We start from the raw sequence: 69,508 nt of genomic DNA, 5'->3' as shown, positions 1-69,508 counted from the left end.
TATGCACACCAGTATATGTCACTAACAACGAAAAGGAAAATAACCCAACAAACATCCGAAAACAATATTTTGTGCTCTGATATGATAATGATGCATGATAAACTCAGGCACGCAGAAAGATGCCTGACCGTTCGACAATCACCTGAGTGCGCGCAGTGTTCTATCGAGTATTATATTTTTCTATCAATGACATCATGTTCTCTTCAAGAATCCGAATGCAACATCAGCAATCATTTGGATTTTATTTGCGGTTCTAAAGGAGAGATGCACGTTATTTTCATAGCCACTACACGGCACAAATATAAGATGCTCCGGGTTCTTCTTCATCCTCTCCTTCGTGATGTAATGAGTGGTGAGACTAGGATTAAAATGATAAGTTTGTGCAATAGCATCGGAATTCAGAAGCAATTGTGCATTGTTTATGTTCACAACAGGGGACAGAGGGAATCGTACTGCTGGGTTGGAACAAAGTGGCAAAAGTAGCTAAATAAGACTTTATATCGAATAAAGCATAATGATACTATGCAAGGGTTCGTGACAAATTGGCAATGGTTGCATAAGTTGGGCTACAACTACGAGGGCCTCTTTTGGAACACATGCATGAACCTCACATGATTTGAATATAATTTTTCACATGAAACGGTTCAAATATCTGCATGGATCTAAGAAACCAAATGGAGCCTAAGACGTATTTGAAGCTAAGTGCTATACTAAACTCCGTTCTTAAACTTTTTGTTACTCTGAGAAGAGTCTCACCGGTACGGTTCTTCCAAAGTTAAATCCACACTTAACCGAAGTTTGTAGTCCTAAGAAAAACGACGTTTGTTTCAAATTAATTTGTAGATTCGAATTTTTCTTGATGACATTAATTAACTGTAATGTGCTAAATAATCACTAGTTGGTGAAAATTAAGATTAACTGTATAAGAATATATGAGATTTTCACCCTCCTCGTGATTATTTCCTGGCTCTCTACCGTACCACTGCTCACTCTGGTAAGTTTGGAGGTAGGTGGAAAATTTGTCAAAGTTGCTCGACCAGAATAATCTAGATGCTTTGAAAAGAACTGGGTTCCAATTAAAGTTTGCACTTGTGCCAATTGTAAAGAACACAACTAACCTTGCCTAGGCGACGATCCATGGAATTAGAATATACAACTAACCAGACCAAATGTTAGGTGAATACCTTTCAATCCAGTATAAAGCTGTCGTTCTAAAAACGGGTGCAGTTAACACTTTAAAATTTTGACCACTGGATACACAAAATTATTTGGATTTGCTGCATGAAAAAGAAAACAGTATATTTATTATTGAAAGTATTTTGCATAATTTTAATTTAATTGCTTTTATTGTCATACAACTATAAACAATGGTAAAATCTGTGCATTATTTAACAGCAATACTTACATCACAGTGCACAATAGAGGCATTGGGCTTAGCCTAAGAACCTATTCGGTACAGCTCTAGCTTTGAGATACATATTAGATTTGGAGTTTGTATCATAAAATAAAGTGATTTAATTTTTTATTTTTAGTTTAAAATAAAAATCAGATGGCTTAACTAAATATTTGAAATCTATTATTTATAACTCTAGATCCAAGATTTCTTAGAGCTAGGTTTGACCAGCTCTAAAAATCTTAGATCTAGAGTTGTGCTAAACGGGGATAACTTTCTTCCAACTCTAAACATTTGGTAGTTGACACTCCACCTCTCATCTACTTTTCATGCCACTCTCCTTGAAGCACTCGCTACTCCTACAACGCCATCCTTTTGGTTTTAGGTAACAGCGAGGGACAAGCCCGGTCGGTTCACATCATTGGGTTAGAGACTCCAAGAGCACAGCATGGAGGATAGTGGTGAGTGTGAGCATAATTCTTGGATCTAATCATCAAATCGGTAGCCCTAGCATATGAACAAAATATGGAACCATGAAGACATACTGGTGTTCGGATATACCATTAGTGATGCCTCGATGTAGACTAGTGTTGATGAAGGTGTCACAGTGGAGTCTGTCAGTGTAAGTGGGCTGATGCAATGCCAGCCGTTGGAGTAGAATACGCTTAGTCGATGGAGTGGTCACCGGCATGCGGGGGCGCTTCATTGCAGTGCACCATGAGGATTGGATTGCGTGGGTATTTCAGGGTGAGCCTAACTTCACGGGAATCGGGTTTCCCTTTTTATTTGTGCGCCGTGTGGAACGGGACCATGACCATCGATTGGTTAGCCCCAGATTAAGGCGTGTGGGACTTCTCCGTTTCTCTTGGTACAACTTAGTTAGGATACATTAAGGTGCTAAGATTAATCCAACAGTGAGGCATGCAGGTCGTGGCATCCTAGGCTCCTGTTACAAGAGCCATGTGGGCTGGTCGGCGACTAGCCGGTGATGTGACTCAGCGTTGCACTATGACTCTTTGCTAGATACTCGACTATGGTTGTCGCCTCTCAAATGGGTAGCTTTGTTCTAGTTTTTTATTAGTTGGATTCTTTTTTGCAAAATTGATGCACTTCTTTTTCTAAATATTGTGATAACGGTTTTATTTTTATTGGAACTAACCTATAGAGATTATGCCATTGCAGGTTTTTCTCCAAATGTTATTGTATACATACATATTTCTCAATTGTTGCAAGAGGCATTTGTTTAAAAGTATTCTCTGTAAAATGTTTTGTTCCAAAGGTGTCTCCTAGTTGTTCCAAAGGTGTCCCCTAGTTGTCTTAAGCCTAACCGCGCCACTTATTCTCTGTGAAAAAAGCTCCGACATTTACATTCTTCATCGCTGGACCTTCCGATGTGTACAACACTATCTTTTCATTATTTTTCACACACTCTGTTAAATGCTCCAGTGAAACCTCCAGTGTGCATATTTTCATCGCCAGACCTTCTAGCGTGTTGATCTTTGGTCTTCCACTGTTGCACCCTCTCTGCAACAAATGTTTCGGTGTAAGCATCCGGTGTCTTCAACTTCGAGCATCGGACCTTCCGGTGTATCGAAACTTCTCTGGCTTATTCTGATAAGAATGCTACGGTGTGTATAGCCCTCTGATCACCAGACATTTCAGTGTAGTCAATTTTTCTAGAACTTCTTCCAATTCAACCAAACTTTATCCCGACTGTGGTGGTTTTTTTATGTATTGCATACATAAGAACTACTAACATATATTTTTGATAAACATGTTAGTCACAATGACTATATTGCCATTAATCACCAAAATTACAATCATAGCCTAATAGGGTCATTTTCACTATAATCTCTTTCTTTTTGGTGATTGATGATAATACGACCAAAGAAAGAGACAAATGATACCAATTAAGAAAATATATGATTTCAAAAGTTCATAAGGCCATACCTATTTGCTTCAATGCATGGTAAGAACAAATTATAATACCAATTGTAAGGAGAACCATGTTTTTACTAATATTATATCTCCCTTTTTGCTACAATTTCCCTTAACATTATGTCTCACTTTTAGTTGTGGTTGCCATGTAGACAGTTCTTTTTTTTTTCATTACCACCATCTCCCTTGATCAATCCATATAAGAGTTTCTTCACATTTGTCAACCTGAGATGCATCCCATTTGTCAACAATCTATCCGAGATAGTTCTTGCATCTTGCTTGCTTCTCTTGCATCTTGCTTTGGTCTCAAAATTCTCCTCCTTTATCAATAATCTCAAAAATACTACAAACACATGTTGAACTCATGGGAAAATATTAGAACATCTGTAAGAGAGCTTTATAAAACATGATCCATATGAATGATACCATTTATAATGAATTAATATCAATTGAAAAAGACAAACAATGATCATAATTCATGAAACTCACATGATATAATAAAAAACCCCATATATATGTGCATACATATAATGAGATCTACTTATGAATACCACTTGTATGAGTATAGCAATATATGCACAACTAGACAATAAGTAGAGGTAAGAAGTTTAAGCTATATCATGCATGAAGGTAACTTAAATATAGAAATGAATAGACAATGATACCAATTAAAATCTTTAAACATTGCATACCTCTGGGAATTTATTGATCACTGCATGAGACTATAAAAGATATTACTTGAAGCACATGTTAGTCTCAAAATCGCAACCCATAGGATATACTTCTTCTAAATGTGTGCATACAAGTGTTGAATACTTGTGAGAGATATGCACTTGTTTATTGATAACAATAAGGAGGGTACCCAATTGAAGAATTAGTGCTATGTAAGAAATTTACAACTAATAAATCATGTAAGTTGCTCATAAAAAAGAGAGAAATATAAGTAACCTACCATATGAAAAACATACAGTAGTCATTGCAATAAATTGAATTGATAGCATGCAATTCTAAATAAGGCAAACGTACAAATTACAATGATTTTACATTTAGTTCCTTTCACCTTTGGATGAGGATTTAGGTATACGATGATCATGATCTTCATCAATGCGCCTAATCTTGTACACTTGACTTCTTTGCTTGAATCTTCACTTCATCTTGTAAGCCAAGTCTCTAAATCATCAAGCCAACTTATAGACTTCAAGTCTTCTTTAAAAATCAAATCGATTAGGGCCTCTTTATATTGATGATGACTTCCTTGAGCATCCAAATAGGTTGGTTCTACCCTCAGTCATTCCTCCCAATCATGTGTGCAACTACTTTGTTATTGTTATTCTTCTTGAGCTTGTAGTGGTTGCTCTTGGTTTTAGTCTTGTAGTTGAGATTGGTGTAGATGTTGAAGGTCTTTCTGGAGAGGTTCATCATATTTTTGTTTTTCTCCTTGGTCTCCTTCTTAATTTGTTTGCATTAAAAGGACTTGTGGCCTTTTTTATAACACTTGAAACATATCACGGTGGAAGTCTCCGTAAGTTTTCTCACCATGGTAGCATGATTATCTTGAGGGGATTGGATATGATTCTTTCCCTTTAATCTTGCCAAGTCATTTTTGAGCTTCTCTATTTTTTGGTTAAACTTATCATTCTCTTGAGCAATGAGTTCATTATATAGTTCTACGATACCATTCTCAATACATATCTCATTGCAAAAGGGGAAGCTAAATAAATCAATTAAATCATCACAAAAGTGAAAGCATCTACCTTATATTTAAAATTAAAAAGAGAGGTAGATTATTTCAAACGAGCCATAGATTGAGATTCAATTGACTCAAATTTGCCTAAAGCTCTTCGTACTCCTTATTTAGCAATTCGAATTTGCTCAATAATTATTTATAATTGGAAACAAAGGTAGCATGAATGTCATTGAGAGCATTGAATTTCTTATGTTCATTATATTGTTTGTTTAAGGTCCTTTGCTGCTCATTTATCAAATCAAGAAGTTCTTCATGGGAGAGAGAATCCTTATTGGATTTATCATCACCTACATCCTTTCTATACCTTTGATCATAAGATACTTATGAGATGATGGCTTGCGTGATGATGACTTGCGTAGTGATAACCTTGAGAAAGAAATTCTCTTTGAGGAGTGGATGGTGAAACTCTCATTACTTGAATCTTCATTTTCACTCACACATCTTTCTATACTTGTAAATGATTTGTCTCTTCTTATTGTCTCCCTCTTCTTGATTTGGTTTTCTTCTCCTTCTTAATATGATCAATTGTTTTGACCAAGTATTTTATAGAGATCTGATCAATCTTAACATTAATCTTCTTCATATTTTTCTCCACTTGTGAGATAATCTTGGTGGCCATAGGATCCATCTCTTCATCACTTGAGGTATTTTGCTCATCTTATTCATCGCTCTCTTCATATTCTTCATCGCTCTCTTCGCCTTCTTCATCACCACCATCTTCGTTTGAGCTTGACTCTTACTCTTGTCTTCTCATCTTTGCCTTCATATATGAGCATGGTGTTTGCTTGCTTGTAAGGGTAAGGTTCTTGACGTTGGATGACGTAGAAGCTTCAACCCCTATGTTTATGGTCATCTCATGGGCGGTGATCTTATCGAGAACTTAGCTTGGAGTCATCTTGCTCATGTCATGGTTGTCGTAGATGATGGAGATAATTAGCTTGTACTTTGAAAAAAGAGTTTGAAGTATTTTTCTCACCACTTGAATATTTTCAATTTGCATCAAAACTAGCTCATTGATCTCATTGACAAGAATATTCAAACGTGAGTACATGTCATTAGCATTTTCATGGGTAAATTGTTTGATGCTATTGAGCTTAATAATAAGCACATGATATTTCTCATTACGCACATCCAACCTCAGGAGTCACAACTCAAGGCGATTAAACCTATCAAGAGTATGAGACTCTGATATCAATTATGAGGAACGGTGACGTCCTAAGAGAAGGTGAATTAGGATACTTAGAAATTAATGGCTCTAAAAACTTCACAAGATAAATATATCTCAATTTTTATTTAACTGTGCTCTAAATTTATTTAGTATGTCTACTCTACTGCTCAAGAGGATTATAACCTACTCTAGCAAGGTAAATTGCAAGTATGTAAACACGAAAATGTAAATAAGGTAGAAAGATAAACTCGGTACAAGGGATTTTTATCTTATGGTATCGATGTCGCATAAGTCACCCCTAGTCCACGATGAAGCTCCATAAAGAATATGCTCCCGATCGTTAAGTTTTTTCTGGTCACGGCTCTCGAGCTACCAAGTCACCAAGATAAGACCTCAAGCACGATGAGCCACTAAGGCATCAAGATAAGGTCTCACCATTAATCTCTCTTCCGTTCACTTGTACTCCATCTTCACTTTGGAGCTTTAGTCACAGAGACAAGGATCTCTACGTTCCCGTACAATCTTCTTGCCACCGCTTCACACCAAGTCAAAAAGTTAACAAGTTACCGGTGAGTCATCAAGACTCTAAGGCACCGACGTACCTCTCGGTACATAGTTGGATCACTCATTTATCTACTCTCTAGGATATAACACCTAGCAACACTTCTCTTTAGGCCTATAAGCATTATTCACTCTCTAATGGTGCACTTAATTGTCTTAAACGAACACTTTAAGCACTTAGATGGCTTGGTTGTCTTCTCTAGTGTGTATGAGATTCTCTAGAATCCAGCACCTTCAAATGGTCGAGTGGGTGGGTATTTATAGCCTCAAACCCGTCAACTAGTTGTTGCTCTAATGGTTCAACTTTACTGTGAACACCGAACGTTCCTACATTGACGGTGGTACAAGCACCAGAATATCCGATCTGTACAACATTAGTAACTAGTTGTTAGAACCTCACTCAAAACCACTGTAAATACCGAACATTCCGGTGTAACTGCAACTCCATCACTGGACTATCCGGAGAGTTGTCTTGAGCTTGACCACACCACTTCTTCTCTATGCAAAAAGCTCCGACGTACACAATCTTCATTCCTGGACCTTCCGGTGTGTACAACACCATCTTTTCGGGATTTTTCACACGCACTGTTAAATGCTTTGGTGAATCCTCCAGTGTGCATATTTTCATTGCCAGACCTTCTAGCGTGTTGATCTTCGGTCTTCCACTGTTGCACCCTATCTGCAACAAATGCTTCAGTGTAAGCATTCGATGTATTCAACTCCAAGTGTCGAACCTTTCGGTGTATGGAAAATTCTCTGTCTTCTTCTAACAAGAATGCTCCAGTGTGTATAGCTCTCTAAATATTGGACCTTCCAGTGTAGTCAATTTTTCTAGAACTTCTTCCAATTCAATCAAACTTTGTCCCGGCTGCGATGGCTTCTTTTTGCAGAGGGAGAAGAAATCTGGGAAGTGCATCTCCTATGGTAGGCTTTTTCTTTGAAAGGAGTACTAGCATATCTTACGTCAAGGTTCAGTGCAGCAACCATCCAGTGCGCGAATCTCCATACTAATCCCTGGCGTAAGTTGACTGCAATGCTAAGAATTGTCTTCTGGTTGATGATTTCTATATGTATTGCATCAATGAGATCTAGTAACATATATTCTTGACAAACATATTAGTCCTAATGACCATGTTTTCATTAATCACCAAAATCATAATCATGATCTAATAGAGCCATTTTCGCTACAGGCGGGACCAGGCTATGTGGCATATGTGTTGCTGACGGGTGCGACTAGGTCAAAAGTTGTAGTTTTTTGTTACCAAGGTCAAAATAGTTATAGTTTTGTAAAATATACTTTAAAAGTTATAGTTCTGTATTATAATAGTACAAATAGGTATAGTTTTATGAAATTTACTTTTTTTTTCTTTTTTCTATATTATTTTTGAACCCTAGTATGTGGAGAATGTTGAATTTATTTGTTGTTATTCCTTTCTTTTAGATGGAAATATATGTGTAAATTTTTCACATTCCTTTTCATTGAGAAAGCATCTAACTTGGCATGCCACCTATAAATGGAAAGATGTGGGTCCCGATACGGTCAAGTCATTAGTGGATGGTCATGCACTAATCCATTGAAAGGGAAACTTCCGCTAGGGCATGCAAATGTATGAGTTATTAAGTCCCTGTTTGTTTCAGCTTAGGATTATAATAAGCGACTTATAGATGATGGATTATAATAAGTTGGATTATGATAAGCTGAAGGGAAATAAGTTGTGAACTGTTTGGCAACCTAGTTTATTGGAGTCTGGATTATTGGTAAAAATCTGCAATGCCCTCAATAGGGGCAGGGGATTCGGGTGTAGGGTGGAGGGAGTGGCATTGACAGGTAATTTCTCCTAAATTTAATGGGTAGTATAGTAAAAGAGCAAAATAAGCTGAAATAAGCTCCTTTTTGCAGCTTATGAGATTATTATAATCTGAACTTCAGCTTATAATAATCTGGACAAATAAGCTAACTGTTTGTTTCAGCTCAGAACAAATAAGCTAGCTTATTATAATTCCGAGCTGAAACAAACAGGACCTAAGATCGTTTGTTTACATTGAGATTCATAGTAAAGAAGTAGATAAAAAATTACAAGATAAATAATAGAATTAACAAATAAATAAATATCAGTTAAAAAGATAAACAAACAAGACAACTTATATATCCACACCCTTTTAGAGTTGCATTCCCTAACCCACCTAACATTTTCCGACACACTGTCTTATGAAACCATAGTTAAATCCTTCCATTCTTTTGTAAAGCTCAGCAAAGTTGGCAACAATGAGCCATGCATGACCTAATTAGATGCCAGTACGACACAAGGCGTGCTTTTTCCAGGTAAACTGTTCACTTACAGTTGTGCCGTATTTAAAGCCAGTTTGGGGCGTGTAAATTTTTCTAGAAGCGATTTGGTTATGCATGCAGCAGCACACAATTTGGACATCTTGCCGAAACAACATATGAAAAAATATCACAGAATTATTGACGAATATGCATGAACGGATTCCAGAGAAAGAATTATTGTAGCTGGATAATTTTACTGATTTCCACCTCACACACGCTAGCCAAAGAGTATATATTAGCTCACGGGTTATCTGGAATTACCATCTTTCGTTACATGACTTCATTATTTTTCTATGGCAAGTGCTTAAACAAGAGGGAAGCCTCTAAAGGTCGAATCCGGCCGTTAAATTGCTGTCTCCAGCACTATAAGATTCCCAAAATATTTTAAGATAGCACAAGGCCAGTGCATGAACAGATGCCAAAAGAAAAAACAAATTAGCATCACTTTCCATGCAGCCTGATGCATGCAAACCTCACAAGGCCAAAGCCATGCCTGTTTTCTGTCCATATATGAGAGGGACCCCAGATCTGATCCAACGGCTCAAATTTGCACATGAGCTCTATATAAGCCTACCAACCCCTAGGCTTCGTTGTACTCAACTCAAGCGCATGTGTTCCTACAAATCTGTAACACGATGATGCATTCGTATTTAGTCTTGTTTTTTCTTGCATGATTGATGTAGGTTATGCATGTTTTTGTATTGAACGGATCGAAGACGATCGATCATGCCATGAGATGAAGTGGTGAATAAGAAGAAGATCGAAGAGCTCCCTTCGATCCAATCCAGGAGGGGGAGTGGTCGGATGCAGCTGCCGATTCATGGATACCTCTCTTGTGCAGCAATGGTATGAACACCTGCACTTGCATGGGTGTGCATGACCCGGGAGACGAACCCACCAGCGTCTTCCCCTCGTGCTTGGATTGAAGGGAGTTCCTCTCTCTCTCTCTCTCTCTCTCTCTCTCATGTTGTTTTTCTTGCAGATAACTTCTCCATGTTTTTCTTCGCAGATACACCATACATATATCCAGTGAAGGATGTCATGCTGTTCCAGAAACTTTACCATGGATAAAAAGATTCTTGCATGTATCAGTATTTGTGACCACCAACATACATGTACATTTTTAATATCTTTCGTTTGCCTATTCTTCGTCTTCCCCCTGAAGGAATCATATATGATTCTAGTATTTGTTTATGGAACATTTTATTCTTTTCTTTATTTATACTTATTTTCGTTTATACAATCATAGCAAGGAGGTCCTATACATGCATGAAAACACTCCACTTGGGTGATACATGCGCGATATTCTCCTCGGAAGATTATATTGTAAGTGGACGGTGGATATTTCCTTGGACCATCTGTTGGCGTTTTTTAAGGATGATGCATGCTCGTTCAGGTGTTGATAATTGGACGCCATCAGTATTTAAGTATATGCCGTGGTTACTACGCACGTACTGTTAATTTTTTATTAGTGTTTGTCTACCTACGTGGATTAATACATAGCGACAGGAGTACACTTTGGTATTTTCATTAGAATTTTGTAGGAACATATCACTCCGTTCTTATTAATACGTGCAATCAAACTTAAAAAATTAACCATTAATACACAATTTTTCTAGAATTCCACCCATGCAAATGATGAGTGAATTCACCATGAAAAATAATTTTATATTGATTATATGTTTAACAAATTTCATTAAGGCATTATTATAAAAATAATAATGTTATATATATATATATATATATATATATATATATATATATATATATATTCTCTAAACTTTACTGTGAATACACGTAGAGTTCATCACATGGCAATCCTATGCTCCAAATGGGCTCGAATTGATCGACGAACCGTTATACAAGTAAACTTCTACAACCGATTAGATGGTTCCACTCTTGTCAGACAAAAAACGGCAATTTCAAACAAAAATAGCAACGGCAAGGACTGCGTACCACGCACACTAAGTCACTTTTATGGGTTGATTTGGATTAAAACTTAATTCGGTTTGATTAGACGGTGTGGTAGTCAAGAAAGAGCTCGGTGGGCTCTGCATCCCAATCACACACTTACTCGAAGAGAAGCAAATTTTATAGAATCACGTTCTATAAAACACTCTCTTTTCTCTCTTTATGGGCACGTGTCATCACAGTATCGAATCATGTGATGACACGTGTCTATTATCTACCTTTTCTTTTCAGTCTAGCAATAGGATCACATTATGAATGATATGGATGGAATCTTATGATGATCTTTCTAGATATGATTCTATAAAATTTGCTTTCCTCTCGAGAAATAAACAAATTCTATAGGACCTTGCTACGAAAAACCTCTGTGAGACCCTGATCCAGCCACATATTTTCTAATCTAACGACTAGGCTGATAAAAAGAGAGTGATGAGACACGTATCATCACAAAGAAGATCTTTCATAGGATCCGATTAAATAGAATTTGTCTCCACCCAAAGAATAGCATATAGGCAGCTACATGACAAGTGATGCACGCGGAGAGAATATATGTTGCGGCGCGCCGGTAGCGTCCATCGCCGGTTCGGACCTGGGTGGGCATCTGCGTCTCCTCCCGACGCTCGCATGCATGCACCCTTGCAGATTCAACCGGCCAGCATAATGCGCCTTGGATTCGTACACCACTCGGTTCGCAGCATCGGTCGATCGGTCACCAATCACCATGCACGCCATCGTCGCTATGTAGCTCCTCAACGAGGTGCCCCTGGTGTATTGTATTCAGTTCGGTGCCATTACATTGCCAGAACTACTGCGATGCTTCAGAGAGATAAAAATCGTAAACACGGCAACCACGAAACGAATACAGGACGATACAGTCAACCAATCTCAATGTGCTGTTCAGTTGGTTACATGCTGCCCGAGCTCACGTCCGTCTCAATCTCCTCCTCGTCAAACAAGGTCTTGGACACCGTCCCGAGCACCGCCCTCACCCCGTCGCCGCATTCGAACCCCGGACCGCTCTCTTGCCTCTTGGCCGTCACCGGCGTCTCCAACACCACGTCGGTGCACGCCGCCCGCCGCTTCCTCCGCTTTGACGACGACCTGGACGGCAGCACGCGCACGACGGGCTCCTTCCCCGGGTGCTTGAGCGCCCAGACGCGGCGCAGGTCGGGCACCCAGCTGGTGAAGGAGGAGAACCGCCTCTCACGATTCCGCCGCTCCTGGGCTCGCATCAGCTGCTGCTCCTCGTGCCTGTCCTCGTCATCGTGGCGGCCGCTCCTCAGAAGGTGGGGCGCGGAGGCGCTGGTGCTGGCGCAGTTCCGGTGGCTACGGCCCCTGTCGACCCTGGCGTCTTCCTGGTTGCTGCTGCTGGGTAGAGAATCCGAACAGTCCACTTCGTCGTCGTCGAATAAATCAAACTCCATTTGGGTGTAGATCTTCTTGATCACATCCTCCATGGAGTTGATGTACCTGAAAAGGCATTGCAAAGTCAGATTATACGATCTGGAGTCTCTGAAAATGGAGAGCATTGTATCAAAGTGGATGTAATAATCTGAAATGCGAACTTGTTCAGCTTGAGCTTATAGCCTTATATCCTCCTTCTGAGGAGTAGGATTCACTGTGTAATTTTCTTTTTTATCTTCTCTCACTTAGACTCGACTCAGCAGCAAAGAAAAGCTAAAGATGTGAATGCATGCTATTAGTGATCATACAACCAGCAAATTATATTTATCAATAACCGTACATTTCCACTGTACTGAAAAGTTAGAACATCGCTTTCTGATTCAGCCAAATAAAGAGCAAAATTACAGCAATACTCCTAACAGGATCTAGGAACATAAGCACCAGTTCTGTGTGATTCCGATATCTATTATTTTCTTTCATGTAGCTAGAGCTTAGGGATTAAGTTAGAATTCCATCGAGTAGTAACTGCAGTAAACAGAGGTGAAAGAAACTTATGGTCTGAAGCAGATCATGATCAACAGAGTCAGTTGTAAGCTTTACATAACAGAGATATATGGTATCAGGCTGGCCTTGTAAGCCTGCCACATAGATATAACCAGATCAATGGATAATATTAAGAAAAGAATTCCAAGTTAGGACTTCACTCACTTTACTATTTGTATTTATGGCTAAAACAAATACTTGCAGTATACAGAACTACCGAATTAAGTCATACTATTTTGCCTTAAAGCATAAAACTTGCTTTTGGTAAAGAAAGTAGTAAGGAACGTGAATTTGTGGTGCAAAAAACTTGTGATGCTTGCCCTGATGATAGACTCATCTTTTCAAACAAATAACAGATTTGTATTGAAGCAACATGAAATTGCTTCTCCTGGAGTAGGTAGCTAGTTTAACCTTCATTGTACTGTACATGGTTATTACATGCTCTTCAACACTAACATTCATGAGCATTCACAAAGCTTAGTCCCTAGTAAGGAACATTAAGATACATTGAAAGTATAGAAATCTTTATCTAAAAAAATTGAAAGTATAGAAATTAAGTCATACCTGGACTTTATGGTCTTTTCAGCAAACTCGAGAATACTGTCAGACTGAAATGAGTCCCCCTGGAGGTTGATATCAATAAACTGCAAAAGCGAGCAGATCTCTTTTATCATTTTCTGTTTTGAGCCTTCCACTATAGCAGGTCCAAGTTCAGATTTGATTATTTCCATTCTAAGCAAAATCTGCAGCTCATGTCTGGTACATGCTTGTTAAGGTGTACAAGACCACAAAAGTTAATCTATCGACAACATAAAATTGCAGAGGATATATCATACAAAATAATTACAGGGATGGAAGGGAAAGAATTGAGCATTAATAAAGGATACTCTCGAATTTTATAATGTGTACTGTATTTTGCGGTTTGCTCCGATGCAGCAGATGCCGAATCGCTTTCTTTGTACTTAGACACCAGTTCTTTGGGTTTCCTCAACAGAATATTGGAAAGTTCGCAAGTAATTTTTGCACCAGACGTATCTTCTGCTTCCCTATGTTCAAAGTACCTCACTGCAATCTTTCCATGCTTAATCAATTGGGCATGGACGGACAAGCCAACCAAGCGTTCAGCTAAATTCCCCAAATCAGCATCCTCGGAACAAAGACCTTGCTCAATCTTATGAGGGACACTACCAAGAAATGCTTCTAAATTTTCCATAGAAGAGAACATCAAACTCCCTTCATCCACTGGTCTGTCCACTTTGTTGCAATCTGATTCATCCACTGGTCTATACATTTTGTTGCAGTCTGCTTCATCCATTGGTTCGACCACTCTGTGGCAATCTGCTTCATCCACCGAAAAATTGACATGAGCAGCTGAATCATCCTCTTCTGAAACTTGAGTACTTGCTTCTGCTTCATCTTTTGAGGGAGCACACTTCTCTCCTTCTGTATGTATGCCCGATGAAGCACTAATACATTCCCTTTTCACTTGTTTCATCCAACATTTCAAAAACCGCAACTTTTTCGATGTGGCACCATACCTGCTGAAATACAGGTCTTCCAAGTCCACCACCAGCGTGCTGCCATCAGCATGTTTGAGGAGCACATCACAGAAGGTGCTCCAGGTGGTTGCCTCGAGTAGCTTACTGACCAACCTACTTCTCTTCTTCCTTGCACTATGCGCCTTAGACGCATCAGATGTGCAACTATCTGGTGTTTCAGGGCATTTAGTAGCCACCTGGCCTAAACCAGGGCCATTCTTCTCAAAATGAAGTAATGCACAGTTCATCGAGAATGGCACGAGAACACCATCTACAGAGTTCCCATCTCCATCAGAAACCGAGACAACTGCGCAATAGTTCCTTCTACGAAGGAACACCAGAATTATCTGCCAAATCGGCTTGGCAATCCCTAGCCAATCCTTCTCATCTCTGAGAACAAATTCAAGAACCTGATGCGGGAAGAACTCCTTCTCCACAACTTCTTCGCCGTCACCCTTGGAACCCTCCCTCACGCACCCACGCACCATGGCAACATCACCATCCCCGCCCATGAACTGCTCCCAATTGCCAACCTCACACACTGCCTTCACATGTATCCTGGACACATCATTGCCGCTAACGCGCCATCGTGTGGAGCCAACCACCTCGACCTCACAGCCCTTGCAGACAAGGGGTTTTCCTTCCACATCGGCGATCTCCAATACCACCTCCCCTCGCCGTCCACCTTCCCCGCGCCCAAGCCTAACACTTCCCCACACGAGTTCCGGTGGTGCAACCGCCGATCCCAACACGACCGCATGGGTGGTCGTGAACCGCCAACCCAGCTCAGTCACCGCCCTACGGATCCCCTCGCTGGCGGTAGCGACAGAGACCCAGCACACCTGTAAGCCCCTCAACGAAAGGCGGTCCCTGACCGGCCCGAAAACCCCGCGAAATTTCTCGACGAATTTCGCTTTCTCGCCGAATTCCTCGAATTCGGCGGCGGCCGTGAAGAGGACCACCAGATTGGGCGGCGGATCGAAGGCGCGGAGACGGCCGCGCTGGGACTCGGGGTCCCAGGGGTAGTCGTGCTCGAGCTGGAGGAGCGACTTGGCGATGGAGGAGGAGGCGGGGACGCGCGGGTGCGGAGAGGCGCGGAGCGCGAGGCGGCGGAGCGGGGCTAGGGTGGCGAGTGTGGCCGGGTGGAGGTCGAATGAGAGCGGGGTGGGCGCGACGGGGAGGGGCCTGGGGAGGAGGGAGGAGGAGAGGATGGGGGAGAGGGAGGAGAAGAAGAGGCGCGATGCGGAGAGGGAGGCCGGAGAGGGGGACCCGACGAGGAGGGAGGTGGCGGCGGGCAGGACGGCGGAGAGGTAGGCGGAGGCGGGCTGGGTGGTGGGGGTACTGGGTTTTGGGGAGGGGAGGAGGGGGTCGAGGTCCACGAGGAGGACCACGCGGCGGGGCTCGCCGGCGCCGGCTGCCGTCATGGTTGGTCGCCGGGGGCGGAGGGGGGAGAGGGGGCTTTGGATGGGTGATAGATCTGTGTGCGGGTTTGGTTTGGTTTTTCTCTAAAAAAAATTCTAGTGTGAGGGGGAGGGATTTCCTAAATTTTGGCGGGAAGGTTGAACGAGCTGGCGGAGAAGGGCGCGGCGGGGAGCTGGATCTCTGCCGGTGGAGCCCACTCGCCGGAGACAGGTCTGAGTCACACGGTGCTGGCGGAGTGGGAGACCGGGACAGGCGACGGCAGCCGTGGAAGCCATTGATGAGGTGGCCGGCGGCGAGGGCCATGTGATTGCTCCTTTAGCAGATTCTCATCCAGCGGAGTGGCCATTTGCTGTTCGTTTTTATTTCTTTTACGTTTTTTTCTCTTTTCTTTGAGGAGCAAATTGTCTTTTTCTGGGGTACAGCGATGGTTAAAAATGTTGGATCATTTTCAGGTTCACAGTCTGATGTAAACTTCGAACGGGTTAGGAATATCCTTTTTAACTCTGCAAGCACATGACTAAGTGAGGATTTGTATCATTGAGTACATTTGACAACAATCATTTCTTGATCTAGGCACTGTTATTTATTCATTGATTCACAAAGCTTGGAGGCAAGTTTCCCATTGTTGCCTGGAATTTATGAATTTTAAACAAATGAGAGCCAAAAGGAGACCATCTTCAATGAAAAAACATGATGTAGTTCATCGAACTGGCATGGATACACATCTTGATGCCTTATTTAAGAGAAGATTGAAGATGTGGCAAGATCGTCTCAATTATGAACACAGTTTATTTGCTCTTATTTGATTCTTGCAGGATTGGAAGGTCTGGAATCGGATGACAACTCCTCCATAACAAAAAATAAAAACTGAGATCCAAACAACGTGATAAATTACTATTGAGCTGCCAAAGTGTTTTCTTGGATATCATCAGGAGATACCAAAGAGTGTTGTGCAGCGTTCTGCTTTCAAGAATTGGTTACGCAGCTACCTGCCCAAAAAGGCTTCGACGGATCTGTAAAAAGTACATGCGTCACAGGGTTACCACTAACGAGAGCTACGAGGAGATGCACGGAAAATCGAACAGAATTACTTTTGAGACAAAATGTCAAAGAAACAAAAAGATGCACAAGTACCTCCGGCAGCTTCTTTCTGAAAACCACTTGTAGTCTAGCATCCAATGTGTTTTCACAGACTATCTTTCCATCTCGAGAAGCTAGTACAACTCCACCGGAGCTAGATCAAAAGGTATAACAGTAAGTATTTGACATTGCAATCCACAAAATTAACATTAAAAGCATGATTAGGTTCTTCTGATGGGAACAAGAACAGATCCGGTACATTTATTCCGTTCTCTAGATAAGGGGCTACTCAAATACGTTAATATAATAGGCTATAAAGTTTCGAAAAACATGTGCACATATAGGATTGCCATGCTAGCGCATCCATACACAGCTCAACAAAAGAATGGTGGCAGTAGATATCATCAAAGGAGAACTTGATTCATAATCCACAAAGATTGCAAGCCTTACCAGGAGAGGCCATGTGCCTGATAATGACTGGGAGCAGATGGCAGATATACATGGCGGTCTACCACTATTTCGGGAGGATATACATTTGCCTTTTCTGCATATTCATTCCTTGTCGACTCCAAAACTGAGTCAACAAGCTCAAGATCCTCCTTCCTGCAGCGAAGAACCACAGCTGGCTCTTTCAGACGCAGCAAACTCTGGTCAGAGAAGTTTTTGCTTTAGTTAATACTCAAATTACAGAAGAATGAAAATACATGTTGAAACTAAGGCATATCTAAGCCACTCTACATACATACCTTGTCTATTCATGTTATGAAGTATAATAATAAAAATATTAAAAAACTGAACCCTATAAGAGCATGGTGTAAAAATTATGAATCGAATATATCCCTAGTTCCCAACAATCAGGCATGCATGTTATTCTTCTGGGAGAGGAAAACCCAGTTACAAGATTTTCACAGTAAATGCTTCAATCTGTCTCCTGAACCAACTACCAAATTACCGATAATGAAGTTTCAAGTGAATTGCAAATTCGTAACTGATTTCTAGTGTTCTTTCAAGGAAAAAAACCATCCTATGTTAAACTATCAGAAGAATATATAGTTTTTCAAACAGGTTTGCCGAAAAACAGCCAATTTCAAACCGAATACAACTTGGCAATTGAACCAGTGTTATCTCCAACAATGAACCCCACCACCCCACAGCAACCGAAAAATGGCCTGAAAATGGAATTGACAGCACTCAGGAAGCCATGAGTTCAGCAACCCCTGTTTTTCTTTGTGTTTGTTTTTACTGGTATCTTTGTTCTCTTATGTGTGCATTGGTGGCTGCATTTTGCAACCACAAGAGCATGTACTGAAGCGTGCTTTTGCAATTGAGATATTACTTGCAGTAGCAGCACCAAGTGCATGCTTCATATTCGCATAGAAAATAATTCAAATTCCACTCTGCTGACCTGAACAATAAGTATCCTGAGAAGTTTCTTGTATGTTTGGTGATCTCGGCTTATGTACAGCAGCTCTTTTCTTGCTGCCTCCATCATATTTGTTACTAAATCATCTTGAGCCTGCAGAACTTTAATTCGGGAAGCATTGAGCTGCATTGAGTAATCACTGCATAGATTAAAATATAATAAGATTAGTGAACCGTCCTTCCGTTTTGTTTTCTCTATAATATATATCAAGATAGCAAGCGAATGGTTGAAAACTATCTGTAATGACCTATAGTGATTAGTTCAGTATTTTCCACGGTGTGAAACTGGTAAAAAAAAAAGAAACATAAGCGGGAATAAAAACTATTACATTTTCTTCTTGATACCGACTTGCTTCTCTTTCCTATCATATTCCTGCCTGATCTTCTTCTTTTCAGCTTCCACCAGTTGCAATTTCTCAATTTGGAATTCCTGAGTAGTTATCATTCACATCAGATCGTTCAAAAAATTGCAGACTTTTAATATTTAAAAAGCATTACATCAAATCATGGCAACACTCAAGTTGTGCTTTCCCACGATAAAAGTATCCCAATTATCCAACAGAAACGAAATAAGACAAAAGAGAACAGGTTTTCACGGGAGCATGTATCCAAACTGTAAAGTTCTGGACATCTAGTTTCCAATGGTCTCTAAATTTCAATTACATGTTAGCACTAAATTTAAAAATGCTATCCATTGCAGGACAAATGGGTGTCGGAATTAGCAGAACAACCGGAATGGAGGTATGGTATTTAGCTTATTGTTGGACTTCATACTAGCAAGCCGGCAACAAACACAATGTCGCAGTTGGTAACAAATGCAATAGCAGTGGTTCGAGTATTACTAGCATAATATTCCTACAAGCAAACACCACCGGATCGAATCGCAAACAAACGCAGCCCAAAAGGCACTCCTAAGCGGTTAAGCCCCAATCCCAACCTTACATGCGCAGATGCCGTCATTGTCCGATCCATGACCAATTCGCTTAACATACCACTACTCGCCGCACATTGCGCGATCCTACGAACGCTGTAACAGATCCAAACCCCAGCGACCCTGATCTCGCAGATCGCACTAGAGATCCTAAATCCGACGATCCCTTAGAATAGAGTGCGCGGATGAAAGGCCGTGTGGATTGCAAGGATACCTCGGCAGCTGCGGCCTCGATCTCGGCGGCCTTCTCGACGGCCTCCTGGCGGATGAAGTCGGTCATCTGCTTGAGCTGCCGCGACACGTCCACGTCGTCCATCTCCGCGGTTGGGGAAGACCCCCTGAGCACTTCTGCTGCAACTTCTCCGGTGATCGCCGGGTCGCCTCGAAGGTGGGTTTTGATCTCTGGAGGTGATGGGGGTGTGGCGTCGTGGCGATTCGTTTTTAGCCGACGCCGCCGTCGCCGTCGCGGGGAGGAGAGGTTTTGTATTGAGGCTCCTAAGATTTTTTTTTCTTTTTGTTTTCTGTATCCGCTTCGTGTTCCGGTGTTTTGAGTCTTAGGCCTCTTTTGATTGAGCTTTTATTATATTTTACAAGTAGAAAGTTAAATTAAATAGTATGTTTTTAGAGATAGCTTTTGAGAAGAAAAAAATGTCACTATTACTTAGAAGACATAAACTGGTTTAGAAGAGCTTTTGAGGAATGATATTTTGATGGGTTTAAATTTCATCTACATCAAAAGCTAATTAAAAAGCAGATTTTTATAAGCAATTTTTCAATAACAACTTTTAAAAATAATTTTTAGAAAAGTCTCGGTCCAAATAAACAGGTCTAGACCTGGGGTATTTGGTTTTTTCGACTTCTTCAGTTCGGTTTATTTGGTGTACAAAATATTTCGGTTTTCATAAATAGACACCCGAAGTAGTAGTAAGGAATGCAGAAACAGCACAAATTGATTCCCATTTTTTCAGTTTGGTTTTTATTTTCACCATAATTTATGCTATACCTCAAGAATAAGAAGATTCTAACACACAAAGTATAAAATTGTTGATTTACCACTCTTAACGAATATCAATTGCCCGCTAAGATTGACATGTGGGTCAATCTGAGTCTATACAATTAGGCTCAAGTGGTAAATTGTGTATCACTCGATGTTAAGAGCAGCAAATCTGTAAATCACTCAACACAGGGAAAGAGAGGCAGGACGAGAGACCAAGGGAAGAGAGAGCGAGCGATGTCGATCTAGAAGGGAGGCCAATCTTCATTGTCGTTGGAACTCCTTCCATGACACCAGTTGCTTCTATCTAACATCGAGAGAGAGAAGCGAGACAAGAGATCGAGATACGAGAGGGAGGCATGATGAGAGAATGAGATAGATGTGCGAGAGGAGAGGTGAAGGGGAAATAAGTGGGGTCTATCACAGGCGTACAGGCGCAGAGCAAGGATGGGCCTTGGTTGTTCGCTGGTGGTTATGGATGGCCTGCACGTCTGGTGGTGGTGGTGGGCCTTGGTTGTTTGAGAAGGTCTTTAAAGAAAGTAACGGTAATATATAAGATTTGTTAAGTATAATATATGTAACAATGAATTATGTGTTAGGTTTATAAATGAAATGGGACACTTGAGGAAATATGTTAAATATTGCAAGTAAAATACTGATGTTTTTGAAATCATGTAATTTTTGAAGTATAACCATAGGTTGTATTTTTTTTCTTCTAGTAGAAAGGTTTTTAATGAGCCAACAAATCAATAAAGCTTATTTTATAGATTTTTTTAGAATTTTGTAATTTTTTTTTCTATTTTTGAAGTGCTGGCGTGCCCAACCATACCTCCACTGTGCCCGTCGGCCCGTCGATGTACAACCGTGCTGTCAGGCCGCCCCTGCACCGTGCCTTCGTCGGGCCACCCGTACCTCCGGGCTAGCTATACCGCCGAGCCGTAATCGTGTCTGTGCTGATCCGACACGACACGATGGATAACAGGTCGTACCATGAACCGATGGGATGGCATACAAATCGGCACGACTCGTAACAGTACCTAAACCGCTTAAACTGTACCTAGATGGACCATACCGGGCCGATCCGAAAGACCTATTTAATCATCTCTGTATGGCCCGTACGTCTGATGGTGGTGGTGGAAACCGGTCTAAAAGCCAAACACCGAACAACAACAAAACAAAAACCGTATCGAGCACCAAACACCCAAAAAAACCACAAAAGTCGGTGAATCGGCTTCGGTTCAGTACAACGGTTTCTGTGTATTTTTGCCCAGCCCTATTTGAGTCGGACACGCTCGCCCTGCGCACGCGACCTTGGATTTGTACTAACTACACGCGCGCTTGCGGTACACGGACACGTTACAAGCATCGTCGTGAAAATCTGCTGCATGGGTGACGTACATGCAAATCTGACTTGACGCGTGTATGCAAACAAATAAACTACGACTGGTATGTTCTTCATTTTTACAACACGATCACATACAAAAGCTCCTTGATCCATGGGCATGTACATGTACAAGACGTTTGGGAGCATCAAAGATATCTGACTGACGTTCTCAGAGAGGCACGGCGGCGGCTTCAGAAATCAGAAGTAGGGGAAGCGCACCCTCATGGCCGGCGACGAGCTAGAGTCCTGGCATAGGGCATCGAGCTTCCACCCGGGCAGGGCGACGGCGACGGCGCCGGCGGCAGTGGCGCGGCTCTCTTTGTTGTGGCCGGCGGCCACCGGGCACGGCGAGCCCGGGCTGATGGGCTCCCTGCTCGCCACCTTTGCCACGTAGACGGCGCCACCGCCCGCCGCCGGCCTAGGCGTTGGGGCAATGGTAATCTCCGGCAACCGGCTCTTCCCTTCCATCTCCATTCCAATTTCCTGGTGCTGCAGTTTTCTGAACTCTCTTCACATTATTTCGATTTGGCCTTCAGTTTATATTACTTTGCAGATGGCGATGGGTTTGTCTTCTTTTTTGCTGGAGATAAACGGATAAGATCAAAATGCTGACATAGATTAGCTTCTTCTTTTCTCTCCTTTTGTGTTTTCTTTGTGGCTGGCTTACGTTATCCTGTTTCTGTGGCAATCCTGCAGAATCACCCCACGTGTCAGTTATGTGCACCAGGTAAAGTTCAAGATGATTTTAACACTCTAAAAAAAACATATTTCCTGTGATCACTCAGACTCGGAACAAAGAAATGGTTAACATATTCAAGATGTCAATAGCACCCTCAAAGACATTCTACATGATCACTCAGACTGCGCAATAAATGGATACCATATTTTCCGTTTCAGCTTCATGGTCTCCATAACCTAGGTTCTCATGTTAATAAAGACTACATTTGAGTAACAGGCAATTCTCTACTTGACATTAGTCTAGAATCTATCCTAGCAAAGATCGAGCTAAAATAAGACGTACATACATGAGCACTTGTACAACAGAAAAGAATCGGCACGTTGTCATACCTAGAACTGAAAACTATCACAAGCCAAAGAGATTATCGTTTGTGCCAAAGATGGAGCCACCAAACTGCCTAGTGTTCAAGTCTCCACCATCCAAGGCCGACGGGAACCTGTCGAGCCACTGGGTGAGGTTTGGGCTATCAGAATCCTCCACCCATGGTGACGTCATGTCAATGTCATCCAGTGCGATTGGATCCCCATCCATCTTCTTCTTAGTCTTTGGTTCAGAGTGGAGCGTGAGATTGTAATGCACATAGGCTTGGTCAGCCAAAGTATCCTTGTCCAGCTTGTTGCGCTTTTCTGAGTGGCTCTGAAGGATCATGCTCCAATCTCTTTGGAAGGTCAGGGTGCTGCAAACCTGGCTGGTTATTCTAACAGCGGCTCGTTGCAATGATGGTGCTGAATCGCCGTATTGTTCCCACCACATCCCTGAGCATAAGCATCATTAAAGCATGAGAAAAGAGAAATACAAGAGTGCCTACAAGATAAGTTGCCTCTGAAATATCTTCAGAGGCAACTTGTGATCAGTGCATCAAAGGTATGATCATGGGCTGCAACAAAAGGAGCAAATGGGTCAGACCTAATGACCTCAAAATGCAGATCCACTTGGCCAATTTTTGAAGTGTTGGAACTAAGCACAAGGGAGAAACAAAGAAAATAATGTTCAAATGTAACAGCAAATATCTTGATTGCAAATTAACTACATGTGCCATATTAGTGATATAAATAGCCAGCTAGACAAGGGATACCCCAATACAAGCTTACTGATTTTCTGTTAAGAATAGGAATGTGAAAACGGAAATAGCAATCTACTATCTTTAATGGACTGATGATTAATTTAACTTTTTGTGAAAGCATCCTTCTGTTGCATTCAAGAATATAAGAACAATGCAGCTGACATAAGTCATAGCGTATACCTGGGGAGGTATTGTTGCGGGACTCTTTAGCAATGTTAGAACCAAACATCCCTTGTGCCTTCCGGAAAGCATGCAATTGCGAAGTGATATCTTGCCTTTGGTCAGGGGTTGTAAGCACCTTATCCAGAACATGGTAGAACTCCTCCTTGATACTAGCGAAAAATTTTACTTCTGGGTTATACTGGATGCTTGGGTTCAGATAAGCGGCTGCTGAATGAAGAGGTGAATGCAGCTCTGCCTGCCATTTTTGCTCCACTATGTCCAGAAATGACTTACATTTGCCCTCATCCATAATGTAGTATGTTCTAATAGAGTCCATCACTTTTGTCATAGACTCGTATATATAACCAATGGCAGCTTTGCCTCCTGAAATATCCCTCATGACCCTCAATAAAGGTTCAGAAACAGCAGCTATCTCTTCGACTGCTCTCCAAAGCTCATCATCATTGAGGATCTCAACACAGGAAATACTTAGAGACCTATTTGCGTATGAAGAAGATGAATAGTCAGGGCTATGAAACATTTGCTTCAGCTTTGATCTGTGCCTTAGCAAGGATTTCAGTGTGAGAAAATCTGATACAGACTTTGTAATCCCTGAGCAAACAAGCTCTTGCCTCGCCATGAACTTTCTCATAAGATCAAGGACCCACTTATTGTTGTAGATAAATCGTGTTATGGTCTGTGCTTGGCAGATGCATTGGTTCACCCAATCAATCTTGGAAAAGTCATCCAACATTGAATTTATACAAAAAGACGCACAGGGGGACCAAAAGATGGCGTTGTAGTTCTGCATGATCAGCTTGTCTATACTTCCATAGTTTATATTCCTATCGGTGATTATCTGAACAACATTCTCTGAACCAACTTCCCGAATCACTTCGTCGAAGAGATCATACAAGCCCCTGTGACTTTTGAAGTGTGGAGAAGCATCCACTGTTTTGAGGAAGAATGTCCCTAGAGGAGACGACACAGAAAAGTTGATTAGGGCTTTCAATTTGTTATCAGTCCACGAATCAGCCAATATAGTACAACCTGTTGTCACCCAATCCTTTTCAATCTCTTTTGTTTTCTGCAAAATCTCTGACTTGAGCTTGTGCAACCACTTTTCCCTCAGAACCTCTGCTGACGGCCCTCGGAACCCCTGACCACCAAGTACCTCCAGCATATTCCGGTACGAAACGGAGTCTGCTATGTTATAGTCCAATTTATTCTCAAAAAAGAATTCAGCTATGCTTCGTTCTGCTTCCAGTGATGAAGCCAAGCGTGGCTTGTTTGAAGTACCGGACAGTTTCAATACTGGAGCAGACACTTCCACAGCAAGGAGCTGACTCTGTTCGGCAGCAAGAGTAACAACAGGAGAATTTGCCGGCCCTGGAGATGTAGACTGAGATGGAACCTCCCGTGACCTTTTTGGGTGTACAGATAATTCAGCTACCCGTTGCCTCTTGAGAATCTGGAACTCCTTGTATTCTTCCTTAGCCGCTATGATAGCCTTCACCTTTTCAATGACATCTTCCTTCACCTTGGTGCAAGGGTTGACCCCTTTGCTCGGAATTTGAGACAGATGGAACTTGAGCCTGCTGATACCGCCATTGAGAACCTTGTGACAGAACCTGCACCTGACTTTGTTCCCGTCCAACTTGTCGCAGTATTCCCAGCAGACATCTCTCTCCCGCACTGAAGCAGTAGACAGTAAATGAACAGAAGACAGACAGAAATTAAGCGCATAAAATTAGAATGCGTTGAGTGAAGAAATCATGAGCAGGGAAAATACTTTATGGTGAAGCAGCAGCACTTCAAGTTGATTATCTGCAAAAGGAATAAACGGTATCAATTTTGAAAGAAATTCTGGTCATGATGAAAAGCAGGCATCTATCTCAAAAGGTAAAGACAACGAAATGAGTTAGTTCAACACTCCAACTGTCATCTGTGTTGGAAGCAGCATATATCACATTTTGTGTGCATACAAGAAAGGTAATTGTAAACTATAGCCTGTTTATCCAGTATAATATCCCCGGACGATGACCATGCTCTGGGAAGCTCGTTTCATGCTTATAATCAGTGGGCAGAGACATGATTCTTGTACAGGACTGAAGCATGCGAGCTACTTGTACTGGAGTTCAGTCAACTGAAGAAATGAGTCCCCGCTTCTGCTCTCAAATCTAAAGCCTGAACCCGCAAATCGGCACAGCCGAGCTATCTTTCAGCAGCGCAGACAGGAACGGAACTAGGTGATCCGTTGGCCCTTTTTTCTCTCCAGATCAACCCGCCTTTCCCCAAAACCGTCCGAGAATCACGAGCAGTTTTAGTGCAGCTGGGCTCAGCATCTGACCCCCAGCACATCCGGCAACGGAAATGGCAAAGCATCCACTGGATCACAAGCGATAATCCCTCTAGTTCGCGAGAAATAATCCTCTACTGGTACTTGAGAACTACTATATGTGGAAGAGATAGGGGGAGATCTGGGAGGGTTGTTGCTCTAAAAATCGCGGGAGAGGAGACGAGGAGGTGATGCTGACCTGAAGGTCCCGAGAGTATATTTGGAGGCGCGAGTGAATTTCGCTATTTTTTCTTCTCCTCTCTCCGATTTATCGTCTAGCTTTGGTTGTGGGTGCGGTGGAGGCCGCCGCCGCCGCGAGCGGAGTCGTGGACTCGTGGGAGGACGGTGGTGGGGGGATTTGCGGGCGGAAGGTGTGCCCATGCGCGAGATGCCACGAGATGGACCAACAGCTCGTCCCTCCGCTTGCCCCTGTCTGGAAAAAAAATATCGGAGACGACGCTTATGCGTACGGCCCACTTCACGAGAACTGGGCCTTGCTGGGCCAAATAATGAGAGGCGTTCGGCCCGCATGCGAAAGAGAAAGGCAGTAGCCTATTTTTATAATTTTTTATTTTTAAAATATAAAAAAGATTGAGGTGGTCGTCACCCTAGATAAGGGCCGCTTCTACCTCTGATGTTGCAGTTCTTCTTCTGGGTAAGTAATAAGCTTATTTTGTTACGATAATATTTGATTAAAAATTTATCTCTTTAGTTGTTTTATGAGATTAGTATCATTTAGTTATAAAACATATAAAATTAGATATTTGTAGCGTACTAAAATTCCGAATTTAGCTATTTATTAATCGTATTTGATATGGACTCTTTGGTTTAATCTAGTGTGATAGATGTTCATATCTATGAGCGATCTAGATCATTTTCTTTTTTTGATTAATGTAGTAATTTTGTGACCTTTATAGCAAACACGATGGCTTCTTTTAACAATCAAATAATAATAAAATAAACAGATGTAATAAGAGACCGAATAAATAATTCCATGGTGATCTGGCGGAGTTTTGATAACCCAACTAATATACTGCTGCTCCCTGGAGGACACCTAGGATTCAATACAATCACCGGCAAGAACTTGTAACTTATTCTGCTTCCTTTGGCATTTGGTTGACAGATACTCTGTCATTGGATGCAACTAGAAGGCGAGGTTTTATTATCCAGCAGGAGCCTGATGGTGTGATGCTTGCCGGTGCCTTCCTTGGATGGATGGACATTCATGAAGATGGAGACTATGCGCCAACACTCAATGATGCATACACAGTCTAACAGTCCTCCTGCTTAAGGGACTGTTAGATCTGTACCTGTACTGCCTTTACTTACGATACAAGTTGGTTACTATGGTTTTGGGAGCTGCGGAATACGGTCATGCTTGACTCTGGTTCAAATGGCAACCGTATGTACATACGTATACCAACCATACAACGACAATCAGGTTCTAGAGTTGGTTGTTGTATCCATGGACCATGATTGGTGTGTGGTGTGTGGTGTGTTAGTTCTAACTGTTATTGGTCTGATTCTTTCCTGGAGATGCAGAAGAAGGCTATTCAAAACGGTGCATGGCAATGGAAGCCTCATGGTTTTCTCTTATCTACAAATAAAGAACTCAACAACAAACAAAAAAAATCTCTGAAAGACTCGGTGATGCAGGCTTTGGCTACGTTTTCAAAGGTATGTTGCCAGGTTGCACTGTTGTGGCTGTCAAGAAGCTAAAAGGCCTCGGATAGGGAGAGAAGCAATTTCGAGCAGAGGTGCAGACCATAGGTCTTATTCAGCACATCAATATTGTCCGTCTGCTTGGGTTTTGCGCTGAAGATAGTAAAAGGTTTCTTGTGTACGAATTTATGGGAAATGGCTCTTTTTCTTGAACTACCACCTGTTTTCAAAGAGCTCCTCTAAGTTTTGCTGTGAGCTGCGGTACTTGATAGCACTTGGAATTGCACGAGGAATGCAAGGATTGCATTGTACGCTGTGACATGAAGCCAGATAATGTGCTTCTTGACGCAGAATTCTTCCCTAATATTGCTGACAAACTATGATAAAATATATCTTGATTTATATATATGGTAAGTGATCCATAAATTTATGAATTTAATTTGATGATTTGGAATTGTTTAAGCGTGTCTATATGTTATAAATATAACCATATTTGACTTAAAGTGAAAAGAAAATAGAGTTTATGTTTTTGTCATTGAATCCGGAGAAACTGTACTCACTGGATGGTTCAGTATGTAGGAAACTGCACACATCGAATAGTTCGACGATCAGAGGCAGTGTACGTTGGAGTATTCTTTCTTTGATGGCAAAATTTAAATGTTGCATTGGATAGTCCGGTGATCAGAGGCAGTGGACGTCGGAGTATTCTTTCTTTGACGACAAAAATTGAATATTGCACCGGATAGTTCGGTGTTCAAGGGATGTGAACACCGGATAGTTTTCTAGAGAAGTCTTTTTAGTGCTAGAAAGAAGATGCATACCGGATAATCCAATGATGAGCTGTGTGAGCACCAGAGGTTTCACCAGACCATTTAATAGAGATGTTGTAAAATAAGATCTGATGCAAGTGTACTCACTAGATGATCCGATGATGGACCTTGTACTCACCGGAGGGTTTCCCAAGAGGTTTTCAGAGAAGGTATCATTGTACTTACCAGATGGTCCATTGTACAGAGACTGTACACATCAAAACATTTGGCATTTACGTTTTTTCTTGGATTGTCTTTTTCAATAGAGATTTGATTTGAACTAACTTATGATAAATTTATATAGTGTTTTGTAGATATATGTCTGCTTGTCTCATGATGCGTATGTGATAAATGCAACTTGATGGTCGACGGTGAGATGATCTGAGGCAAGCGGGATGTTTGGTGCTAGATGATCGAGGAGGCCGGGTGGAGTCAAGGGTAATCCTAGCTGTGCACATGGAGGTCAAGCAAAGCTTGAAAGGAAGGATGAAGACGATGTATTGACAAAGTCAAACGAAGGGATGCCAGTATAAGTGACAAAACGGCTCGAGGGATCAGGTGTAGGACCCCAAACCCGGGATCCCCTGTGCCTCCTGTATCAGTCCTTAAATCAAGTAGCTGATTAGAGATGGCAATGGGGCCCCGATACCTGATACCCGACGGGTAATTACTCCATTAGGGGCTGGGTTTGGGATAAATTTCATACCCACGGGTCTGTTAACGGGTGAAATCAGCACCCATCGGGTACAGCGGGTTCAGGTACGTTCTCAGAGTACCCGAACCCATTTACCCGTGGGTCTGAGATCCCCGCACTAGCCCACCAAGCACCAGCAGTCCAGCCCACCAGGCACTGCGGTCTGCGACAATTTTCTCATTCATCCGGCCCGCCCAACCGCCCAATCCCAATTCCCAAACCCTAACGTCGTCTCACGTAGTCCAGTCACTCCCGTGACTCGCGTCGCCCCAGTCGCCAGCCCCCACTCCCCCAGTCGCCCACCGCCCACGCCTCCAGCACCCAACAAGCCACCGCCCACTCCGCCAGACCCCAGCCGCCCACACCACCAGCCGCCCAGCGGCCCAGCCAGAAGCCCTCATCCCCCTCGCCCAGCGCCCCAGTCACTACAAGGCCGCACTGCCCCACCGCTCCCCTCCCGACCAGCCGCCTCCCAACCTCCGCCGCTCTGAAGTCTGAACGGCTACTCCATGGCAGCGCTCTCCGGCACCACCGACGACGATAGCTAGCGATGTTCCTTTGATTCATTTTTGATTCCTTCTTCCTTGTTGCGCCTAGCCCTCTACTGACCCACGTCCAACGGACCCATACACCGAAGGGACGCAACTGGCATTGACCGGGCTTCGCCGGATCCGAAGGACAAGGACGTCGGTAAAGAAGATCTGCCGGCTGCTCCTTCGTCCCTTCGGCTGGCACCTCCTCCAGTTGAACACAACATCGATGTCATTGCCCTTGATCCAGAGCCGGTTGCTTCTCTGATTCTTCCGCCGCCGTCGCCACCCATCCAAGCTCCGACTGCCGTTGTCCGTGAGCCTAAGCGACTTCTACGACTACTCTTCATCCTCGCCTACACCTCTGGCGAAGTCGGTATCAGCTTCCTTATCTGAATGACAGCAAAAGTGCGTATGAAAGGTACTCAGCAAGCCCTATATTACTTCAAAATATTGATAGATGCAGAAAAAAGATAATTCAAGGATACGACTTTATGATTTTTAGTGAGCGCAACACAATTTTATGTAGGTATTCAATTGTAAACAGTTTGAATAGTTCAAAAACAAGGTAACAAGCTATATATGAGATTTTTCGGTCCTATGAGAGGCTATACCTCGCTCCGCAGTCCCTATCATCACATCTAGTATACCTCTAGTATCACACAGCTCCTGACGGATAAAGTCAATAACCTCATCACACAGATATCTAGTCCACACACTCACTCATCAAGACACATGCACACAGAGTCTAGTCAAAACGGTTACTGTTGTCGCATATCTATGACCGTGGACACGGCTATTCGATTAGATTTACACTCTGCAGAGGTTGTACACTGTACCCATGCGATATGCTCAACCTCGAACTGTTGCAAGCAGATGAGCGAATCATACCGAGATACTCCAATCACCTTTCCTATCAAACTTTTCTACGAGATTTACCCCCAAATACCAGATGCCATATACTGAAGGTCAATCCCCTTTTTAAGCCTAGACAAGTTCTAGCAACCTTCAAACAGAGGGACAGATGGTCACTTGACTGCTCGCTGCTCTCAGCCTCATAGTATAATACCTAACTCAGTCTGGTAAATGAGAAGTCAAGTCCTGCCCATTCAGAACGTATGGTTGCACGGGGGTGGCTAAGTATGACGGTGCAATGATTTGGTCCTTAAACGGGTAGGACAGGTATCTTCTGGCAATGAATACCACAAAGGTAACTCAATCCCCTAAGAGCATCCTCGTCCAGAGTATGTTTGTCTTTGAATGCTTTTGAGTTGTTTGCCTTAAGTTAGGTTGAGTAAAATAAGCTACTTCTTTGGAGGAGAGAAAGTGTGGTGTATAAATATTTCACACACAAAAACTAGCCGTTATACTTGTGAAAATGCGAATACTCCGCAAAAGTGCAGATGTCGGAGGGTGAACTCCTGTCGCAGGGATCCCGAGAGACCCCTTTTTAGAGATTCGGCCGGGGGGATGATCCTGGATAAGCTTGTTTGGGAAATAAGTGGGAACGGAAACAAATGCAATGGCTGGTGGGAGATGATCGCCCTAATGTGAGAAAAATGGGTGCACCGGGGTTTAGACAGGTTCGGGCCGCACGGAGGCGTAACACCCTACTCCTGTGTGAGCGCTATATTTACCCTTGAAGGGAATTCTTCAAGGATGTATCTGGTTCCAAGGGGAGAACCGTTTACAAAGAGCTTGAGGCTCTCGTGTTCTAGCTTGGCTTGAGCTGGTTCAAGCGTTTGCGTCCTCTTCTTCACACACTTCCGGTCCCTTTTACGTGTTCTCCATCCTTTCTTTTTATAGGCGCGCCGACCTCAACATATCCTGAATGGAAAAGAGGGGATGCGAATGCCAAGGTGCCACGGAGAAAGGCGTAATCATTTCGTCTTGGCGAAGTGACAGGGGCGGTGGAGAAATGCGGCGCGCATCCGACCACCCGCCACTGTGAAAGCCCTCGGGCGCCATAAAGGGGGCCCACCGGGCAGCCTCAGAGGTGCCCGGTGCGCCCACCCTGTCTTGTTCTTCTGCCAGAGCAGGGTGGCAGGCGGAGCGCTTCGATTCTGGCAACGTTATCCCGAGGCACCTGGATGAAACGGAACGGGACCCGTGCATTTAATGGACCCACGCCCCCTGTCAGTGCATGGCAGGGTCTGACACTAGGGCATGGGCAGCTGAGAATGTCAGGATGTCAGGCCGCGCGTGCCTATTAAATGCGGCATTGAGCCTTTGACTGGATGACGCCCCGACGATGGGACCCTTCGGGTCGTCGGATGACCTTGCGCGAACCTTCGGGGAACCGAGTCCTCGGGGGCTGCCACGTGCAGCCCCGAGCACTCTCTCCCGAGCACTTCGGTGGGACCTTCGGGGCACCGAGTCCTCGGGGGCTGCCACGTGCAGCCCCGAGCACTCTCTCCCGAGCACTTCGGTGGGACCTTCGGGGCACCGAGTCCTCGGGGGCTGCCACGGGCAGCCCCGAGCACTCTCTCCCGAGCACTTGGTGGGACCTTCGGGGCACCGAGTCCTCGGGGGCTGCCACATGCAGCCCCGAGCACTCTCTCCCGAGCACTTGGTGGGACCTTCGGGGCACCGAGTCCTCGGAGGCTGCCACGTGCAGCCCCGAGCACCCTCTCCTGAGCACTTTCTTCCCGGTATTTGGGCTCTGCGGATCATCGGGGAGCTAGGGTGCTCGGGAAACAGAGGCGGTGGCCCCGAGCACCTTCTCCCGGGACTTAGCTTCTTCTTACCTTGCAGGGTGGTGACATGTGGCGGATGGCCGGCCTGGTCTCGGGACTTAGGGACCCCTGGTTCCGAATACACCGACAGCAGCCCTCGGGCCCGTTGGTAGGTGACGGGACGGAGACTGCGAATGGGCCCTTCGTCGCTGCCGAGGCCAAGGCTGGTGCAGACGCCATGTGGCAAGCTTTCGAGAGGTGGCCCTTGCGGACCCGAACCTCAAGTACGCCCCAACGGGAAAACGAGTGGACGCGTGTCCACACAACTTCCGAAGGGTATAATGACCATACGGGCGGCACGCGCGGTCGCCGCGCAGATCGAGGAAAATACGCCTGGCAGCCGCTGACATCGCGCGATCAGCGGGAGATTTGACTGGCAGTTGCGTCGATCGAGGCGACGCTTCGCCGAGCGAACCGTTTTGGGCGGCAGTTTTTGAACTTTGAGATATAAAAAGGGGGAATGGATCGGTCCGTTCCCCCTCTTTACGCTCTCTCGCACTTGTGCTCCTCCCTTCTTTGTGCTCCGAAGCCCTCAGGAAACTCCCAGGCGACCGGAGCGTTCTCCCTTCTCTCTCTCTTCACCACCAAAAACACCCTCCATCCTGTCGAGATGACGAGGGTTGGAGGAGGACGCCGGGACAAGACTTCGGACAGCATCTTGCCGGAGTCTCGTCTGAGGAACGAGGAGGCGGCGGACAAGATTAGGAAGCTGCTGGTGCCGGAGGGTCAGGAAGGTGCTGTGGTGGTGAGGCCGGCGACTCTGACGCCGGCGACGATCGTCCCTGGGCGGACCGTCCTCTTCACTTCCTTCGTGGCGGCGGGGTTAGTGCCGCCGTTCTCCGCCTTCTTTCTGCAAGCGTTGGAGACGTACGGCATTCAATTGGTGCACCTAAGCCCCAACTCTGTGGTGGTGTTGGCGACTTTCGCGCATCTCTGCGAAATGTTCGTGGGGGTGATGCCGTCGGTGACGCTGCTTCGTCATTTCTTCGTCCTTCAGCCGGTGGGGAAGAAGAGGGGGCATTCTACGGCGGACGTCGCGGGGTGTTGCAACCTTCGGCTTCGGGACGGCCTGGGGGATCGTTACATTCCCCAGGTGCTGCGCAGCAAGTGGGAGGAGTGGCGACGGGACTGGTTCTTCATCGACGTCGACCCCCACGAGCGCCTCGAGCTGCCGGAGGCGGCGGCGGAACCTCGGCGATCGACGTGGGAGGCGCCGCCACCAGAAGATGCGAGGCTGAAGCCGGTGCTGGAGCGCATCCTGGAGCTGCGCGAGTCCGGGCTGACCTCCGTCATGGTGGTCGTGGACTTCCTGCGCCGTCGGCTGGCGCCTCTGCGAGAACGGGCCCGGCCGAGCTGGTTCTACACCGGGCCGGAGGACATCACCAGGACTCAGATCGACGCGAGCTGGGATCTGGGGCAGGCGGAGCTGCGGGGGATGACACGGGTGATCACCGGAACGGAGGACATGAGCCGGACGGAGCTCCCGTGGCCGGAGATGGCGCTCTACGCCAACCCCAACCGGGTGGCCATTATGGCGGGGCTGCCGGAGTTCGACGCCCAGGGGCCTGTGGACCGGCCACGAAGCCGGAGTCCCGAGGCCTCCGAACTCCCCGGGCTGGAAGAGCTACTGGGCGAGGAGGTTGCTGGCGGCTCGGCATGGGCTGGCGACGGGGCCGCCGCAAGCAGCAGCCGCCGTGCCAGAGAGGAGGGCGCCACTGAAGTCGTAGAGGAGGTGGCGCCGGGAGACCGGGGAAAGCGTCCCCGGGCTTTGATCCTAGTGCCGGACTCTCCGCCGTCGCCAACGGCAGCGGTGGCATTTCCGGTGCTGGAGCCGCGCCTGGTGCGGATGGGGCCTGCATCGGCGCTCGAGACCCGCATGGCGGAGACCGAGACCCGCGCGGCGGCACCTGAGGCCCGCACGACGGCGCCCGTGGCCTGCGCAGCGGTTCAGCCGAGCCCCCAGCGGAAGAGGCGGCGGGAGGAGTCCGGACCGACGGCACCGGACCCGGACGTCAGGCTCCCAGCGGCCAAATGGCGGTACCGGTGAGTCTCTTTTCTTGCTTCTCCATAGGCATTTCTGGCCCGAACTAAGCTTCGGTATTTTTCATTTGTCTCCCGTAGGCCGGCCGCAGGCGCTGCTGCGACGGAGAAAGAGCGGGCGCCGGGACCGGGACGGTGGAGGCGCCAATCGTCGTGGCGGCCAGCGGGAGAGAGACGGAGGCGGCGGCCGAGAGGAGGACGGAGCAAGCGTCCGGATCCTTGGCGCCGGCGGAACCTACCCAGGGCGCGGAGAGCCCGGGGCGGATGATGGTGGAGGTGGATGTTTTGCCGGGGCCGGCGGACAGGGCGGCCGATGCGGGAATGCGGCCGCCGTCCGAGACCTCGGCGCCGGCGGAGCCTACCCCGGACAGGCAGAGCCCGGGGCGGATGGCAGCGCAGGGCCCCGCAGAGAGCTCGGCCCCCCTGGAGGCACTCTGCGGAGAAGCCTGAGCCCCACTGGCGCCCGGCCAGCCCGCCGACCCCTTCCTGGCCGCCATTGAAGGCGTCCAAGTAGCGGTCGGGCGGCTGGGCGCAGCGGTGAACGCCAAGTAGGGGGAGCTCGAGGCCGAGCGCGCCCGCCTGGCGTTGGAGAAGGCGCAGCTGGCGGGCGCTCAAGAGGAGGCCTGTGCGGCGGCCGCGCGGGGGCAGAAGCTGCTAGAAGACATCCGCGCGGAAGTCGCGTGGGAACAGGAAGTTTTGAAGACCGCGCGGGCAGAAGCCACGCGGGAGCGAGAAGACGCCGCCCGCCTGGTTGAGGCATCGAGGCAGCAAGCTGCCGAGGCCCTTGCTAGGATGGGGCAGGCGCAGGAGAGGGAGGCGGCAGTCGCAACTCGGGAGCAGGCGGCGGAGGAGCGGCAAGCCGAGCTGATCCGCCGGGAGGGCGCGGCCGATAAGACGCGCGCCGACCTCCAGCGCCGGGAAGACGACCTCCGGAAGATCAGAGAAGAAATCAAGCGCTGGGAGGAGGACGTCTCCATCCGGGAAGTGGACAACGAGCTATCAGCGTCGGATCTCGGTGCCCGGGAGGATTCGGTGGCCCAGCAGGAGGATGTGCTGGCCCGGCGGGAGGATGAGCTGAGACGCCGAGAAGGCGAACTGAGTCGCCGAGAGGGCGAGGCTGTCGCGGCGGCGGCGGCCGTGGTGACCAGGGCGGAGCAGAATGCGAAGCACGAGGCGGAACTGACCGCCCGTGAACGCGCTTTGTCCGAGATGGTGGCCAAGACGAAGCAGGCTGCCGCCCCCGCAGCAGTTTGCAGTTCTTCTGGTCCAGGCGGGGACCAGGGACTCGAGGCACAGCTGCGGGCCGCCAAGGAGAAGCTCGAGACCGCCTTTGTCTCGCGGGTCAACCTCGAGCATATGCTGGAAGACATACTCCGGCGGATGCGGCGGGCCGTAGAGAAGGGTGGCCTCGGACGGCCCGTTGAAGGCGAAAAGGGCGACGGCCCCGCACGACAAGTGTTGGGGCTGCAGCAGGTCTGCGAGCGCCTCGAGGCCCTGCCTTGGGCGGTCCAGGAACTCACCGCCCGGGAGGGACGTGGCTTGGCGCATGCAGTGGCCGAGCACGTCCTGGCCTGCTACCGAAGCAGGGACCCTAACTTCCCGCTGGAGCCAGCGCGGGAGGGAGTGGTCGAGGCTGAGGGAGAGGCCGCCCGGGCAGCGGTCCGGAGTACCGCCGCTGAGGTGGCGGCCGGCTTCAGGCGAGAGGTGCCACCGCCGCCAGCGCCCGGGGACGACTCGGAGGATTCAGCCGACGCCTCTGCCGCCGACTAGGCCTTTTGTGCCCTCTTTTCTTTTGTTGTAGATGTAGGAGTGAACCCTTAGAAAATGCCTTGTAAATATCCTGTGAATATTAAATGGCAGTTTTTCCTTGGGCTCGTAACTCCAGTTTCTCTAAGTGTTTGATGCTTCTTCTGATGTTTTACTTTGAAGTCCCGGGGAGTACTCAGTCGGGCCGTTCCCGACCTTCCCGTCCCCGAGGATGAAGTTGTCTTGATCGCTGTTGCTGGCACAGTCGGCCTTCAAGCTCTCGCGAATCCGCATTGCCTAAGTTAAGAACAAAGACACAGACTTCCTTGCCCGGGAGATGGATCGATCCTGCTCGGAACACGCCGTGCCTAATGAACACTTTTTCACTTTGCGACCACTCAGTTAGTAGAAGGGAGACGCGTGCGGGCGAGAATGTGACCAAGAGTCCTCGCGGTCCGGTGGTGCCCGAGCTTGAAACGGGCCGGACCGAGCACTGACAGCCTGCCCCCGAGACCTGAGCTCCGGACTACTCGAGTAGCTCGAGCGATAGGATTACCCAGGGTACCCGAGGACTCGGTAGTGCTCGGGGTCCTTAAAAGCGGACCGAACACCACGACCACCACGAAGGGCTTCGGTCAGACATTATCGCAAGCGCGCTACTCTTTTCTGCAAACCGCTCTGTCGTTCTGGGATAAAGTAGACACGCGGCAGGGTTTTTGCGTGCGAGGAAACCACCTCACCGAACAGATTAAGGCGCGAGAGCCCCCGAGAATGACTCGAGAACATAAATTTACTGAAAGCAGACTTGTCTGAATATAACCACTCACCGGACAGCTGTCGGCCCTCTGGCCCACCGATCCAGGAGGAATGTGCTTTCGAGCTCGGGTGCCCGGGAACTTAATTCTTTTAATGGGGCGCCCGAGCGCCCGGAGGCGCACGAGGCTCCTAGGGTCGGGTGATCTCGACCACCCATGCCTAAGTGGTAGGACCACCCGAGGACCCTTGGGGCCGACCAGGGACCGGGGCATTGAAGCCCTCGCGGCCGAGCTGCTAGCGATCGCCAGCCTGTGACTTAAGAGAAAAATGGGATTTCTTTGTCTGGTGCGCTCTGTTAGTGCGGTACTTGCTATAGACTGCTCTCGTTTTCGACCCGAGACCTCTTGAACACCCAAACCGGCGGACAAGAGCGGGCAGAGGCATAACCCAGAGGTCCTATGGTTTGGTGGCGCCCGGGTATGACAAACCAGACCGAGCACCGACAGCCCGCTCCGGGGGCCCGAGCTCCGGACTACTCGAGCAGCTCGAGCGACGGGATTACCCAGAGCACCCCGAAACTTGGTAGTGCCCGGGAGCCTGTCACGACACCGAACACCACAGCCTACCATGCCGGACGTAAGTTAGCGGCGACTGCTCGCATGCATACCGATCGGGATTCTTTTATCAACGGGAAAAAAGAGAGAGAGCGAACTTTTTCTCGCACAACCGAGCACCTCACCAGACAGATTAAACATACGGAATCCAGAAAAAATATTCTGACACAGCGATTGCTTATTGAAATACTGAATGCGTAATATTTACAAGGTTGGGCGACAGCGACTTACCCAAGGGGTGAAGCCCTCGGACTGCTTGGGCGGGGAGAAGCCCCCGGCCTTGCTGATCTGAGCCGCGAGCACGACCATCTATGGGTAGAAGCGTCGGAGATGCTCGATGTTCCATGGATTCGGGAGGGGCTGTCCTTCCTCCGTCGCCAACCTGAAAGAACCTGCCCGCGGGACCGCAATCACGGTGAAGGGACCTTCCCACACAGGGGATAGCTTATTCATTCCTTCGCGCGACTGGACGCGTCGGAGAACTAGGTCCCCCACCTCGAGAGACCGGGCCCGGACATGGCGCAGATGATAACGCCGCAGATTCTGCTGGTACCGAGCCGCGCGGACAGCGGCATGCCGCCGGCGCTCTTCCAGGTAATCCACGTCGTCGCGTCTTTGCCGCTCCTGCTCACCCTCAGAGTATGCATGCACTCGAGGGGAGCCCAGAGTGAGCTCGGAGGGGAGGACTGCTTCGGCGCCATAGACGAGGAAGAAAGGAGTCTCCCCGGTGGCGCGGCTTGGCGTAGTCCGATTGGCCCACAGCACGGCTGGCAGCTCGTCTACCCATCCCTTCCCGTGTTTAGCGAGCACGTTATAGGTCCGGGTTTTGAGGCCCTTCAGTATCTCCGTGTTGGCGCGCTCGACTTGCCCGTTACTCCGAGGATGAGCGACGAAAGCGAAGCAAAGCTTGATGCCGAGATCTTCGCAATAATCCCCGAACAAGGCACTCGTGAACTGGGTGCCATTGTCGGTGATGATCTGGTTGGGGACGCCAAAGCGGCTAGTGATGCCGCGGATAAACTGGAGCGCTGTGTTTTTGGTCACCTTGATGACTGGGACCGCCTCCGGCCACTTGGTGAATTTGTCGATAGCGACATATAGGTATGTATAGCCCCCGACTGCTCGGGGGAATGGACCCAGAATGTCCAAACCCCAGACCGCGAAAGGCCATGATAGGGGAATGGTATGGAGAGCCTGAGCTGGCTGGTGAATCTGCTTTGCATGGAACTGGCACGCCCTGCAGCGCCGAACCAGCTCGGTAGCATCCTGGAGAGCTGTAGGCCAGTAGAAACCTTGCCGGAAGGACTTCCCGACCAGCGTGCGGAACGATGAATGGCCACCGCACTCGCCCTCGTGGACCTCAGCGAGAAGATCGCCGCCTTCTGCCCGGGAGATGCATTTCAGGAGGACACCTCCTGCGCTACACCGGTAGAGATCCCCATCTACTATGGCATAGCGCCTGGACTGCCGAGCAACTCTTTCGGCAGACGCCTCATCCTCGGGTAGGAACTTTTCTTTCAAGTACCCTCGGATGTCAGACATCCACGAGGCATCTTGAGAACATTCGGCGAGCACAGCGCACTCGCCGGACGGTGGCGCCCTGATGGGGCTTCCCACTGAGGGCACCGCCGGGGTCCCCTGAATTGAGTTCGAGGTTTCCCCTTCATCCTGTTCGGCAGGCAGGACGGAAGGCCGTGCGAGTCTTTCTTCAAAGACTCCGGCAGGGATACGCGCACGTGAGGAGGCCAGGCGAGAGAGCTCGTCGGCCAGAGCATTGTCGCGGCGAGGGATATGCCGCAATTCGAGGCCGTCGAAGCGTCTCTCGAGCTTCCTGACTGCAGCCACGTACGCCGCCATTTGAGGATCCGTGCACTGGTACTCCTTGGATACCTGGTTGACGACCAGTTGGGAGTCCCCTTTGACCAGGAGGCGACGAATCCCGAGCCCCACCGTAGCCTGGAGGCCGGCGATGAGACCTTCATACTCCGCTATGTTGTTGGATGCGCGGAACTGCAACTGTACGACGTACCGGAGCTCTTCACCTGTTGGGGAGGTGAGAACCACTCCGGCCCCTGCGCCTTTAAGCGAGAGGGAACCGTCGAAGTGCATGACCCAGTACCCGGGCGCGTCGTGCCCGGGATAGGTAGAGATCTCTTCTGGGACGACGCAGGGGACGGGCGTCCATTCTGCCAAGAAGTCAGAGAGTGCCTGGCTTTTGATTGCCTGGCGACAGACGAAGTGTAGGTCGAACTCTGCCAGCTCGACCGCCCATTTGACAACGCGCCCGGTGCCCTCCCGGTTCCGGAGAATGGGTCCTAGTGGATAAGTGGTAACCACCGAGATCTTGTGCGCCTGAAAGGAGTGGCGCAACTTCCGGGAGGCGACGAGTACGGCATAGAGTAGCTTTTGCGCCTGGGGATATCTTGTCTTGGCCTCTCGAAGGACTTCGCTGACGAAGTACACTAGTCGCTGCACCCGATGAGCCCGGACGGCGGCTCCGCCCGGGGGGCTACCGCAGCCCCCAGGGTTGGCGGCACGGTCGGGGCTGGCCGGGCGCTCGGGCTCGACTCCTTGGCTGGGAAGAGCAGGGTGCTCGGGCTCGTCCCCTTGCCCAGGGGGAGCCACGAGGACAAGTGAGTGGTCGGGGGCCTCTGGGAGCTGGGACCCAGCAGCCGGCCCCGAACATTCGTCGCGCTCCACCACCAGCACTATGCTCACGACCTGTGGAGTGGCCGAAACATAAAGTAGTAGGGGCTCACCTTGGGAGGGAGCCACCAACACGGGTGGCGAAGTAAGGTACTTCTTTAAGTCACGGAAAGCCTGCTCGGCCTCCGGCGTCCAGTCAAAATGTCCGAATTTCTTCAGAAGCTTGAAGAGGGGGAGCCCTCGCTCCCCGAGCTTGGAGATGAAGCGCCCGAGGGCTGCCATGCAGCCGGCGAGGCGCTGGACCTCCTTGAGTCGAACCGGGGGTCGCATCTGCTCGATGGCCCGGATCTTCTCTGGATTGACCTCGATCCCTCGGCCAGAGACCAAGAAACCAAGGAGCTTGCCCGCCGGCACCCCAAAGACACATTTCTCCGGGTTGAGCTTGAGGCGGGTAGAGCGGAGATTGTTGAAAGTCTCGGCAAGGTCCTCGAGCAGGGTGGCGCGGTCTCGGGTTTTGACCATGAGATCGTCAATGTAAGCCTCGACGTTGCGGCCAACCTGCGAGTTAAGAGTGATACGAATAGCGCGCTGGAAAGAGGATCCAGCGTTGCGCAGGCCGAAAGGCATTGACATGTAGCAATAAGTCCCCACCGGGGTGGTGAAAGCAGTTTTTTCCTCGTCCCCTATGGCCATGCGAATCTGGTGATACCTAGAGTTTGCATCTAGGAAGCATAAAAGATCATATCCCGCAGTTGAATCTATAATTTGATCAATGCGAGGTAAGGGGAAGGGATCTTTAGGGCAAGCCTTGTTAAGGTCGGTGTAGTCCACGCACATGCGAAGCTTGCCGTTGGCCTTCGGGACGATGACTGGGTTTGCTAGCCAGTCGGGGTGGAGGACTTCTCGGATGAATCCGGCGTCGAGGAGCTTGCTAACCTGCTCGCGGATAAACTCCTGGCGCTCTGGCGCCTGCCGCCGGACCTTCTGCTTCACCGGGCGGGCGTCCGGACGCACGGCCAAGTGATGCTCGATCACCTCCCTAGGGATCCCGGGCATGTCAGACGGTTGCCAGGCAAACACGTCTATGTTAGCCCGGAGGAAGGCGACGAGCGCGCTTTCCTATTTGCTGCCCAGGTCGCTGCCGATACGGACAACCTGGGTAGCGTCTTCGCCCACCACGACCTCCTTCGTTGGAACAGAGGTGTCGGCGGCGAGTCGGGGTTTGGATGAAGAGGGTCCCGGGCCCCCTGTAGAGCCATCGACCTCGGCCTGCGCTGAGACCAGAGCCATGTATGATTGTTCAGCGCAGGAGACGGCGCCGCCGGAGTCGGCGATCACAGAGATAGAGCCTGCGGGGCCGGGCATCTTAACCGTAAGGTATGCATAATGCACGGTCATCATAAACTTTGCAAGCGTCGGACGCCCGAGGATGGCGTTGTAGGGGAGAGGGAGTTCCGCGACATCGAAGAGGATGCATTCCGTGCGGAAGTTGTCCCGGCTCCCGAACGTGATAGGCAACTCAACCTGCCCGAGGGGCAGGGAGTGCCCAGGGGTCACTCCACAGAAGGGGAGCGACGGCTTTAGGCGTCGGGAGGACACCTGCAGCTTCTCAAAAGCCTCTTTGGAAAGGAGGTTGAGGCCGGCACCACCGTCGATCAGCACTCTGCCGACCTTAACATTGCAGATAGTGGGGGACACTACCAGAGGTAGCCGTCCCACGGCTGCAGTACTGGCGGGGTGATCAGCCATGCTGAACGTGATTGGAGCGTCCGACCACCTCAGGGGTCTTGTGGCCTCCTCGCTCGGGGTTGCCGAGCACACCTCGCGTCGCATGACCTTGATGCCACGACGCGAGCAGGGTGTGTAAGCGCCCTCGTCGATGAAGGCGACGGCATGCTCGGGCTCCTGGAAGCCGAGCTCGGGGTTGTTGGGGGCGACCTCAATATCGCCTCCTCCGCGGGACTCATCGCGCTCCCTCTGGCGCTGCTCCACGAGTCCTTTGACCGTACGACACTCCGTGAGGTCGTGCCATCTGGTCTGGTGTATGGGACACCATTTACCTGGCTCGGGCCCCTGCGGGAGCGGGGGCCCTCGCTGGAACGGGAGCTCGGCCAGGGGCCGGGGCTCTCGCTGGAGTTGGCGCCCTTGCTGGAGCCGGGGCCCTCGTGGGCATGGAGGCCCGAGGAGGAGCCCGAGCAGGGGCCCTGACGGGGCGTCGATCGACACCCGGCCGACGCTCTTGCCGGTGATCGGGCTCTTGCGGCACCCTGTGAGCGGGGACCTGGGCTGGCTCAACGGGAGCGGCCTCGCGCTTCTTTCTCTTTTTCTTTTCACGCTTGTCGGAGCGGGAAGAACTCAGCTGGTCGGAGGCGGGGCGAGGAGCATGGCACGCCCTGGCCTCCGCAGCCATGGCACACTTATCGGCCAGTGCAAAGAGTTCCGCAGTGGTCTCGATCTCGTGCGTACCTAGCTTTTCGAGCATCCGCTCATCGCGGACGCCCTGCCGGAAAGCAACAATAACAGCGTGGGGGGCCACTCGCGGAATGGTGTTGCGAACCTGGCTGAAACGCTATATAAAGCGCCGTAGCGTCTCCCCTTCCTGCTGTTGGACGGCGTGGAGGTCGCACTCCAAACCGGGACGCATAAATGTGCCCTGAAAGTTGGCCACGAACTGGTGGCACAGGTCATCCCAGGAGCCGATAGACCCTGGGGGTAAGTTCATAAGCCAAGAGCGGGCGGAGCCCCTCAGAGCAACATGAAAGTAGTTTGCCATCACATTTTCGCTGCCTCCGGCCGCTTGGACGGCCGTTGTGTAGATCTGGAGGAACTCGATGGGGTCGATGGACCCGTCGTACTTCTCCGGCAGCTCGGGGTGGAACTTGGAAGGTCACCTGACCCGGCGGAGCTCGGCGGTGAAAGCACGGCAACCGGTGCCGTACCCCGCAGCGCGAGCGGGGGTCCTCGGTGGCGAGTAGCGGCGAGCCGGGGATCCCCGGTGGCTGTGGGCCGGGAGAGAGGAAGCCTGGTCCTCTGCCCTGACCCCCTGCCGGGTCTCCCGCTGACGTTCGAGAGTAACTCGGGCATCCTCGTGGCCCCTCCGTTCGTCAAGGTGTAAACGAAGGTCCTGGGCTTCAGATGCGACCATGGGGACGGCACTCCGCCTGGAGACCCCTCGGCCCGTGCGGGTGTTGCCCGTTGAGGAGCCAGCTCTGGCGGCACCATGCCGGGAAGTGGTGCGAGGACTCCCGGCCTGTACCTGACGACGAGCAGTGCCGACCAAAGCAACAACATCTTGGATCCACCGACCTTCCGGAGTGTTCGGCGTGGCCTGAACGGGCGGGTGCCTAAGGAGAGCATGTGCTGCAAGCAGCGCGCTCCCTGGGCTGGCCTCGCTGAAAGCGAGCCTGCACCGAGGCGGCACCCGACGTGGTCCAGAGGCGGACCTAGCGGCCGGGGTCCCGACCACCTGCTGGGGGTCGGAAAGTGAGTCGGCAGCGGCGGCGGTGGCCCTGAAGGGCCCAGCGCCTTGATCCCCTTGAGCGGGAAGAACTGCGCCCGCAGATGGCGGCTGCTGCTGGCATGCAGCAGCGACTGGGCTCCTTCTGACGTTGGGCAGCGCTCCGTCACTGGAAGTGGAGCCAGAACGCTGGAGACGGTGCCCACCGACCATCTTTTCCTGTGGAAGAAAGTGAAACAAACAATCCAGGGAAATTCCCCCCTACCTGGCGCGCCAGCTGTCGGAGGGTGAACTCCTATCGCAGGGATCCCGAGAGACCCCTTTTTAGAGATTCGGCCGGAGGGATGATCCTGGATAAGCTTGTTTGGGAAATAAGTGGGAACAGAAACAAATGCAATGGCTGGTGGGAGATGATCGCCCTAATGCGAGAAAAATGGGTGCACCGGGGTTTAGACAGGTTCGGGCCGCACGGAGGCGTAACACCCTACTCCTGTGTGAGCGCTATATTTACCCTTGAAGGGAATTCTTCAAGGATATATCTGGTTCCAAGGGGAGAGCCGTTTACAAAGAGCTTGAGGCTCTCGTGTTCTAGCTTGGCTTGAGCTGGTTCGAGCGTTTGCGTCCTCTTCTTCACACACTTCCGGTCCCTTTTACGTGTTCTCCATCCTTTCCTTTTATAGGCGCGTCGACCTCAACATATCCTGAATGGGAAAGAGGGGATGCGAATGCCAAGGTGCCACGGAGAACGGCGTAATCATTTCGTCTTGGCGAAATGACAGGGGCGGTGGAGAAATGCGGCGCGCATCCGACCACCCGCCACTGTGGAAGCCCTCGGGCGCCATAAAGGGGGCCCACCGGGCAGCCTCAGAGGTGCCCGGTGCGCCCACCCTGTCTTGTTCTTCTGCCAGGGCAGGGTGGCAGGCGGAGCGCTTCGATTCTGGCAACGTTATCCCGAGACACCTGGATGAAACGGGACGGGACCCGTGCATTTAATGGACCCACGCCCCCCTGCCAGTGCATGGCAGGGTCTGACACTAGGGCGTGGGCAGCTGAGAATGTCAGGATGTCAGGATGTCAGGCCGCGCGTGCCTATTAAATGCGGCATTGGGCCTTTGACTGGATGACACCCCGACGATGGGACCCTTCGGGTCGTCGGATGACCTTGCGCGAACCTTCGGGGAACCGAGTCCTCGGGGGCTGCCACGTGCAGCCCCGAGCACTCTCTCCCGAGCACTTCGGTGGGACCTTCGGGGCACCGAGTCCTCGGGGGCTGCCACGTGCAGCCCTGAGCACTCTCTCCCGAGCACTTCGGTGGGACCTTCGGGGCACCGAGTCCTCGGGTGCTGCCACGGGCAGCCCCGAGCACTCTCTCCCGAGCACTTGGTGGGACCTTCGGGGCACCGAGTCCTCGGGGGCTGCCACGTGCAGCCCCGAGCACTCTCTCCCGAGCACTTGGTGGGACCTTCGGGGCACCGAGTCCTCGGGGGCTGCCACGTGCAGCCCCGAGCACTCTCTCCCGAGCACTTGGTGGGACCTTCGGGGCACCGAGTCCTCGGGGGCTGCCACGTGCAGCCCCGAGCACTCTCTCCTGAGCACTTCCTTCCCGGTATTTGGGCTCTGCGGATCATCGGGGAGCTAGGGTGCTCGGGAAACAGAGGCGGTGGCCCCGAGCACCTTCTTCCGGGACTTAGCTTCTTCTTACCTTGCAGGGTGGTGACATGTGGTGGATGGCCGGCCTGGTCTCGGGACTTAGGGACCCCTAGTTCCGAATACACCGACAGCAGACACTCCGCAAAACCCAGTTAGCCCAAACTCTGCTCAATTGCGGACTATCCGCAAAAAAATGTGGACCCTCCACATTTGCATATCTCAGAAAAGTTAGGGCTAACCTAGGTGCATGTGTTGTGTTTGATGTGTCTCTCATATGTATGTTAGATTTTTTGAGCACTGCTTTTATGCAATCAAGTGAATTTCGTATCTCTCTTAATAGTACGACATCCTAAACTCAAATTCGAAGGATAAAATAATTTAAATCTATAAGATCCATGTGCCTCTTTCATTTTTCCCTTTTAGGGGGGTCACCATGCGTCAAATCTCACATGATTGCATTACACTTGTCCATACTTCGTAAATCTCATTAGTTCTTTAATTTTTTTTATCATTGTCATCAAAACCCACTTAGAGAGCCTAGAATCACTTTCACTAGAGTCATGGGATGATCTTAAAAGAACCTTATGTTCATATCTCATCCATGAAGTCATATGTTAACGGTTCTTTTATTTGGTTCTCTCTATTTGCTTCCGCTTGAGTTTTGAGGTGCGTTGGATGAAACAAAGGAAAAGGTCATCCGATCCGAAAGAATTTAGTGAGGCATCTATTCACCCCTCCTCTAGTCACCAATCTTGGTTCTACAATTGCAGATTTTGGCATAAGGATGGCAATTGGTCCATACCTGACGAGTAAAATCACCCCATACATGTACCCGTCTCAAATAAACACACTCGCTACAATATCGATACCTATACACGGGTACAATTTTTATCCATACATGTACATGTGTGGGTAACGGATACCCGACGGGTTATCCACACCCAGCATACCACAACAGTCGTGGGTGTCATGGTGTTACAAGGTGGAGGTGCTCTCCCGCGCCGCTGTCGATAGCTTCCTGACGCACTGTAGCTGGAACTCCATCCTAGACAACGTGTGGAACTCCTTCCCGCTACTCACCGACCAGCTAACATGTTGATTCGTCGTGTGAGAGTGGCACGCCGACATGTTCATCAAGGACTACGACGTGATGCATGCTGACAAGGTGAGGGTGCTGATCTAGGGGCTAATGGGTGAGGAAGAGAGCGTGGAGCTCCGAGAGCAGGTGAGGAAGCTGAGGGGCACACTCAAGCCAATCGTGGCGCATGACAGTTCTTCGTGACACAACTTCGACAAGTTCATAGATGAACTCAAGCGCCGGTATGGCGGCTGTCGGAGGGTTAACTCCTGTCGCAGGGATCCTGAAGGACCCCTTTTTAGAGATTCGACCGGGGGGATGATTCTGAATATGTTTGCCAGAGAAATAAGTGGATATGAATGCGATGGCTGGCGGGGTGAAATGATCTAGTGCAGAATGAAGTAAATGCACTGGGGTTTAGACAGGTTTGGGCTGCACGGAGGCGTAACACCCTACTCCTGTATGGATACTATAAATGCCCTGAGAATATCCCTCAAGGATGTTGCTGGTTACAAGAAAGTTTGTCTATCCTAGAGTCTGGGGCTCCTTATTCTTCGATCTGTGTGTATCTGTTGGCTTTGGGTGCTCTTGGACTTCTCGATCTTCTCTTCTGTCTCGCATCAACTTCAACTTTTTTCACCTGTCTTTGTCCGTGCTGCCGGCTGCTTTAAATACCCGCCGGCAGTAGCGTGCCCTGAAAGGGAGGGCACGAGATCCAAGGCACCATAAATGGAAAGGGCGTCATCATAGCCTCTGTGCGAAGTGACCGGGGGTTGAAAACGCGCCCCGCGCCCGGTCATCTGTCGCCATAATGGCACTGGCAACTGGCGCCGTGGAGAGGGCCCACCGGGCAGCCGTAGAGCGGCCTGGCGTGCCCGGCCTGTCTTGTTCTCCTGCCACAACAGCGCGGCAGACGGAACACCTCGGCCCTTGCGACGTTATCCCGAGGCGCGCCGGATGGCACGGGATGGGACCCGTGCATTTAATGTCCCCACGCCCTTCTGCCAGAATATGGCAGGAACTGACACCGAGCGTGGCGGGAGCAGTTGGAGGTGACAGGCCACACGCGCTCTTAAATGCGGCCTCAGGCCTTTCGCCGGCTGACACCTCATCGTTGGACCCATGTGGAGGCCACTGTCAGGGGGCTTCCTGGGTCGTCGGGGAACCGAGTGCTCGGGGGTCATTGTTCATCTCCCCGAGCACTCTCTCCCGAGAATGCCCTTCCTTAGCCCTCGGGGAACCGAGTGCTCGGGGGCCATTGTTCACGGCCCGAGCACTCTCTCCCGGTCTTGGCTGTACGTATCCTCGGGGAACCGAGTGCTCGGGTGCCGCTGCGTGCAGCCCCGAGCACTCTCTCCCGGAACTTCCTTCAATGGGCCCTCGGGGTACTCGGGGCACACCCCTTCCGGTATTTGGTTCTCCTGGTCATCGGGGGACTTGGGTGCTCGGGGGTCACCGTTTACCTCCCCGAGCACTTTCTTCCCGTCACTTAGTCTTCACAAATCATTGGGGAACCTGGGTACTCGGGGACCACTGACTGTGGCTCCGAGCGCCCTCTCCCGGGACTTAGTCTTTTTTACCTCGCGGAGGTGACCCCGCGGGATGGCGCCACATGGCGGATTGCTGGCTTGGTCTCAGGATTCGAGGATCCCTGGTTCCTGATTCACCGACAGCGGTCGGTAGGGAAACAACGACCATTAAGGGATCTGGCGGCAGCAGTAGGCTCGACCCTGAGATTTCGGTGGCTCAGAGCGAAACTAAAACAGGGACACCATTGAACATAAATATCAAAATATTTATACATCAATTGCGAATACAATATTCTAGGTATTAATTTTTTTTTGTCAAGGTCTCCTTTCTGTGACTCTATCAACTCGTTTCTTTTTTTCTTTCTTTCCTTTTTTCGCTGCTAGATATATGTTTTCTAGATGCCATATTATCACACAATGATAATTGGGTACAAACTATCCTGAAAATTGAAATAAAAAAGTCATCAACAATTGATCGATGAAATCATCCGGATGGGGATTAGCCCTTAATTCAATTGAGTATGGGGACCATGCCTGCTGGCGATCAGGAAGAGAAGAGGGGAGGGAAATGGGCGAACAATGGCTTACCACGATTGAGGTCGAGGATTATTCTTTTGTTAATTTTTGGACGACCAATCGTGAGCTTCAGGAGGAGAGGATCAGATGAGCTGATGCAGATGCGTCATTTTGGACGTAGACACGTAGTGGTCGAGAGGAGGGGAGGGGAACGGGCAAAGATCGTGATCGCTGTTGCTGTTGGGAATTGAGATCGGTTTGACTGGGGTTGATGATAGTATGACTACAGTACCGCATGATCAGGCTTGAACACGATGCTTCATTAATTTGGAAAAGATCCATCATTCATGGTTTGGCTGAGTTAGGTTACTAGATAATATAATATTGGGCTTTAATCTATTTGTGGATTTGGAGACTCACTTGAGCTTGGTTGCTACTTACTAGCAGGTTGTGCAGCGTACAGACTTAGGTTGGATTGACAGGTAGCAGGATAGACCAATACATATGCATACCTGGTTGGGGGCCATTGGATTTCGTGGACCCGAGATGATCACCCCACCCGTCCTGCCCTAGGGCTGGCCCTAGGCAGCAGCCAAGAGGGGATCTAGTGGTGGCGGCAACTGAGAGGTGAACGATAGGCAAATAGCAAAACGGCGATGATGAGTTGACATAGACTAGGACGATTGGGTGAGCACCTAAGCGATGGTGGGGACATTTCATTGACGTGGTAAGGGTTGCGTTCACTAGACTAAGCGGTGTGGGCTGTTTAGACTATATGAACCAAATCTGTAATATACTGTAAGGAGTGGGGATCTATAAGTAAACTGGTTATGTACTATAAGAACGTACCCGAACCCACATATATCAATATATAAGATTTTTACTTATTAATAAACTCATAGGTAAAAAAATGCGAGGGACCATCGGGTATTTCGGCATGGCAAAGCTTCTTGGTCGAGATTTCAGCAGGGCACTGAGAACAATGCGAGGGACCATCGGGTACCTTGCACGCATAAGGCTGACGTTTACAGCTATGGAACACGGGATCGCGTTCGGTGGCGAGCCGGACAGATTTCCCGAGCCGAAATGGCGTTGCTTTGCTTTTGAAATCTCGTGGCGATTTAGATATAGAACACACGGCATCGGCCATCCGTAGTAATTCATTGAGAATTTAGGAAACTTCAACACTCTATTTTCACGCGATTGCAATACTTGGCGCATCTTTCGTGAACCCACAGTCTGTGTGTCAGTTTTAGCACCAGTTGGGGAACTCTAGAGATGTAGATGCTGCACCAAGTGCATACACAGGGACAAGACGAAGACGGAGATTTTGATAGGGACATCCATCTAATTTCTCCATCTTAAAGAGGCTGTAACCAAAACAGCTCACACGTTTCCATCAGCAGCGCTCCAAAATCTCCAAAATGAATGGTTGAAACAATGGTAGGTTGTACCACACACTCGTGCAGTCGTGCTCGTGCATCCCAATTTATGAAGCGCGTTTGGTGCTCCATATGTGCATTGCGTCGCGCCACCCGTCGTCCGGGCCAGAGCGAGCAACATGGGCAAGTTCTCGCCGTGCGCGGCCGCCTCGCTCCTCCTCCTCCTCCTCCTCGTCCTCATCCTAGTCTCGTCGTCGGAGCCAGCGGCGTCCGCTTTCTCCGTCCCCGCCCGGCGCTACGGCTCCATCTTCAGCTTCGGCGACTCCTACGCCGACACCGGGAACGGCCCCGTCGTCTTCAGCTGGTACTCACTCGTCAACCCCGTGATGCGGCCGCCCTACGGCTCCACCTTCTTCGGCCGCCCGACCGGCCGCAACTGCAACGGCCGCCTCGCCATCGACTTCATCGGTGCGTGCCCTGCTCATGTTTAGCCAGTGCTTTTGCTCGCCGTTTGCTTCGATCTGCCAAATGTGTGACGGTTGCTCTGCTCATACGTAGCTGAAAGCCTGGGCCTGCCGCTCGTCCCGCCTGTCCTGGCGCACAACGGGACCTTCCGCCGCGGCGCCAACTTCGCCGTCGGGGGCGCCACCGCCCTCGACGCCAGCTTCTTCCATCACGGCGAGGCCCCCGGCGCCAGCAAGTTCCCTCTCAACACCAGCTTAGGCGTGCAGCTGCAGTGGTTCGAGTCGCTCAAGCCCTCGCTCTGCGGCACCACCCAAGGTTAACCGACTCGCCAGTCACATAACTCGACATGATTACTTGACGAGGAACAGAGGAAGTGATGCATCTGCAGCTGCGTGCATGCAGAGTGCAAGGAGTTCTTCGGCGGCAGATCGCTCTTCTTCGTGGGCGCATTCGGGGTCAACGACTACCTCCTCTCCTTGGGCGGGAAGAGCGTCCAGCAAGTCAGATCACTCGTTCCTGAGGTCATCAGGACCATCTCCATGGCCGTCGAGGTGAGCTTGCACTCCATCGATCAAACATATGTGTAATCAACATGCAAAGCTCTGCAACCCTTGATACGGATCGGATTGCGACACGCCTGGAACTAGAAGTAGCAGCACTGATCACTGGATCAAACAAACAATCATGCTAATAATGGGAACCTGTAAGCAGAGGTTGATCACGCACGGGGCGACGAGTTTGGTGGTTCCCGGGGTGATTCCGGTGGGATGCGCGCCGCCAGTCCTCGTCACGTTCGCCGACGCCGACCCGGCAGGCTACGACCCGCGCACAGGGTGCCTGAAAGCGATCAACGAGCTAGCCGCTCATCACAACTCGTTGCTCCAGGAGGCCATTGACGAGCTCCGGGCCAAGCACCCGGATGTCAAGCTCATCTACACCGATTTCTTCAGCCCCGTCATGGAGATGGTGACGTCGCCTGGCAAATTTGGTCAGTACTAGCACACACAGTGTGCATCTCCCGAAATCTGCATTCTCTGCAGTCTGATTATCTGCGGTTACAGAAGGTGAGCTTGGTGATTAACTGCAGGATTTGAAGATGTTCTTACACTTTGCTGTGGAGGCCCTGGGAGGTACAACTACAACAAGACGGTTTTTTGCGGCGATCCCGGTGCGATCACGTGCAAGGACCCATCTGCTCGTTTGTTCTGGGATGGTGTCCACTTGACGGAGGCGGCCTACCGGTACATCGCCGCCGGCTGGCTGAGCACCATGAATTCGCCTCTTGGTGGTACAGGCAAGGACGCAACCAAGGGCTTCCCGTGCTAGAGGGTGCTGAAAGCAACCGAAAGGCTCACGTTACAGCTTGAATTGAAGCATTATAACACCACCTTGCATAACCTCCTGTGTGAGATAGATTCTCAATTTTTTTTAGAACGCTGCTATGCATACGATGAAATCGTCCGACTGTATTTCAAAGAAGACCTTGGAACCAAATAGACTACAAGGCCCAACCCATCTCTCATCCAAAATCCGTCTCGCGTGCAGCGCCAACGAACATTTTTTCACAATAACCTTACATTAAAAATTAGTCTCTTTAGTTTTTTTTATTAGGTTAGTATCATTTAGTTACGAAACATATAAAATTAGAAGAGAAAATAAAATTATATTAATGGAAGAGAATATTAATTATATTTCAAACTTGTAGCTGAATCGTATACATGTATTAATTCGGTTCACATACATTTTGATCAACTATCAAAATCGTGTGTAAGGTATAGGTAGCCTAGCTAGAATCAAAATATGTTTGTCTTTCTTACATGTTGTGTCTTAACTGCTGCTATCTGCTTGATATGACGAAATTGAGCTACACCGTGCTTCTTAATTTATTATCTTAGTAAAAATTTAATTTTTTTCATTATTTTTATTATGAATTTTAGCTATTGATTAATTGTATTTTATATGGACTCTTTATTTAGATATTTGATTGTTATAATAATTTGATTTTTTTAATACTATATTTGATATTGATCCTTTCTTTTCTATTCTAATCCTAATTTCAATTATTTATTTATTTTATTTTATTTTGACTCTTTATTTAGATATTTTGCTTCCCAAACCGTGTTGAAATCGAACCACTATTTTTTCATAATTTTAATTTCGAATTTAACTATTTATTAATTGTATTTGATATGGATTCTTTAGTTTAATTTAAACGTTAGATGTTCGTAATAATGAGTAGTCTAGATTTTTTTTCGATTAATGTTATAATTTCGTGACCTTAGCGAACATGTTGACTCCTTTTAACACTTAAATAATAATATAATAGATGACACCGAAGTGTTCCAAAAAAGAAAAACTCATGTGCCTGTCAGTATGTAGTCTCTTCTTCCATACGGGGCAAGGAGCATCCTCCTTAGTAAGAGCATCCCTTTAATTTGGTCCAGCAAGAAATCTCTTCGGAAATGGACAAGGCAAACAAGTACAAATACTGGGTGGGGTCTTGTCATCTGTCGTAGTGATCATTATCTGAAACAAACCTGTCACGGTGATGCGTCTATGATCGATCAGCCTCGTAACTCTCTTGTCGTGTGCTAATCTCAATTTGCATATGCAAGTAATGGAACAGACACCCTCTTTCCCGGCCAAGATCTGCGTGGTAAGCAGACATTAGCCTGGAGGATGGTGCAGACACCTTACTGACTGCTACCAGTCGGAGTCTGATTTGTGCTGCTCAGCCAGTCGCCGGCGATGTACCGGTTAGCCGCCTCCGTCAAGTGGGCGCCATCCCAGAACAAGCGAGCAGATGGATCCTTGCATGTGATCGTATCTGCATCGCTGCAAAAGATGACGTAGTTGTGGTGGTACCTCCCAGGCCCTCCACAACAGATTGTAAGAACATCTTATTCAGACCCTGCAATTGATCGATCGCCAAGCTCATCACATTTCTGAAACAACGACCTGACCTGACCATGAAGAGCAATGCAGGTTTGGGACATGCACTGTGTGCTGGTACTGACCGAACTTGGCAGGCGACTCTACCATCTTCATGATGGGGCTGAAGAAATCTGCGTAGATGATCTCGACATCCGGGTGTCTGGCCCGTAGCTCGTGCAAGGACTCCAGGAGCAACGAGTTGTGATGAATGGATAGCTCGTTGATCTCTTTCAGGCACCCTGTTCGTGGATCGTAGCCTGCCGGGTCGGCGTCGGTGAACAGGACGAGAATCGGCGGCGTGCATCCCGCCGGAATCATCCCGGGAACCACCAGACTAGTCGCCCCGTGCTTGATCAACCTCTGCTACCAACTTACAATTAGCAACTGAGCATGGTTTGATTTCGTCCTGTAATCCATACTGCTACTGCTAATCGAAATTATGGTTTCAGACTTGGAGGTTGCCACATGTTTGGTTAATGGAATGCTTTACCTCGATGGCCGTGGAGATGGTCCTGATGACGTCTGGAACAACGAAGTGAACGAACGATCTGATCTGACTTGTTGAACGCTCTTCTTCCCACTCAATGAGATGCTGTAGTCGTTGAACCCGAATTCGCCCACGAAGAAGAGCGATCTACCGAAGAAATCCCTGCACTCTGCATGCAGCGCAGATATGATGATGCATCACTTCCTCATCATTATAATTCGGCTGATCCTACCTTCAGAGAGGGAGGGCTTGAGCGCCTCGAACCACTGTAGCTGCACGCCTAAGCTGGTGTTGAAAGGGTACTGGCTGGCCCCGGGGGCAGGGGGCTCGCCGTCGTGGAAGAGAGGAGGAGGCCCCGATTGGCTCCCTCGACGAGAGGAGGAGGAGAAGCGAGACGGCAGCACACGGCAAAAGCTTGCCCATGTCACTTGCCCTGCTGCTTCTTCCTGCCTGCCTGCCGGAACGGTAATAGCTGCCTCGTCTTGTTCGACCTGCTTCGACGTGTCGGCGACGGCGCAACTGATGACACACGAGTTTGGTGGCACTGGCACATGCACATGCACAGCAACCACCTGCTTCATCAGCACATGCACAGCAACCACCTGCTTCGCTATTTAAAGTACCAGCCACTTGGTCCAAAGTATTCCCTACTTGACCCAGTCTAGATTTCACAAGATCCTCAGGGCAGCAGATCACTGGGAAGGGCTGATCCATGGTCGACGCGCTTGCTTTGCACCCCTTGTCGCCGCTGTCTCGTGCAGGAGAGACTGTTGTATGCTGCTCAACCAGCCATCGGCGACGTGCCGGTAACCTGCCTCCGTCAAATGGACGCCATCCCAGTACAGAGAAGCAGATGGATGGATAGTTACATGTGGTTGCCTCTGGATCACCGCAAGCAACACTGTCGTTGTAGTTATACCTCCCATGGCACCTTGTTCTGATGCATTCTGTCGTTGTAGTCTTGCTCACTTTCTGTCAACAGATAAATCTATACCTTGTTCTGATGCTTCTTTCTTGAGTACGAAACAGAGACTGAACTGGGCAGTACTCGTGCAGGGCGTCCTTCGGCAACGAGTTGTGATGCCTCCCCAGCTCGTTGATCTCTTTCAGGCACCCTGTTTTCGAGAAGTAGTCTGCTGGGCCGGCACGCTCAGCGAAGAACGTCAGGACCGGCGGCGAGCATCCTGACGGGATGACCCCCGGAACCACCAAGCTCGTCGCACCAAGTCTGCTGATAGTATCACCATAGTTTCATGCATCGTGTATTCGTGTTAATAAGGAGGCATCCAGATTGAAACAGCTGCTTGCTGTATGACTATGGACCAAGCTCTTGCCTCGACGGCCATCGAAATGGTCGCGATTACATTAGGAACGAACAATCTGACCTGCTGCACGCTCAGCTTTTTCAGGGACAGGTGGTAGTCGTTGACCCCGAACTCGCCCACGAAAAAGAGGGTTCTGCCGAAGAACTCTTTGCACTCTGCAGAACGATCAATCTATATGATGCGTACTCAATCCCTCGTCATCAAGCGTATCTCCAATGCCTAATTTAATTGCAGGTTAGTCCTTAACTGCACAATGAAGGCTCCAACGCCTGGAACCACTCCAGCTGCACATTTAAGCTGGCGTTGAGAGGGAACTTGCTGGGGCCGCCGGAGATGCCCTGCGCGTGGTAGAACTCGGTGGCCTGCGTGGTGGCGCCGGCGACGGCAAAGTTGGCGCCTTGACGGAAGCTGCCGTTGTGAGCCCATCTTGGACAGGAGATACTTGCCCATCTTGGACATAGTTTGTGTGAAGAAAATGACTCTGGGTACCAAGTCTCTGAAAAACGAAAATTGTTTGGCACTTTGCATGCTGGACGGATCATCGCATATGGAGTAGAAGATTCATGCAGAACAGCAGTTTAGAAACCTTTTTGCTGATGGTATGGATGGCATGCCAGATCCCTGCAGCCAATCCATGGGAGCTTGACCTTTTGAGGCACGCACAGGAAGCACTTCCTCGGTGTGGCTCCTCGTCCAGTTCCGGCGATCCATACGGTGCTTGAGAAAATATAGGGCCGGAATTGAGGCGGTTCAGGGAAAAAGGAGGGACACACGCTCTGACCGGGTCGGGTGGGAGATATGAATGGATTTTTTTTTATCTTAAAATGAGATTTTCTTTTGAACCTTAACTCTGTTTTCGAATCTTTTGATCCATCATATTGTTTAGAATTAATGTAACAAAAATAAGACCTAATATGGTTTTTAATCTATTATATTAATAATTGGCCAGAATGAAGTCTCCTTTTTTGTTCTCAAGGTCTAAAAATTACCACATTAACAAGAGAAAATGATTTCTATTATTAATTAGTCAATGAAAGAAGCCTCCTACTTCACTCTCAAGATCTAGAAATTACCACATAATTAGAGAAACAAGAAAGCAAACTGCTCATATACGTGTTTATAAATTACACACCTATGCCATTTGTAAGGTAAAGCATAAATTGATGATAAAGTCGGAATGGTACAATGGATTCAACCCCGCTACTTTATTTGAAATCCAACATTTTGAGTATATTGGTTGTACTAGTTCAATTTTTTTTGCATGAAATACCGCCCGTTTCCTCTAAAAAAAAAAAGAGTACCTCCTCTCCAAAAAAAAAAAGGACCGCTCTTGAGATCATAAGATGAGATCTGGCAATTTTTAATCTTGAAAAGAGTATCTATCTACCAATTCCAACCTTTGATTCTGCAAACAGACCTGAAGAAGTAACTGAGGTACGGCAGTATCAAATGAAGTGCCAACAGATCAGACATCTGTTTTCCCTTGCTTAGAGATGAGCAGTGAGCAATTGCTGCATAAGCAAACCATGTCCACATGACATTCTGTTACAATTTCGTAACATCATGGAATCTTACGAAAAAAGAATGGTACAGCACCCGTCAAAAGACAGGATCGATCATCCGTGCTCCTACCGTGCAAAAACAAACAACAAATACCAGCTGTGAGCATCCAACGAGAAGGAAATCATGAACGGACTCACGCGGCTGGAGAAGAGCTCTCTGGCCTATTCTGAGCTGCTTCAACGACCGGCGTAGAGGCCTCTGTCGACGGCCGTGTCCCGGTGTCGCTTCTCCGCACCTCTTCGATCATCCTCACCAGGTTCGGCATCTTGGGCCGTCGCTCTGGAGTCCTTGAGACGCATGCCATGGCGATCTGGAGCATCTCCACCATCTCCTCCTCGATGTTGGCGCACCTCAGAAGCTCGGCATCGAACACTTCGGCGGTCCACTCCTCCCGGACGACGGACTGCACCCATCTGACCAGGTGGACAACCTCATTGCCCCCGCCGGTTATCTGAACCGGCGACTTCCCGGTGAGGAGCTCAAGTATGAAGACGCCGAAGCTGTAGACATCTGAACACTGTGTTGCTTTCCTCGTGTCGCTGACCTCCGGCGCACAGTACCCTAGAGAACGGGACCTTGCGGTGATCGGGTTCATCAGTGATGCCAATCCGAGGTCGGAGATGCAGCCATATTGATATCTGTTTACGAAGACATTTGAGGCCTTGATGTTGCCGTGAACAAATTTCCCGTTGTTCTCTGTGTGAATGTGTGCGATCCCTCGTGCTGCTCCCAGGGCTATCCTTAGCCTGGTTTCCCAATCAAAAGGTGTTCTGTCCTCTCCCCTCTTCCCTGAAAGAGGAAAACAGGGGGCAAAATTATGAGATGTATGCTATCTTCAATCGTCTGAAGCGTCTAACATCAGATAGAACCATCAGTTTACAGCAGAATTGATGTTTGTTTCTGCATAACATAGTACTCCATAAAACCAAAATAATTATAATCAAGCGTTTCTGCAGTGTAAGTTTCTACTGTTAGATGTAGGGCTCCATCATGATACATATATATAACAAATTTGGTTGCAAATTGTTGAAGCATAGCATATCTAACAGAATGTCCAGATTCTGACAATGAAATGGAGGAATGGGTCATGATAGTGAACACTAACACTAACTAATTGAAGGGTTTACCAAATGAACTTGAGAAGATTAACTTTCTAGCAGGTGACAAGTGGCAACACTCAACTATTGCCTACTGCTTAACGTATCTATAATCCAAAACTTTTCCCCCATTGCCATCATGATTACGAACAAGTTGAGAATGCAGTTTGTTATTCAATTCCATGACGTCCAGTGATTATGTACACTTCGACACAAGATGACATGATTTCCATAACGTCATAGGATCAGATAGGAGACAGATTGTCTTGCTGCTAAGATGGCACTGATGTGACTAGAGTTGACCGCAAACCAAGCATGCCATGTGAACTTGAATTGAACTAGCTTAAAGTTTGAACACACATGCAAGATGGCAAGTCAAGACAGCTAAGCATAATGTGGACACTTAAAAACACCCAACAGCTAGATCTAAATGAATCCCAGAAAATTCAATATAGGATGGCAAGTTAATACAACAAAAGTAAGGGAGAAGTCCGCAATACATATTACTTTTGGTGATGCATGCATGGAACACTAAAGTTCATCTTTTTCTTAGAACAGTAAAAAAGTCAAAGTGACAAGTTCATCTTTTTCTTAGAACAACAAAAAAAAGTCAAAGTGGCATGTTCAGCAAGAGGGAAAAGGAATACATTCGTCTCAACAACAAAGCTTAGGAAACCATAGCCTTTCTTTGTCAATGTAGTGCCACATGATAATTTTTTTTGCCAAAGCAGTAACGGAAGTAGATGGTAACTAATATGATCAAAATAGAGAGAAAGCGCAAATAAAAGTTATTTCCAAATATACCAGTCAAAAGGCCTCAAGTGCTACGGTCACAAAATTGAAATAGGGGGCAAATGCGAACCTAGACAATAAGCAGAGCAAGAACAAGGACCTATTCCACATTTGGTAGCTCTTTGACCCTGCATTACCTTTAGCATTAACCCCCTATCCTAATTGTCCACCATACCATGCAATCTGACAAAGTCAACGACGCTATGTGGCACTAAACAAACCGTTAACTTATCGAACCCTTAACCCCTTCCCAAACAAGCAACTTTCTCCAAGCCACCATAAAATCACTCCCATTGCAAATTTTCTTCCTTCTAAATAGTAGCATCTCCTAACACATCTCTTAATCTCTCACTATCATCATTGCTACAGTTGTAGCAAACACACAATGGTAGTTATCAGGCAACTTGCAAAATGCGGTATCCAAATTTACCACTGAAAATGAAAGTGACACCAAGGAGAGGTTGGGAGCAAGAATCATACCATGAAGCTTGTTGGATACACTTCCTTCGCTGTAGTAATCATACACAAGCAGCTTCTCGTCCTTGGAGTAGTAGTACGCACGGAGCTCCACCACGTTGTCATGCCGAATCTGGCCGACCAGCTCCATCTGCTGCTCGAACTCGCGTCGCCCGGCACTCACGTCCTTGAGCCTCTTCACGACCACCGTCGTCGCGTCCTCCAGCACCGCCCGGTACGCCGTCCCGTACGCACCCTTCCCAAGAACCTCGGCAGAGGCGTGGAGCAGGTCCTCCAAATCAAACGCCAGTGATGGACCCTCAAAGAAAACTATCCTGTTGCCGTCCCCGGCCTTGCCTATCACCGCCTTGGACTCCGGCGACTCCCTCCCCTTCTTCTCCCCGCCCTTCCCGGACACCACAGTGCTCATCTCCTCGCCGTTCTCCCTGTTGCAAAACGCAATCATGAAGGCCGCGACGACAGCGAACACCAGGACACAGCCGCCGACGGCAATGGCGAGAATGGCCGCCTCGCTTAGCCGCACCCGCCTCTTCGCGGGTGCGCCGGCGGCAGGCGGCGACAGCGAAGGCGGCGGGAGCACTGGCGACACCGGCGCCGGCCGCGTCATGTTGTTCCCTGCGAACGCGGCATCCGCGAACCTCAGGAGGGACTTGGGCACGGTGCCGTCGAAATGGTTGTTGGAGAGGTTCAAGAACTGGAGCGCCGGTAGGCCGAGGTCGGGGACATGGCCGGAGAGCGAGTTGTTGGACAGGTTGAGCGCGACGAGCTGGGTGAGGTTGGAGAGCGCCCCGGGCAGGCTCCCGTCGAAACCGTTGAAGGAGAGATCGAGCACCTGCAGGCTCCGCAGCCGGGCGAGCCCCGGTGGAAGGGCGCCGGAGAAGGCGTTGCGCTGGAGGTGGAGCCCCGTGAGCGCGGCGAGGTCGAGGAGGTCGTCGGGAAAGGGGCCCGAGAGGTTGTTGGCGCGGAGGCTGAGCACCTGCAGCGCGGTGAGGCGCCCGAGTGTGCGCGGCGGCACGGGGCCCGAGAGGCCGAGGCCCGGGAGGCGCAGCGCGACGACGCGGGAGCCGTCGGCGCTGCAGGTGACCCCCGTCCACCCGGCGCAGGCGCGCGGGAAGCTGGCCCAGTTGATATTGCGCGCGCGGCCCACCGCCGCGAGGAAGTCGAGCAGCGCCACCTTGTCCGCGTCCGGCTCCGACGACGCGAACCAGAGGCAGCAGAGCAGGAGGGTCGCCACGCAGAGCGGCAGCCTGGGCGGCATGGTGGTGGGGCTCCGCTTCTTGGATCTGAGTAACTGTGGGAGGAGAGGAGTGAAGGGAACGAAGGTGGCTGCTCTGGTAGCCTGGGTTGGGGGGCGTGCGAGAGAGAGGGGAGAGGGTTTCGCGGCTCCCTCGGCTCGTGGGTTGCCGGCTTGGTGCTGACCGCTGTGGGAGGGAGAGTGTGGAGAGGTGGTGCTGTTTTTTTGCTGGATTTGTGGGGAGCTGCAGCATGTGCGGAGTGGTGGAACCGAGCGCGCTCCGCGATCCGGTTGGGGTTGTGGTCAGGCGTCTCCGCGGCCGGTGCCTCGGCGCAGCGGCAGTGCCGGTGCTCGGCGTGCGACGCAAGTGACGGCACGGTCGATTTCCATGTGAGCCGGCCCGAGTCCGCAGTTGGCTGGCGATACAGCCTTTGCGCATTTCCTGGTGAACGGATCTTCCATTCCTACGCCTCCTGTTGAGATTCCGCGCATCCTCACCTCGGTTGTGACAGCACTGCTATTGGAAGGAAGGTCTTTATGCTTTGATGATTCGATCCGATCCGATCACCTTAACATATTCAAGCAATCGGCTTCACTTCACTTCCGTGGAACCCAACGACCCTACTGCATGTGTCGATCCCGAACTCAGAGAGCAGCTGTGTTAGCACAAACTACTAACAAGATTACCGGCATAGGAGAACCTCTTATCACATAATTTGGGACTAAAATTCAAAAATAAATAACATACGATATTATATTTATCAAAATAGATAATATGTTAACGTATTTTTAAATTTAGTATATGTATTTGTCGGTGTATCAGGAACCGGGGGTCCCTGAGTCCCGAGGCTAGACCAGCCATCCGCCACGTGTCACCATCCCGCGAGGTCCCTCCGGCGAGATGAGGAAAATCTAAGTTCCGGGAGAAAGTACTCGGGGCCACAGCCTCTGGTCCTCGAGCACCCCAGTTCCCCAATGACCCACAGAGTTCAAGTACCGGGAAGAAAGTGCTCGGGGAGGTGCCCGGTCGCCCCCGAGCACCCTAGTCCCCCGACGATCAGAAGAGCTAAGTTCCGGAAGAGAGCGCTCGGGGGGCTGCGTGCGGCAGCCCCCGAGCGCCCGGTTCCCCGAGGGTCAGTGCAAAAGTGCTCGGGAGAGAGTGCTCGGGGTTGCACGTGGCAGCCCCCGAGCAATCGGTTCCCCGAAGGTTCGTACGAGAGTGCTCGGGAGAGAGTGCTCGGGGAGGTGAACAGTACCCCCGAGCACTCGGTGCCCCGACGACCTAGAAGGGCCCCCGAGGGGCCCGCCGATGGGATGTCAACCAGTCAGAGGTTCGAGGCCGCATTTAATGGGCGTGCGCGGCCTGACATTCCCAACTGCTCCCGCCGCAGTGTCAGTCCCTGCCATGCTTTGGCAGAAAGCCGTGGGGCCATTAATTGCACGGGTCCCGTCCCGTATCATCGGGTGTATCTCGGGATAACGTTGTCAGGATCAAGTCGTTCCGCCTGCCGCCCTGCCGTGGCAGAGGGACAAGACAGGGCGGGCACGCCGGGTGCCTCTGTGGCTGCCCGGTGGGCCCTCTCAACGGCGCCCGTCGCCAGGACGTCCACAGTGATGAGTGACCAGACGCGTGCCGCGTTTTTCCACCGCCCCTGTCACTTCGCCCAGAGGAAATGATGACACCTTTCTCAGTCATGGCGTCTTGGAACTTGTGCCCCTTCCTTCCCGTTCGGGTAAGTCGTGACCGGCGAGTGCATAAAAGGATCGGCATACAGAAAGAAGAGGACATGGGATCGAACCATCGGAGGAGAGAACAATTGGAAAAAAGACAAGCCCAAGCAGTAGACCGTGCCACACTCAGACGAAAACATTACAAACAAGCCTGAGCAGAGCTAGAATAAGGAGCCTCAAGCTCTTAGTTAGACAATATATTCTTGTAACCAGATATATCCCTGAGGGATCCCCCTCAGAGAAAGTTATTTCATCCATACAGGAGTAGGGTATTACGCCCCCGTGCGGCCCGAATCTGTCTAAACTCCGGTGCATTTACTTCCCTTTGCACTAGGTCGATCATCCCCCCCCCCCACCGGCCGTTGCATTTATTTCCACTTCCATTTATTTCTCCGACGAACTTATTCAGGATCATCCCCCGGCCGAATCTCTAAAAAGGGGTCTCTCGGGATTCCTGCAACAGGAGTTAATCCTCCGACAGTATTCGGTATCTCGTTTACCGAAAACACGATTTCGGTATGCGACGCATCAAAAAAAGGTGGTCCCGGTAATTTTCGCTGAATACGCATGGGTGGTGGCGCAAGAAGTACGGAAAGAAAGTAGTGGTTGTTGTACACGTGCGCTTATGTTTTTATTTAATTTTTTATTTTTATTTAGAGTATAAAATTAGTCTAAAAATTCTAAATGTTTTTAGAGCACACTAGAGTTCACTAGAACCTATTTTAATTAGTTTAATCTAAAAAGCCTGAACCAATATTTAATTAAAATGCTCTAAATAAACCTACTTTTATAAATTTTAGTAATTTTTAATGCTCAAATAAATTCTCAAAAATCTAGAAAAATTCATTAATATTCTTCTCATGCGATGTACTAATTTATAAAAATATTTCTAACACTAGATTATTTGGTGAAAAGATAAGTTCTTTTCTAATACTTTATTTATATGTATTTTTATCATTTCATGTGATATTCTCTTTTTAATTCAGTTTGAATAAAAATAAATTCAAAAATGCACAAAATCTACACTCAAGGGGTAAGTTAAAAAAAATATCACAACCAACTCAACAAAATAAGTACATAATACATAATGGGAGGCTTAATGGATGCATGACAAGACGCTCAATTATTGTGTGGTTTAATTAATTGGTTATGTTTTTTTGTCATTGCCTGCTGATGATAATTGATAACACAATTTTTGAACTTCTCAGATTAATATTAATCCTCTTCTTGCTGTTCTCTGTGCTTCACTTTTTTTCTTGTTCTCTCTTCTGACTTTGAGAGATGGCATCCCCATATATATGCTCGTTATCTGGTTGTTTAAATTTTAGATATATTATTTGTCATATTTAATTGATAGATTTATGCTTCTTAAGTGTCTGGTTTTACCATATTATTAGTTATCAACGTATCATGCATGCATAGTTTAATTTGAGCATAATATTTAAAAATTTGCCTACAAAACAGCAATAATCTATAGTGGTCAAATAGACCTTCGTACATTGTGTTTATAGATTTTAGGTTAGCATAGTTCCTAACTTTTCAAACAAAATACATAAGGTTGGAAAAGTCCATAAGGGTGTGTTTGCTTGAAAAAGTGCGTAAGTGAATAATTTATTTTTTATTTAAATTGAATTAAAAATAAAATATCATATGAAATAATAAAGATACATATAAATGGAGAATTACAATGAACTTACTTTTTCACCAAATAACCTAAGGCTAGAAATATTTTTATAAATTAGTACATCACATGAGAAGAGTATTAGTGAATTTTTTTAGATTTTTGAGAATTTATTTGAGACAGTAAAAATTGGTAGAATTTATAAAAGTAGGTTTATTTAGAGAATTTTAATTAAATATTAGCTTAGGCTTTTTGGATCAAACTAATTAAAATGAGTTACTAGTAAATTTTAATTTACTTATAAAAACGTTTAGAATATTTGGACTACTTTTATACTCCCAAATAAAATTAAAAATTAAATATAAACACCCATATACAATGATTACTAGCTTACTTCCTGCCACAACCGCCCATGTGTATTCAATACCTGACGTATTGAATATGGTCCTATGCATAATTCATTTTCGTATCTAATGTACCGAATATGGTAAATAGTGTCGTATTTGGCACCTCAGGTTAAAAACTGCTGGGTCCATCTTTTTCGATGCCTCACGTATCTAAATTGAGTTTTCGATAAATAATGTACCAAATATACATGCTGAATTTATAAATACATCAATATATTATTTATTTTAATAAATATAATAATATATGTTATTTATTTTTAGATTTTTACTCATAATTTAGTCTTCGGATTAGGTCGGCGGGAAAAGACATGTGAATTTGGAGGCTTTTGTAGCCTTAGCCTGTATACAAGAAAAAGACGGTAGCGACGGCGATGATTGCATCCATCCAGCGACAGCTGCTCCTGCTACTCGCTTGACTTGGCTTTCACTTTTCACTTTTTGTCAGCGTCAGTGAAGTTTGAACATCCAAGCCAGGCCACCGGAACAAGAACACCACCTGCAAAGCCTTACGTGCTTGTGACGTGTGGCATCACGGGGCAATCATACATGCAGTTACAGATGGAATCGGTCAGTAGCTTGTGTTGGAAATAATAGCATTTTTAAATTTAATTTAATTTAATGTTTGATACAACATGAATATAAATAGATGTATGTCGAGGGTTAACCTATAACAATGATTTTAGGATATATCGAATGATAGGTGTGTGATCTTTTTTTTTTTTGCCTACGGAATATACGTGTGTATATGTTGCTTAAGAACACCAGAGATATCCAGGTTCAGACTACTTATAGGGTAATAGCACTGCATACTATGTATTCTTCTTGAGAAGTCTATTTTGTCTTTCAAAAAATATCCCCTTTATATTATAGAGGGGTAGAAATCTTATATGTGAGTCTAACAAAAAGACCCATACATATCTAGATGATCAATATAGGCTATCATTATTGGATATGCATGTGTTGTGCCTACTTCGGAGCACTGCAATGCCCATCCCATCCATCGGTCGTCTCCCCTCTTGTCGCGCCCGGATTGTCCGACATGTCCTGTCCGACATGTCCTGTCACACCGCCAGTTTCCCACGCGCGCATGCCACGCCCCATGTTGTGTCTGCGAGCTCGTCCCGCAACAATTAATGTTACGGGACGGGACACGGTAACCCTGCGCCTGCTATGCCATCTCAGCCGGAGTGAACCGTCTAGGGAAGGAAAAACGGTATGAGTAGCAGTATTAAATGAGGTTTGACTGGTCAGACGAGTACCTGCCCCGTGATCAGCATGGTCGTGGGAAATACCCCGAAGGTCAGCGTTGCAGTCATGTTGGTGCCAAATGATCACGTGGTGGGGTCGGGCCAGAGAAAGAAAGCTGATACTGCCAAAACTGACCGTTGTGGGCCATCCCGGCGGGGACCTCTATATTCTTTACATCGATAGTAGCCTCCAAGCTCCATCGCGGATATGGTGATCTGAGTTGTTCTTCATAAGGACGTAGTCGGATCTGGTCGTACCACTTGGGGCCTGAGTGAACAAGAATTTTGCCCAGGGAGTGGTCGACGACATGGTCCACCATCGTGGCCGGCTCAGAAAAGCGCATCCCGAAGAGAGGTTAAACGTCCATAGAGAGAGGTTGTGGGTGAGAGAAAAAAGGAGGGCATGCACAAGGGAGAGAATCGTTGGAGAGAGAAACCTTGATGGCCACTGGACTTCGAGGGGATTTTGGTTCCCTAAATGGCCCTCGGAATTTGAGGCGGTGGGACCTAGTCGATCCTATAAATCAAAGGACAGAAGCCCCCGGAAACACCTTCGCACTCCAAGCCCTTGCGCCAAAGCCCGTCGCCTCCGATCTCCTCCCGTCTCTCTTGCCAAAACCACCACCGTACTCCCATGGCGCCGCACACAGGAAAGGAGCCTGACTTCCCTAAGTTCAAGTGCACCGCCGTGAAGCTGAAGCTGATGTACGAGAATCGCATGCTTCTGCGTCGCCTATCTTCAGGATATCATCGTGGGGGAGGTCCCTGCTCCCCGCTAGGGAGAGATCATGATCTTCGCCCTGTTCTTCCTGATGGGTCTCGTCCCCTCCTTCTTTGAGTTCTTCACCATCGTCATCTGATTCTACGACATCTGCCACCTCCTCAACCCCCACTCCACCATCATGTTGAGTATCTTCGCTCACATGTACGAAAACTTCATTGGGATCGAGCCATGCCTTGATCTCTTCCAGTTTTTCTACACGGCTAGGTTGCAGCCTGGGTCGGCCACTGGGAGCTACGGCTTTCGTCTTCATGACGGCGTCGTGAGCTCCTATCTAGAGATGAATCTCAAATTGTCATGGTCGGGCTGGAGGGAAGAGATCAAACCCCCATCATTGTGGTCATAGAGTTCCTGGAGTGTCCGAACCGTCTATCCGTACTGAGCCCCCACCTATCCCGACCAGTCCCCAAGCTCTCGCCAAACCCCCGACCATTCCTACTGACAATCTCGTCGACCGGCGTATTTTGGAGGCGGTGGCCGAATATGAGCTGGGGTTTGCGATCGAGCGAGCGAGTATACCGAGCGATCTTCGAGGTGTGTTATTCCGACCACCTAAGGCACGTGCTGGTCTTAGGTTAACCATGCAAGACTCAACCAGCTGACTACTGTGTGGTTTATGACCTGTTTCTTGACCAGCTTACCTGGAGGAGCTACTCGCGGTGCAGAGGGATCTAGAGTGGGTGACCAGGGAAAGCGTCCTACAAAGAGAGGAATTATACGACCGCCTTCACCGTTATCGGGAGGATCTGTTCATGACGCAGAAAGACCTAGAGCAGATAACCAAGGAGAGTGACGAGCGGCAAGTGACATTCTACGACTATCTCAGCTGGGCATTTACCCCCTTCGACTTATTGCTTCGGTCCACTAGTGTTTAGATTCGTCTGACACCTGGGAACACCATAACTGGTCACATTAAATGGTTTCTAACAGCCTCCGAGGAGGCAGGTGGCCTCGAGTAAAGGATTCGTGAGACCGTCGGTGACCATCTTTTTGAGGTTGGAGTCTCTGGCGCCTGCTTTGCCCTTGCCTGCGTCCGTGACCACGTCTGAGATCCGGGGTGTATCAGACAACGGGTGCATGACCTGCGTTCTGGGTGTGCCTGTAGAATATGCGTATGTGTATATTACTCAAGAATACCAAAGATATCTAGGTTCAGACCCTCGTGCGATAATAGCCCTACATTCTATGTATTCTTCTCAAGGAGTCTATTTTGCATTTCAAAAGATATCCCTCTTTATATTCTAAAGGGGTAGAAGTCTTACATGTGGGCCCAACAAAAGACCCATGCCTACCTAGATGATTAATATAGGCTATCATTACAGTTAATGCATGCGATGTGCTAGCCCTGGAGCATTGCGATGCCCATCTCATCCTCGGCCACCTCCCCGCTTGTCATGCCCGGGTCGTCTGGCTTGTCGTGTCCCACCACCGGTTTCGCACGCGCACTTGCCACGCCCTTGTTGCATCTGTGAGCCCATCCCGCAACTTGCGTGACCGGACACGGTAACCCTACGCCGGCCATGCCACCTCAACCGGAGTGAATCATCTGGGGAAGGAAAAACGACATGAGTAGCTGCATTAAATGAGGTTTGAATGGCTAGATAATTACCTGCCCGCGGGAAATCCCTCGAAGGTCAGGAATTGGACCCAATTGTGGCAGACCATTCACGCATGTGCCGTACGTTCGCGCCCTCTGCCCCGACCACGGCCCAGCGAGGCGAGCATGCGTCTATGTTGTTCTAGTCATCTCATCCACACATACTAAGTAGGTGGAGTAGAAAAACCTTTTTAAGTTAGTCTCCATCCATATCCACTAGTAAGGTGAGACTAAAGAAACACATCTCTCTAATATAGTTAGGCTTTTAAGATTTATTTGGAATTATATAAATATAATGGGCAAAGCCCATACTCCCTCCACTCTTAAAAACTTGACGTTTTAGGCTTCTCTTCAATGGATGCAAAAAACTGACGTTTAGACTTTTGACCATATTTTGGACTCTATTGCCCCTCACATTACTGCAGCAGCATGCCTCTTTTCTTTCCAATGCATACATGCAATTAAGGAGTGCATATGGGTGCATAGTGGTGGCTACTCGAGTTCTACTCCCTCTAATAACTTGCAGCACGCCATCCTTTGCTTCGTCTATCATATCGTCTCTCTCTATTTGCTTGGTCTCTCACACTATAGAAGCACAGCAACACCATGGACATCTTCATGAAAAAGCTCTATGGCGCTGAAGAGGATAAGAAGGACGATGAGGAGCACTACCACTAGAATAGAAGGTCTCAAAGGAAAAATGTGAGAGTGCAAAAAATAAAATATAAGTACTAAGACTCAAACCTGGACCTCCTAGCATTGCAGTGGGACTCAAATCACCTAGGCTATAACTATTTACTGATTAGATATAGAACTACAAAATATTTAATATGAGCAGAATAGGTAATACGTCCCAAGAAATATCCTAATTAATCTCTACTTGATATATGAGATTATGTCTAAAACGTCAGGTTTTTAGAGAATGGAGGGAGTATATTCTAACAGCTTGAGGCTTGGAGCTAACAAAAAGCCACGCTAATCGCTTTCGGGCTTCAAACTAGCTAGCCTTCGTACAGCACTAATCGTCTTGGCATGATGCCTAGAAGCATCATTATTCAACGGATACAGTATCTTGTGAAGTTCTTTATCATAAAGGTTGATGGAGTTCTGTCATTCTGTGACTTGTGTAAAAGGCGAGCGGTGGCTTTTGTATCATGTACTAGTATAAAAGATTTCCAAATTCCGGGTTCAATTCAAATGTCCGGCCTAAGCGCCTAGTATAAATCATATGGGAGTAGTATTTGACTTAAGCTGAGCTGATACATCCCTTTCACCAACTTTCAGCTACCAAATGATTCCTATGGCGGCTTCTTTCTTTCTTTGTCTGACAGTCATGTTAGACCAATGGTCAGAAACTGATCGTGTCCTCATGGCCCAGTGTACAAGTATGTCAAGTGTTGGCATCAGTGGCTGAACTACCATCATAAAAGGAGTCAGAGTGCCTGGTCAAACTAACTTCAGAGGATCGCAACGTAGTAGTATCAACGATGTTAAATCTAACTATAAACAGACTAAGCTTTATTTAGCTCCTTCCACTTCCAGGTAAAGGCTGCCATCACCTTAGAGCAGAGTCACAGAGTCACAGAGAGTGCTGTAATTTTCAGTGTCCTCCTCACACCCTTTTCGGACTTATCCTCGTTTGTACTTGAGAAACCGTCCAAGAGATAGGGCTTATCCTTGCTGGAGCTGTCAGGCAGGCCTCAGCGATATGAGAAAGGACGCATCATCATCGTGTATGTTGTCGTCGCCGGGGCCAAAATGCGCGAGAAACAGACAAGGGTG

General features: G+C 48.4%; 7 protein-coding genes across 9 annotated transcripts; 1 reads left to right on the top strand and 6 right to left on the bottom strand.

Moving 5' to 3' along the window:
- Positions 1-11,842: 11,842 nt before the first annotated feature.
- Positions 11,843-16,572, bottom strand: LOC133892697 (uncharacterized). The gene is made up of 3 exons (XM_062333612.1): positions 13,939-16,572; positions 13,616-13,807; positions 11,843-12,574 (listed from the first exon to the last, which is right to left on the bottom strand). Exons 1-3 carry the CDS (start codon positions 16,011-16,013, stop codon positions 12,010-12,012), a joined length of 2,832 nt encoding a protein of 943 aa, XP_062189596.1. The 5' UTR covers positions 16,014-16,572; the 3' UTR covers positions 11,843-12,009.
- A 210-nt stretch (positions 16,573-16,782) lies between these two features.
- LOC133892704 (V-type proton ATPase subunit E-like) lies at positions 16,783-19,961 on the bottom strand. The gene is made up of 6 exons (XM_062333625.1): positions 19,659-19,961; positions 18,843-18,943; positions 18,497-18,653; positions 17,542-17,738; positions 17,146-17,245; positions 16,783-17,024 (listed from the first exon to the last, which is right to left on the bottom strand). Exons 1-6 carry the CDS (start codon positions 19,758-19,760, stop codon positions 16,989-16,991), a joined length of 693 nt encoding a protein of 230 aa, XP_062189609.1. The 5' UTR covers positions 19,761-19,961; the 3' UTR covers positions 16,783-16,988.
- A 1,894-nt stretch (positions 19,962-21,855) lies between these two features.
- Positions 21,856-22,301, bottom strand: LOC133892692 (uncharacterized). The gene has a single exon (XM_062333599.1). The coding sequence runs from the start codon at positions 22,294-22,296 to the stop codon at positions 22,021-22,023; it is 276 nt and encodes a 91-aa protein (XP_062189583.1). The 5' UTR covers positions 22,297-22,301; the 3' UTR covers positions 21,856-22,020.
- Positions 22,302-22,370: 69 nt separating this feature from the next.
- On the bottom strand, positions 22,371-26,540 carry LOC133892671 (uncharacterized). 3 transcript variants are annotated; one of them, XM_062333580.1, is made up of 5 exons: positions 26,324-26,540; positions 25,579-25,613; positions 23,805-25,481; positions 22,891-23,316; positions 22,371-22,512 (listed from the first exon to the last, which is right to left on the bottom strand). In XM_062333580.1, coding segments are annotated over exons 2-4 (2,088 nt in total). In that variant the 5' UTR covers positions 25,580-25,613; positions 26,324-26,540; the 3' UTR covers positions 22,371-22,512; positions 22,891-22,906. The 3 variants fall into 3 exon arrangements, with proteins under 3 accessions (XP_062189564.1, XP_062189555.1, XP_062189570.1); XM_062333571.1 differs by lacking the exon at positions 26,324-26,540 and having other exon boundaries at positions 25,579-26,317; XM_062333586.1 differs by lacking the exons at positions 22,371-22,512; positions 26,324-26,540 and having other exon boundaries at positions 22,685-23,316; positions 25,579-26,317.
- A 23,452-nt stretch (positions 26,541-49,992) lies between these two features.
- On the top strand, positions 49,993-51,948 carry LOC133892661 (GDSL esterase/lipase At5g45910-like). The gene is made up of 5 exons (XM_062333560.1): positions 49,993-50,436; positions 50,527-50,748; positions 50,836-50,984; positions 51,145-51,421; positions 51,521-51,948. The coding sequence occupies exons 1-5, from the start codon at positions 50,148-50,150 to the stop codon at positions 51,757-51,759; spliced, it is 1,176 nt and encodes a 391-aa protein (XP_062189544.1). The 5' UTR covers positions 49,993-50,147; the 3' UTR covers positions 51,760-51,948.
- A 1,178-nt stretch (positions 51,949-53,126) lies between these two features.
- LOC133910277 (GDSL esterase/lipase At1g28600-like) lies at positions 53,127-53,685 on the bottom strand. Its single transcript, XM_062352788.1, has 2 exons — positions 53,397-53,685; positions 53,127-53,308 (listed from the first exon to the last, which is right to left on the bottom strand). The coding sequence occupies exons 1-2, from the start codon at positions 53,683-53,685 to the stop codon at positions 53,127-53,129; spliced, it is 471 nt and encodes a 156-aa protein (XP_062208772.1).
- A 2,924-nt stretch (positions 53,686-56,609) lies between these two features.
- LOC133892652 (probable inactive receptor kinase At4g23740) lies at positions 56,610-60,504 on the bottom strand. Its single transcript, XM_062333549.1, has 2 exons — positions 59,112-60,504; positions 56,610-57,531 (listed from the first exon to the last, which is right to left on the bottom strand). The coding sequence occupies exons 1-2, from the start codon at positions 60,364-60,366 to the stop codon at positions 56,876-56,878; spliced, it is 1,911 nt and encodes a 636-aa protein (XP_062189533.1). The 5' UTR covers positions 60,367-60,504; the 3' UTR covers positions 56,610-56,875.
- Between the last annotated feature and the right edge of the window lie 9,004 nt (positions 60,505-69,508).

The sequence above is a fragment of the Phragmites australis genome, chromosome 2 (assembly GCF_958298935.1).
Source record: "Phragmites australis chromosome 2, lpPhrAust1.1, whole genome shotgun sequence".
NCBI classification, from domain to species: Eukaryota; Viridiplantae; Streptophyta; class Magnoliopsida; order Poales; family Poaceae; genus Phragmites; species Phragmites australis.
This window is presented reverse-complemented; position numbering and strand designations above follow the sequence as displayed.

Excerpts from the sequence above, each read along its gene's own strand:
- LOC133892661 (XM_062333560.1), top strand. The coding sequence starts at position 50,148 with ATGGGCAAGTTCTCGCCGTGCGCGGCCGCCTCGCTCCTCCTCCTCCTC. Across the intron at positions 50,749-50,835 it reads GCTCTGCGGCACCACCCAAG|AGTGCAAGGAGTTCTTCGGC; the intron begins GTTAACCGACTC and ends GCGTGCATGCAG. Across the intron at positions 50,985-51,144 it reads CCATCTCCATGGCCGTCGAG|AGGTTGATCACGCACGGGGC; the intron begins GTGAGCTTGCAC and ends ACCTGTAAGCAG.
- LOC133910277 (XM_062352788.1), bottom strand. The coding sequence starts at position 53,685 with ATGATTCCGGCGGGATGCACGCCGCCGATTCTCGTCCTGTTCACCGAC. Across the intron at positions 53,309-53,396 it reads GCATTGCTCTTCATGGTCAG|GGCCTGGGAGGTACCACCAC; the intron begins GTCAGGTCGTTG and ends TCTGTTGTGGAG.
- LOC133892704 (XM_062333625.1), bottom strand. The coding sequence starts at position 19,760 with ATGGACGACGTGGACGTGTCGCGGCAGCTCAAGCAGATGACCGACTTC. Across the intron at positions 18,944-19,658 it reads TCGAGGCCGCAGCTGCCGAG|GAATTCCAAATTGAGAAATT; the intron begins GTATCCTTGCAA and ends ATAACTACTCAG. Across the intron at positions 17,739-18,496 it reads TCAGGATACTTATTGTTCAG|AGTTTGCTGCGTCTGAAAGA; the intron begins GTCAGCAGAGTG and ends TTCTCTGACCAG.
- LOC133892697 (XM_062333612.1), bottom strand. The coding sequence starts at position 16,013 with ATGACGGCAGCCGGCGCCGGCGAGCCCCGCCGCGTGGTCCTCCTCGTG. Across the intron at positions 13,808-13,938 it reads ACACATTATAAAATTCGAGA|ACATGAGCTGCAGATTTTGC; the intron begins GTATCCTTTATT and ends AGCATGTACCAG. Across the intron at positions 12,575-13,615 it reads GAAAAGACCATAAAGTCCAG|GTACATCAACTCCATGGAGG; the intron begins GTATGACTTAAT and ends ATGCCTTTTCAG.
- LOC133892692 (XM_062333599.1), bottom strand. The coding sequence starts at position 22,296 with ATGGAGATGGAAGGGAAGAGCCGGTTGCCGGAGATTACCATTGCCCCA.
- LOC133892652 (XM_062333549.1), bottom strand. The coding sequence starts at position 60,366 with ATGCCGCCCAGGCTGCCGCTCTGCGTGGCGACCCTCCTGCTCTGCTGC. Across the intron at positions 57,532-59,111 it reads TGTATCCAACAAGCTTCATG|GGAAGAGGGGAGAGGACAGA; the intron begins GTATGATTCTTG and ends TTCCTCTTTCAG.
- LOC133892671 (XM_062333580.1), bottom strand. Across the intron at positions 23,317-23,804 it reads CCGCAACAATACCTCCCCAG|GGATGTGGTGGGAACAATAC; the intron begins GTATACGCTATG and ends GCTTATGCTCAG.